We start from the raw sequence: 64,472 nt of genomic DNA on the forward strand, positions 1-64,472 counted from the left end.
GTTTGCCGCTGGAGATGGCTGGGGAGACCCAGGAAGGAAGAAGCCGTGGGCCGGACTAGCACAAAGACCTTCTGTGCCAAGAGGGAGGTCAGCGAGAGTCAAATGGAGGAGGAGCTGAGTCCAGAAGAAACTAGCTGTTCCTCTCCTGTTTTTTCCTTCCTCTTTCCTCCAACCCCCAGCCCCCCACTTGAGGTTGGGTCTGACACCGCTTCGGCTGGGTCTCTCGAACACTGAGTTGCGCTGACCGTGCCATCTCATCAGCTCCCTCCATCCCCCACCCAGCTTCCCGGCAGCTCCTGAGCATCAGAGATGGCTCTGCCTGCGTCGTGGGTGGACACACTGAGGCTCAGACAGGCTAAATGACTTGCCAGTAAACACTGTGAGGTGCGAGGGGGTTACCTCCAGGCCCCAAGCTCCCCACTCCAGAGACCAGAACAAGTAGGCAGCAGGTGCACTGTGCCTTTGCTGGATGATGTTGTTCATAGGTTTGAAGGGGTCCATTGGTCTCCAGCTTTTTTTTAAATTACTTTTTTAATGTTTGCTGTAGAATTTCCCAGCAATACAGAAGTGTCTAAAAATAGAATCCCAGCGAAAGTCTAGTCCCCCCCCATTCATATCTCACTGTTAATGTCTTGGTATATAAATCCTTCCAAGCTTTTCCAATAATAAACAAACAAACAGGCAAACAAATAAATCTAATTGAGCATAGCAGTCTAGAACTTGCTCTGTTCTCTTCCTGTAGCTTTCTCTTATAAAGGCTCCTAATAGCCCCCCTGGGGTTAAGCTGGCCTTCTCCGATGGACAATCAGGTAGTTTCTTGGTTGTATCTTTACAGGCACATAACCTTGGTGCGCTGTGGGAACCGCTCTGGGGTGAAACTTACTAAAAGTGGACTTGTGAGACAAAGGAAATTCATGTGTCTGTTAGTCTCTTTAAAAGCTCGTGGTTGCAAGGGGCTGACAGGTGCAGGGCAGGCTGTATGGAGCCGAACAGTTCCAGATGTCAGCCTCCAGGGATCCCTCCCTCACCACCTGCTTCCTCCCTCTCTGCCCGGGAAGCAGCTCAGTCTAAAGCTTCTACCTTTGCGCACCAGTCCCTGGGGTCCTTCTGTCACCCCTGACCCCCACTGCACAACCTCCTTATTTGCCATCAAACACTTCCACGACCCTAGGGCTGTCAGCACCCGCAATGGTCCCATCAGGGGCACCACCATTCAGCCATGGACTCCCAAAGCCTTTCCTTTGCAGCCTGCTAGCTTTGGTAACAAACCCCCTTTCCCCTCCTTTTAAGGCAGTGACAAAGACAGAGAAACTGTTTGTCTCCAAAAGCAAATCAGGCCATCTCCACTACCACAGTGCTGGGCTTAGATCTGCTCGTAGTGTGTCTGCTTATTGTCTTGATAGGGGGTCTGGGGTCCACTCCGGGGGTGTCGGGTGAGTGGTGTGGGCCAGTAGAGCAGGAGGGTTTCATGGAACTACTCTACATGCTCAGCATCGAGCCAGGCACCGGGGGTGCCCAGCCGACCTCCTTTCCTTCAAGGAAACGTTTTTATATCGGGCAGCAGAAAGACAATAACCTTCCCCGTGTAAACGTAAAAACCCCCGACTTCAGCCCGCTTTACATGCCTGCATGAGTCCTCTGTCCTTTCCATACCCTCATATTTCACCTACCTTTCATGAGTTTTTCCTTCATTCATGCACTGGGTTGGGGCTGTGAACCCCCAAAGAAGAAGCAGCTGCCCGTTTTACAAGCTGGGTGCTGAACCTCTTTTGGTTAAGATAATACCCGGTGCTGGCGAGGCTGTGGGGAAATGGTTACACCCGCCCGTGCTGCCGCCTGTGGTTTAGACGGACTGCATGTCACGAAAGCAATCAGGCAGGGTGCTCATACAAGCTGTAACTTTTGACCCACTAGCCCATCTTTGGCATTACAAAAGCTTCCTTCTTTGGGGAGCTATTTTTATTATTTTTTTAAAAGATTTTATTTCTTCATTTGAGAAACAGAGAGCACAGTGGGGGGCTAGAGGAAGAGGGAGAAGCAGACTCCCCTCTGAGCAGGGAGCCCGACACGGGGCTCGACCTGGAGATCATGACCTGAGACCAAGGCAGACGCTTAACCAACTGAGTCACCCGGGTGCCCCTGGGGAGCTATTTTTAATAGGAGAAAAGAGGGAGCAACTTTTTTCCCCCATCTTTTTATTTTTATTTTATTTAATTAACATATAATGTATTATTTGTTTCAGGGGTAGAGGTGTGTGATTCATCAGTCTTACACAATTCATAGCACTCACCATAGCACGTACACTCCCCAGTGTCCATCACCCAGCCACCCCATCCCCCATACCCCACCCCTCCAGCAATCCTCAGTTTGTTTCCTGAGATTACGAATCTCTTATGGTTTGTCTCCCTCTCTGGTTTCGTCTTGTTTCATTTTTCCCTCCCTTCCCCTATGATCCTCTGTCTTTTTTCTCAAATTCCACATATCAGTGAGAGCATATGATAATTGTCTTTCTCTGATTGACTTATTTCACTTAGCACAATACCCTCTAGTTCCCACGTCGTTGCAAATGGCAAGATTTCCTTTTCTGATGGCTGCATAATATTCCATTGTATATATATACCTCTTCTTTATCCATTCATCTGTTGATGGACATCTAGGCTCTTTCCATAGTTTGGCTACTGTGGACACTGCTGCTATAAACATTGGGGTGCACGTGCCCCTTTGGATCCTTACATTTGTATCTTTGGGGTAAATACCCAGTAGTGCAATTGCTGGGTTGTAGGGTAGCTCTATTTTCAACTTTTTGAGGAACCTAAGAAGGAGCAACTTTCAATGTCTAACCAGAGGCAGCTTGTAGATGGAAAGCTCCTTGGATCCAGAGTCCTTTTTTTGGTGCATATGGGCTGCCAGAGGCTGGGGCAGCAAGAGCGGGCTGTCCGCAAATGCTCAGGAGCCAGGGTGCCGAGAGCGGCAGTGTGGTATGGCGGTCAGAGGTGCAGCTCCAAGAGCCAGCCTGCCTGATTCGAGTCCCACTCAGTAGCTGTGTGGCCTAAAAAGATGTGTCACCTCTCTGTGCCTCAGTTTCTTCTTCCGTAAAACGAGGATGCTGATTAGAGCAGGACCAATCTCATGGGATTGTTGTAAGTATGAAGAAGGTGAAATATGTGAAGCAGATGTATATACAAATATGAGCTATCGTTATCACTGAACAAAACATTCTGAAATGTCATGTGGCAATTATAAATGGTTAACTAGGAAAAAAAAATGGTAACTAGGGGCGCCTGGCTGGCTCAGTCGGAAGAGTGTGCAGCTCCTGATCTCTGAGGCCTTGCTCTGCCCAAGGGCAGGTACCACTGCTATCTAAGGAATGAGCTGGGGAGGCATGAGCTGCGGGGGCGGGGTATGAGGATGCTTTGAAACGGCACAGGCAGCCAGGTAGGGACGCCACCGGAAGTTCCCCCAGGGTTCTCCCTGGTTTCCGGTGCTCTCCCCTGGCACCTCCCTTTGAAGGTCCCATTGCTGTGGAGACTGGGGAGCATTGGTACCAACAAGAAGACTGGAAGGAAACAGCACCTTGGTTTCCCAGTCTGGGCTCCGCTGTGAATTTCACCTCGTCTTGATCCAGTTGATTGACTTCAGGAAAATGAAGATGTTTGAACCAGATCAGTGGTTTTCAACAGGGTATCTGTTGTGTGTGGCCTGGGTTGTGGTTCAGACCCAGATCTCCAGGGACAGAGCCTGGCAGGTATGTCTTCAGAAATTCCACAAGTAACTCTTACGGTCAACACTGGCCTTAACTTATCTGTTCTCTGGCAAGGGCCATGGGGCACACTCGCTGGGAGCTTTGGTGGGGTCGGTATAGAACCCCAGTGCCATCCCAAGAACTGGCAGCTTTGTAAAGAAAAACAACTTAACCACTCATTTTGTGCTGTAGGCCAGGTCCTACTCCGGTCTTATAACTAGCAAGTCCTTTAATCCTGATAACAACCCCGTGAGGATGTAGCTAATAATTACCCCCGTTTTACAGCCAGGCAAACAGTGGCCCAGAGAAGCTCCCAACCTGCCTGAGGTCCCACAGCTAGCTGGCACAGAGCCGGGGTGTCCACCTGGCGGTTTGGCTGCCGTCAACCCACTTTTTCGGTTGCTCCTGTGTTAGCCCAGCAAACAGGGGGTGAGAAGTGATCCTGCACGGAGCCCATTAGAGCGATCAGGGAAGGTGGCTTTTCCTTAGCTTTTTAGCGGTTTGCGCGTTTGCTTCCATCTGCTTCCTGGCCTGGGGTTCTTCGAGGGCAGGAACTGCGTCCTCGTGTCCCTAGCACTGGGTGTGGTCTGGCATGTGGCAAGTGCTCGGGTGCTGCTGAGTGGACGAACTGCAACTGAACTCAAGGGGCTCCCTGCATGGGGTGCATTCAACCGAACACGACCCAAGGAAGTGTTGAAAGTAAAGACTTTTATTACCTGCTACAAGGAAGGAGACAGGGAGGGAGCTCTCAGAGCGCTGTCTCCCCGCGGGGTGAGTGCAGGAAGCTTTGATGCAGGGTAGTAGGGGGCGGGGCAGGGAGCTTGCATATACATTAAGGGACTTACACATACTCTGTTACCTAGGCACTGTGGTTCCATTGCGCATGCCCAGCGTGTCAACATGCTAGTGCATACGTGGTATGTTCAAAAAAATGGCAGCAAACCCCGCCCGTGGGAGGTGATCTTCGTATTCAGATGAGCTTAAGGTAACTTCAGGATGGCTCTGCTCAGGTCCTCAGCTCCAAACCCCCTGAAACTGGCTCCCATAAGGGGCTATCAGGTGAAACACCAACACAACCCCTAGCTGAGTGTTGTGTCCTTGATGGAAACTGCTGGTCCTGCCCTGGTGTGTTATTTTCCCCTCCTCCCTTCTACTGACAGCTTTCAGCCCTCTGATTGGAGTAACTTCCCCTGGCCTCCTAGCTAACAGAATGAATGCAGAAAGGCAGGCAGGAATGAATGAATGAATGAATGAATGAATGAAGCTGTGCTCCATTCCATCCACTTCTCTACCTCCCTGTCCATCACTCCCCCATCATCTGCCTGCTCACAGCAGGCCCAGAGTGGGGTGTGGCTGTTTTTCAGGCCTTTGGCATATATTTCCGAAACAACAAAACATTTTAAACAATGGCTGATATGCTTAAAAAAAAAAAGTATCTGGTTTGCCTCAAATTTGTTTGAGGAAAGGGATAATGATAAACACCCAAGGCCCCTGTTGCTATGGAGACGTGCTCCCATAGGCGTCATCATAATGGTTCCCTACTTTAGGCTAGGCCCTAAGTGCTAAGTGCTAAGTACTTCTAGGGCTTGATCTCCTTTCATCCTGATAACCCTGGAGTTTAGGTACTAGGTTGATGTCTAATTTCACAAGTGAGGAAGAGGAGGTTCTGGAGGTGAAGGGACTTGTTCAAGGTCACGCAGCTACAAATAGTGTTAAACCAAGTGTTTCTTGGGGCGCCTGGGTGGCTCAGTCGTTAAGCGCCTGCCTTCGGCTCAGGTCATGATCCCGGGGTCCTGGGATCGAGCCCCGCATCGGGCTCCCTGCTCGGCGGGAAGCCTGCTTCTCCCTCTCCCACTCCCCCTGCTTGTGTTCCCTCTCTCGCTGTGTCTCTCTCTGTCAAATATATAAAATCTTAAAAACAAACAAACAAACACACAAACAAACGTTTCTTGATTCTGAAGTCAATGGTCTTAGAAGTGTCTTGGCCTTGTCTGGGGTTGTGTCGATGGCCTCTCAGTATTTTCTTTAGTGCCGAGAAAACAGGCCAAAGGGACCCACTTTCCCCAGAAAAGTTCCAGCTAGGCACTCTCTCTCTCCCCCGCATTCTCTTCCTCTTTCTCCCTCCCTCTCATTTGCAGAGGAAGATACCAGAGATCCCCTATGTTGTTTCTGGGAGGGGGAATAGTATGCTGTTCTTGGTACTTCTCCATGTAGCTTGACTTTTTAAAAAGTCATCAGCATTTACCTTTATTTATTTATTTATTTTTTTAAAGATTTTATTTATTTATTCATCAGAGACAGAGAGAGAGAGAGAGAGGCAGAGGGAGAAGCAGGCTCCCAAGGAGCAGGGAGTCCAATGCGGGACTCGATGCCAGGACCCCGGGATCATGACCTGAGCCGAAGGCAGACGCTGAACCGTCTGAGCCACCCAGGCGCCCAGCATTTACCTTTAAAAACAACAATCATGAAGACAGTACTTTAAACATCCATGTGGAGATTTGCATTTCTTGAGCACGTATTTACGTTTAGATCCAAGTTACTTTGCTCTGCCTGCCAGGAAGCTCCAGGTTGAACTCTGTGCACAGCAGCAGATCGAGCAACTGTCTTGTCATCCTGACTCCCGACTCCACCCTTTCGTATGGGGCGGGGGGGGGCGGGATCGGCTTTTTGGCAAGTTAGTTAAGCCTCTAGGCCTCCTTCCTCATTTATAAAATGGGGATAACAATACCTGCTTCATAAGGTTGCTGGGAGGAGGAGATTATACAGGTGAAATGCTTAGGGCAGGGGCTCCATCCTAGTATTTGTTTTAGCCGTTTTTCAATTTTAAATAGATTTTCATTGGCTGGATTTTCATTGTCAAACCGTTTTTCAGGAAGGGCTCACAGACGGTCTCCCCTTTCACTTGCACCATCTTAATTCACCCTTCATGCATCATCTGTCCCTGATATGTCCCCGATGTCTTCTATTCTTGACATTATCTATAACATCCCATTGACCTTATAATTCTGTATAAATTCCACTTTGTAGCTCATCAAATCCTAGATGCCACTGATTATAATCTGTACCACGAGGGTGTACCACTTAAGAAAGAAAAAAATTTGGGGGCGCCTGGGTGACTCCATTGGTTGAGCGTCCGCCTTCGGCTCGGGTCACGATCCCAGGGTCCTGGGATCGAGTCCCGCCTCGGGCTCCTTGCTCGGCCGGGAGCCTGCTTCTCCCTCTGCTTGCCACTCCCCTTGCTTGTGCTCTCTCTGTCTCTCTGACAAATAAATAAAATCTTAAAAAAAAAAAAAAGACAGAAAGAAGGAAATTTAAAGACACCATCAATTCTAAAATATATCCCAATTTCAGAGTTGTTCAAATGCATAGGGATAAAAGTGTAGTTTTTAATCCATGAACATGTTAAGGATGTTCTGATCCTTTATTTCTGACTTGGGCCCTTCCTGGCTATGAACTGTCCCCGCTCCTTCGATGGCATCTGGAGCACTGACCTGGATGAGTCTCCCACCTGGCGCAGTGCCACTCTCGTGGTTGGCATTCCCGTTGGGTCAGCTCCAGGCAAGGGAGTCTAACCTGTGGGCACAGCTGGTGCAAGGGGCTCAGGTTTCCCCTGGACTTGGCAGCTTGTAACCAGCCCTGGTGTTGATCTTTCAAGCCAGTGGCTGTGAGGTCAGCTGACTTTCTCATCTCCAGTGACTGCTCTGCTGCTTCCTGTTTCAGCCTGTGTGTTTGATTGTTCACGTGGGTAATAAAAATGATTTGTTTGCGAGAAGTTCCTTTTTTTTTTTTTAAGATTTTATTTATTTGACAGAGAGAGACAGACAGCAAGAGAGGGAACACAAGCAGAGGGAGTGGGAGAGGGACAAGCAGGCTTCCCGCTGAGCAGGGAGCCTGAAGCAGGGCTCGATCCCAGGACCCCGGGACCATGGCCTGAGCCGAAGGCAGACGCTCAACGACTGAGCCACCCAGGCGCCTGAGATAGGTTCCTGAGACCAACAGTGGGAGGATGAAACTGACCCACATCCAGTGCAATTTCCCCCAGGCAGTGGGCAAAGGACAGAGCTCAACAGTCATTTTCTCGTCTGTGTGGGTTTCCATCTCCAAATTAAATATGGAGTCACTCCTTCTATGCTCATTTTTTCCATGATTCAGTGAAAAGCTAGATGCGTTGGGGAAAGGTTAAGTCTGACAGCATGCTGACCCCAGGGGGGTTGGCAGACACAGGCAGGGACTAGCTTAGTCATCTGTGTTGACTGAATGCCTTACCTAAAGTATTGTGCCCATCTGTGGCCATCATGGAGAGAAACGGGGCCCTGGAGACAGGAATTCAAATCCTGGGTGTCATTTCTCAGTTGTAGGACCCTGACAAGTAAGTTGGTCTCCCTGGCCCTCCATAGCTGCAAAACGGGAATAGTGATACTTGAGTTGTTGCCAAGCACCAGGCAGCAATAGTAATGAGCACTGGCTTGGCCAGTGCTCAACAAATGGTAGTAACAGACGTTGAATGCCTACCACATACCTGACACTGTGCAGATACAAAATAAAAGCTAAACACTGCTCGGGAGGCATTATTACTTATTACAAAGCTCCCAAAGTTATAAGCTGTTCAGCAGCCAAGGCCGCAATCAACCTTGGGCTGGCGGCCTCAGCCGGCGCTTCTGCAAAGTCCTCCGGGCAGCAGGCCCCAGGGTGGAGGAACTGGGCCAACCTGCTGTACAAACACCCTTCTGACTGAGGGGGCCAAGCCGAGAAGACTGCATCTTTGCCGGGTGCTGAGCAACGTGACCCAGACGTTCCAAGGGAGCTGCTCTCTCCACCTAGCAGCAGCTGGGTGGGTTGGCTCAGGGCCTCTCATCCAAACGCCCCAGCACCGGGGTACTTCCATGCCTGCGGACCAGGGCTAGTCTTTGTCTCTCACTGGGACCCAAAGGCCAGCCATGGGCAGCAGAACCCTTAGGAGGCCACAGGACCCCTCAGGGCTGAAGACATTTATCTTCTCACTGAGGCACCAATACCTAAGGAGCAGTAACAAGTAACAGGGCATATTTGAAAAGGCCAAGGAAGTGGTGTAGAAATTAAGACTGATGGAATCGAGGAAAAGGGGCAAGAGTGCTTTGGGCTGGGGCAGAGTATCTGCCACCACCAAAGAGAGGCCATCTATGTAATGGGTCATAAACTCAAATATCTGCAAGAACTGGAATGCCATGAAATTCAGTAGAACAAGTGTAAACAGGCTTATGCCACAGGAGGTGATGGTGGACACAACCCGACCCAGGGCTCCAGACCCTTGGACCACAGGCCCACAGGAACGTTTGCGGCTTCTCTCCTAAACTCAAGCTTGAAACCTGCCATTCCTGCCAAATGATCTCAGGGGCCTTAGAGGCGGGGAGACAGTTCGGGAATACAGAGATGGATACCTGTGTGCTCTAGCAGAGTTGCCACCTATGGGAGGGCTAAGGAGGTATTCCTGCTGGTCCTAAGAACGCTTTAACTGTGCTCTCCTCAATTCAGGATCAAAGGATGGTATGAGACAGACTCAGTGAATCATGTGACTTACTGGGGGAGCTTCCCATTTTGCCTTAGAGCTGATTAGGCTGAGTGCAAACTTGGGTCTTTATGGTTTCCGTTTTTTTTTTTTTTAAAGATTTTATTCATTTATTTGGCGAGAGAGAGAGAGAGTACGAGCACAGGGAAGGGGCAGAAGCAGACGGAGAAGCAGACTCCCCAAAAAGGAGCCCAATGAGGGACTTGATTCTAAGACCCTGGGATCATGAGCTGAGTCGAAGGCAGATGCTCAGGTGCCCTGGTTTCCGTTTTCTAACAGCCTCATCCCAGCCTGTTTTATTACCATTCTCACTAGCTTTCTCAACTTGCTTTTAATATTCATCTTTTTTTCCTGCAAGAACATTTCATTATTAAAGAGCAATTGGGAAACATACACAAAACCACTTATTGGAGTCACCACTTCATCTGTCTTCATTACCAACTCATTTTAACTCTATTTCCTGACCTATACTAGAGGTTCATTTCTATGGTTCACACTTTATTTTTGGAATAAGAGAGTTATTAGTGCTTCAGCCTCATTTAAAGCAAAACAAAACAAAAAAATGATCACCATCATCACTGTATTATACGTTTTCCTAAACAAAGTCTAGGGTTTATTTTCAGACCAGAAGAGTGATTCCCTGCGGTATTACAGGTAGAGACAGTTCCTAGATTTCTATCACCTCTGAAAGAGAAACCACAAGGATAATCATAGTTGTCGTCTCCAGAAGGGAAAATGCCAGTTAATAAAAATTGAATGAGGGCTCCTGGGTGGCTCAGTTGGTTAAGCGACTGCCTTCGGCTCAGGTCATGATCCCGGAGTCCCGGGATCGAGTCCCGCATCGGGCTCCCTGCTCGGCGGGGAGTCTGCTTCTCCCTCTGACCCTCTTCCCTCTCGTGCTCTCTCTCTCTACCATTCTCTCTCTCAATAAATAAATAAAATCTTTAAAAAAAAATTGAATGAAATTGCTCTTCCCTTCCCAATCCCAGCCTCAATCTTTTTTCCTGACTCAACTGTTAAACATATATAATAAATGCCAAATCACAACCACACAAAGCTACCCAACCACCCATAATATAAATAAATAAATTTACACCTTATTCAAACCAGATATTTTGCTTTGGCTAAAAGCAAGCTTTTCAGAGCAAAGGGCAGGGTGAAATTGTCTACTGATCTTTATTCCTCCCAAACATCTTACCATTAATGTAAGCCAAGGTTATGATGGCCATTTCTCCAGGTTGCATTTGAACAGCTTTTACTTCCAAGGGGATTTAAAAACAAAAAACCAGTATACTCCAAACTGATGCTTGGCTGGATTTTGAAACTGACATACAAGAAACTGGTATTTAACTCTACTGTAGGAATTACTTGTGTTTAATAATCTATACATTCTATAGTTAAAATGCATTCTTAGGCCCAAACCTGGTCAGAATTACTTGGATAAAAATTTCACCCACAAACCTTCACCTGATTCACCTGACGGTTGGATTCACTCCCAGGTTTCTGGCTTGGGAGACGATGCCGTCTTCTCATACTTGGGACTTTCTCCTCCCTGTGAGGGCTGGCTGATAGCCAAGTCCTCTGCACCCATCAGCCACTGCCTCAACCCACAAACATGCTACAGCACAGTCCAGCCTTTTTTGGTCTTGCCCTGAGGGCAGTACAAACCAGCTGAATCCAACTTTACTCTGTCACAAGTAGGCAGGGGACTTCAAGGATCATGAAGTTAAGGTATGCCAACCCAAGGTCAAATTACAGGTCTTAATGTCATTTGAAGTTATTTAAATCATCTGAAATTGTGAAGGACAGCGTGACTGCTGAGCGTGAGGCACCCTGTGTGGCACTAAAATAGGAAATCAAATCTGAATATAAATGATCTCTTGCCAGTTCTCCAAATGGCATGCTTTTGGCAAGAGAAAGCAGTATCATTTTGGTAAAATCCTAGAGCTAGAATCTGACCTGACCACATCTCTCCTACCTTCCTCGGTCACTCAACTCTAAAGTAGTATCATCCTGTAATATTATCTTCTCCACAAATGGGAAATTTAAGAGTGTTTCTACTTCACTTATATTCTGCAATCTCCCTTTCACCTTGGCACTATGATTTTCACATGAAAAGGTAGCAAGCAATCTGGCCTTCTCAGAGAATGCATCCTCCAGAAATGCAATTTTTACCTGATCAGGTATGTCGGTTGGAGAGTAAATAATATCATAGTGTGAAGAATAAGTAATGGTATCTTATCATTTTCAAATTATAAAGCAGATGTATTACAAAGTAAAATGCAAAAAAAAAAATCGCAACAGGTTTAAAGATTAAGATGCTTTTGTGGTTTTTGTAAAACAGCATTCTCAAGTAGTAACTTGGGCACATTTTGTATTGGTTTTCAAATTTGTAACTTGCACCCTTCACAGAGCCAACTGTAAGAACTTCCAGATAATTTCAGTGGCAACAACCAAGTCTTCAAGAGCACAGATGACTGGGGGCGCCTGGGTGGCTCAGTCGTTAAGCGTCTGCCTTCAGCTCAGGTCATGATCCCAGAGTCCTGGGATCGAGCCCCGCATCGGGCTCCCTGCTCGGCGGGAAGCCCGTTTCTCCCTCTCCCGCTCCCCCTGCTTGTGTTCCCTCTCTCGCTGTGTGTGTCTCTGTCAAATAAATAAAATCTTTTAAAAAAGAGCACATGTGACTGAATAAGTTTTGCTTATTCTGCCTCCTCAAAAGGCCCACATCACTAGACTTTCCTTTGGTTACTTTAACCAGATAGACTTACTATAAGCCTGTTGGTTCCCCTAAAAGATTCTCTTTTTCTTTTGCTCAACAGTTATTTTCCCGTTCCAGAGCTTTTCTGTGCTTTTAAAGTAATAATTACTACAACAGTTCTCCTAGAACAAATCAACATAAAAGTGGCCGCATTCATGAAGCATTAACTCTAAAGCAGTAGTACTTGTGCTATTCATTACCCTTCTTGCTTAATATGCTGCGGTACTGCATCAGTCTTACACTGGACACACAAAAAAGCACTAAACTTTGCAACATACTTAAGAAACGTTTGTGATAGGGCGCCTGGGTGGCTCAGTTGGTTAGGCGACTGCCTTCGGCTCAGGTCATGATCCTGGAGTCCCGGGATCGAGTCCCGCATCGGGCTCCCCTCTCAGCGGGGGTCTGCTGCTCCCTCTGACCCTCTTCCCTCTCGTGCTGTCTCTCATTCTCGCTCTCTCAAATAAATAAATAAATATTTTTTAAAAAAAGAAACGTTTGTGATAGTGGTTTTTTACAAGTCTTTAATTAAAAAACTCAAAAATATATAATCAAGCATTTTACATAATGCATACATTCTTAATATCTGCAGGTAAGATAAATAACAGAAGGCAAAAGCAGATCTACTGTATTGCTTCTCTTTGGCAAATCACCAACATTACCCCCTGCAGAAACATACGATACATGTAAAAAAAAAAATAAAAACATAAAAAAAAAAGCAAAACCATGGTCTTAAAATTGTCCCTTAGTACAAACAAAATACTTAGCAATAATACAGTAGATGGGATTTTTCAAATTGACTAAAATTGATAATACTTTATACCACGGGGTTAAAGTAGCAAGCTGCTTTCCAAAATTAAGGCCCGCAGCAATGGTTATATAGTTACGGGGCAGGGGGAGATGACGCAGGACACACACACACGCGCGCGCGCACACACCACACACACACACACACACACACCCTTTTCCTAGTTATACCCTGGCTCTGTTTTTATTTAATAATGTCACATTCAAATTCTACCTCTTGGATGCCATTCCTAAAGAAAACAAAATCTTTCCCCTTGGGTTTTACTTGCAGTTCAGATGCCTGACCCCCACCCCCAATTGCTTTCTTCAGCCAGTATTTACCATCTAACGCAGGGGCCCGGGGTGGGGGGGGGGGTGGAAATTCCTTCCACTTTACAGCAAGCTAGATATTGCGCCTCTACTGAAGCAATATATACATGTTGGAACTAAAAGTGAAAAAAGCAAAAGGGTCCATTCAACACATAGCAGCTTATATCTAAATATATACACGTATGTATATGGTTTCACAGTCAAATTTAAAAAAAAATTTACATTTGATATGTCCAGAAATATTTCTCCTATAGTCTATAAATAATATTTTAATATGCTCAAATGATCAAAATGCACTACAAGAATGTAACAAATTAAATAAATTTTCTAAACCTTGACAAACAGATACTTGAAGTCAGTCAAGCTTGAGGTTTGTGTCAAGTGAGCTCCATCAGACCCTACAACCAGGGAAGCGTGAGCCCTCTAGATACGATAGGAGAGAAACTCCAAAACTTTGGAAGGTATTGGCAGCTCCTGGACCTCCTGGGTGGGCATCACTCTCCGGATCGACATGCGACACAAATGTTGAAGGCTAGGGACTTGCCTCGGAGTGGCCCAGAAATATACACTTCCATCATGTGTCCTAAACAGAAACAACAACAACAAAAAACACAAGCTCAGTCACCTACGTACATGTATTTCAACATCCTACCGCTCGAACAACTAACATCCAAGGCCGTGTATGAGAGTCACAAACTAAACATTAAAACCTAATTAAGGAGGCCTAACCAATGATCTCCTCTATGACAAAGTAACAGTATTATAAAGAGCCCTTATGGAAGATTTAGTGATAATAAAATACTGGCTGCTTTGATTAAAAGCCACCTTAGGGCGCCTGGGTGGCTCAGTCGGTTAAGCATCTGCCTCTGGCTCAGGTCATGATCCCAGGGGCCTGGGATTGAGTCTCCCATTGGGCTCCCTGCGGCCTGCTGCTTCTCCTCCCTCTGCCTGCCACTCCCCCTGCTTGTGCTCTTCCTCTCTCTTTCTGTCAAATAAATAAATAAAAGCCACCTTACATTGCCTCTAAAAGAAAACAGAAAAATCAAATTACCCAGCAGCTAAAACACTGCCATCAGTAGAAAAGGCACAGCAAAGACCATTGCTCAAAGGTGCAACTTGAACTGGATAATCCTCATCAATTCTCCAGAACCTCACCATTCTGGAAAGGAAATAAGTTATCCAGTGAGCATCAGAATATTCAAGGTAAAAGCAACATCTATACTTCAGATAAAAAATGCCACTCTGAGTCACAACCACACATAGATACACACACACATCACTGCAGCAAGCAATTACGCTAACTCAATTACTCTAACTTGCTTTATAAAATATTTTCTAGCCCATACCAATCAGTAATTTGGATCAACTCACACTTAAGAGACTATAATGTACGGCTGCCTTCCCTTCCCAGTGTTCGGATCCATAATGGTCACAACCAGAATCTTTCTCCTTATACTCAATTAATATCTGCTCTGAGAATTTTCACAGCCAAATGAAATTTCTTTGGCAAACAAGGATGTTAACATTAACATTATGTAATGTAACCACATTACAAAATGAAAAAGACTAATCTAGGAAAATATTACAATTAATAACATGTCTGTGAATCAAGATTTGCCAATCTTATTTTCCCAAAAGGCAAAAAGGTTTTACTCTCTTTCCGACACATTTAAAAAGCCTTTTCACATAGGTAGAATGTGTCTAGAAATAGAGACTGGATATGCAAAATCTGAACAAACAGAAAACAGCGATTGCTGGCAAAACAAAACAAAACAAAACTCTCTCCGTTCTGGAAAAACGATAGTGACTCACTTTCTGAATTAATGTGACCAAACTACTTAATACTGTGTGCCATGCACATGGTATAATAAAAGCATGAGAAAAAGGAATGGTGATACCTAGGTTCTGCTTCATACCAATAATCGTACCAGTACATCTTACTCGGGTGACATTTCATCTTGTAGCCGCAAATGCAGTGGACACGGTGACTCAGCTTTTACCATTTATTTCACTTTGAAAATGCCCTTCTGCTTCAATCTTTACAAGCTATTACTGAAAAATAAATCTGTGAGCTAAAAGCTAGTTAAAAATCCACCCAGTCTGCCTACACTAGTTAACACACAAGAAACAGGGAAAGGCACGGATTATCTCTGGTTTGCAGATACTCTTCTTCAGGCCAATATTCTTCAAGACACACATCTCCCAAAGTCTTGTCTAGAGAAAGAGACATTAAAACCCGCACTGCAGAAAGGCTTTTTTAAGGCTTGAAAATGTTTCCAGTAAGTAGAAAGATGAAAGGAAATCTTTAAAAGACAGTAATAGGTCAAACTATAATTCACACACTTACTTATCATCAGCAAGGCTTGCAACATGCAGTCCGTCGTGACTAAAAGACACAGATCGTACCCATCGGTCATTTGCTCCTCCAGCAAATATTGGAGTAGGTGGGGGAAACAGGTGCCTGAGGTCAAATACACGTTTTCAGTGAAAATGAGTCACTTCAAGAAGCGAAACTATCCAGGTACAAAGCACATCTGTCTTTGAATTATGTTTAAATTGGCCTTAATGACCACAACTGAGGAGAGTGAGTAGAGCTGATCCAAATTAAATGAAAGGAACCTTAAAAGAATTACTAATCTCCTTTTTACAATGTGGTTCAACAGACTAAGATTAACTCCAATGTCAGTTTCAATTGTTTTTCAAAAACCCTGACATGAAATTCTAAATATAATTAACCACTTCTACAGAGTCGTATACTGTCGAATGATAACTACATGATCTGTTATCAAGAAAGCCAATGATAGACTACAATTTTAATCCGACATGTTAGTGATTCTTTTCATGTAGTTTCTTAAAAGATATACTAATAGCCAGGGATGAACCACAGACTACAATTAATTCATGCTGTACCCACCCAAATTCCATCAGAATGTCTCCAGTATGTGGATCCCAGATATATACTCGAGTATCATAAGATGCAGTAGCCAGTAATGCTCCATCAGGAGAAAAGTCACAAGCTACAACATCATGGTGGTGTCCTTCTAGTTTCCGTATCATGGTATACTTATCCATATTCCAAAGGAAAACCTGCAATAAAAAGGCAAATGTTATAGCTTCATTCAGACACACAGAGGACAAAATGGCACAACTTAATCTAAAACTGCTAAATTTAATTAACATTATATTAAACATTATAAATTATGAATAATTAAAAGAATATGTATGCTCAGTGTCATAGTCAGATTAAAATCAAGTCTTTAAGTTAATTAAAGTAGACATGCAAATTCTATTTCAAATGTTTCTGTTAAATGTTAATTTAAAAATAAGCCTAAACATAAAAAAGGCAATGCAATTTAACCACAAAGTTATACTGAAATCCATTTATTCCAAAAACTAATTAACTAAAATATATACAGAAATAAATAGGGTTAAGTACTACAAACCCCCTTCTTTTTCTTTTTCCAGAAACTACCAAATTTTTAAAAAATATACAGACAGAAAACGTAATGTTAACAAATTGTTACTCCATTGGCATCTCCCTTTGAGATAATCACTTGTTTACAATAGGCTTGGGTCACCAACGTGAGCCTAGGAAGAGAAACAGATACTGCAAGCAAAGAGAATTTTCACAGCCAAATGAAATTTCTTTGGCAAACAACAAGGACGTTAAACCACATTACAAAATGAAAATACTAATTTATGAAAATATTACAATTAACATGTCTGTGAATCAAGATTTGCCAATCTTAATCTTCCCAAACCGACCACAATCATTATAGTCATTTTAAGCATAAAACATTTAAATTACTTTAGTACAAGTTTACAGTTTTCAACTCTGTAAGATCAGTACTTAGACTGTGCAGAATAGTTCTGAATAGGATTCAAATGTTTACTTCAGTCTAGTTATAGGAAATATGAGCTTGGAGGTTTACAACAATCCTAGTAAGACAATCTCTCCTCTTGGAATAAAGCAATCCTTTTTGCTACTTTTTTTCTGCACAGACACAATATTATTACTTCCAAAGAAAAATACATACAAATTTTAAGTGGGATCAAAGTCTTAAGGTATCTTTAACATCTCAAAGAACTCCAAAAAAATAGCACAGAGAAACCATTTGAAAGCCAATTACATTACATTAAATTGGTTTCACATGTCAGACTCCCAATTCCATGAGACTGGAAGATCAATTTACTTGGAGGAGTCAGTGGGTTTCACTGCGGGGGGAAATTACTTTAAAAAAGAAAAAAAGAAAGAAAGAAAAGCAGAAAGTGGACATCGACCAGCACCTGTGTACGTACAGTACACCTTGCAGCGGAATGCAAGGTTACTTCATCCTATGGTAAAGGTCGCCCCCAGCCCGGTAGCCAGAGATGCCACTCTTTCTGCCCAGCTAACACCATTGTGCGCCTGTGTGCGAGTGGTGCCAGCATAACCTCAATCACACCAATATTGCTGCCACCACCTGTGACAGGGAAAGCAAGAAGCATATGGAAAACACACAGCCTAAAATAGCAATGTCAATATCTAGCTTTGTTCTTCTTATGATTTTTAAAGAACTGAATACTTTTTTTTCTAAACTTCTAACATTTGCAACTATTGTTTTAACACACTTCTTGGCTAAATAAAATGCACTTAAAACCAGCCTCCCACCCCCAGTAATTCAGAGTGTATCCTGAATATCCCATGTATTTGGACTTCGACATTTTTCATAAACATCTGAAGCTAATAAGATCTCTTTAACTATTCTAAGAGCTGGTAGACAACTAAAAGAGAGTTCCTGACTAAGCATAACCCTCTCAAGAGTCACTTTATACTTCATCTGTCCACAGGTATGCTATGCAAGACAGACCGTGTTGATTGCGTCTATAATTCACTCTAGACATACATGAGTGCTCTTTTTATTATTAGATTTTTAAGTTACTTTTTTTCAGTTAAATGTCCAGGACCAGCTGGGAATCAAAACTTTTTAAACAGCAAACTGGACAAAAAAAATAGAACAACAGAGAAGAAAATAATTAGCGGGAATGTCTTAACATTTGGACTAGATCTCTTCTATAGCACATAAACTTTCCTAGATCTTAGAAGAAGTAAATTTGACATACCCCTTACTTTACGAATATTCTCTGACTAAAAGCAATCCAATTTCTCACTCCACAATCAATAACTGTATTTCCCTCATGCAAATTCTCCCCCATCGTGAAATAAAATATTTAAGACATTCATGACACCGAGCACAGACTTAGTAAGTTACTTAGATTTAAAACGATTATGCACACATTATAATCCAGCTCACATGGAATGTACAAGAACTTTGATACATACTGCTTTACTGGCTCCCACTGAACACAGCATAGAAGAGTGAGGAGAGAACGCACAGCTATACACCCAGTTCTGATGGCCCCTCAATACTTTCATCATGTTTCCTGAACAAAAAGAAATAACCTGTATTAACCCTAGAGTTCACTTCAAATGAGCAGCATTTCAAAAATGGCAGAATCGGAGAATCACACACTTCAAGAGCAGCAGTGATTTATCTGTAACAAGGGTTAGCTATAAACCAGTTGATTATTTCATAAAGTTCTACTGGAACACAATCACGCCCATTTGTTTGTTGTGCTACAATGGCAGAGGTGACTAAGGCAGAGATAGCATGGTCCACGAGCCTAAAATATTTATCATCTGGCCCTTTAGGAAAAACCTGCTGACCCTTCACCTACAGAAGATAGAATTCTTTTAGTCTGATCCACTTATTCTACAAATGAAGGACCTGTAACACTTCAAGGCTGAGATCTGAGAACACCTTCAAAATGCCTTTCATCCTTTTTCCTTTCTGATAACCTATATTCCACTCCAAAGCCCCTGTGTATTATAGCAATTATGTCTGTATATTTTAACTCTTAATTTTTACAAATACTTACTCAATGTCCACTGTATGTCAGGCACTGAAGAGACAGCTGTGAGTAAGACTAAGTCCCAACTCTCTTGAGCTTACATTTTACTGAGGCCATATTTTGTTTTGTTTTGTTTTTTTTTTGAGGGGTGGGGAGGGGGAGAGGGAGAGAGAGAATCCCAAGCAGGCTCTATGCCCAGCATGGAGCCCGACAAGTGGCTTGATCTCACACCCTGAGATCATGACCTGAGCTGAAATCAAGAGACGCTTAACCAAATGAGCCACCCAGGTGCCCTGAGTCTATATTCTTAAAACATATGCACACAACTGAAAATGTGTTGAGAAAGCAAGCAGCTTTTGATATGCAAAAGAAAATAAAAATTTAATAACTGAACTGTTATAACTGTTGGGATCTCTCCATCCCTCAAAGCCGAGCATTCAAAGAATGCTAAAATGCAGAGGAGGTCCATCGTGGTCTGGTAAGATGAGCGTATTATTTTAGTAGGCAATGGTTATTACCCATCAGCTGGAACAAGTTTCCAAACCTCAGAGTTTTGTTTCCTACTACATTCAATTTAAGTCACAATGCTTCCAAAGCAAGCCCTCAACCTTGAGCCTGAGGCTGTTAGAGGACTAGCAGATCTTATTTAAATGTAAGGTGTTAGCCAAAACTGTAAACTTTATTAGTGGCTAAGAGGCGGAAAGAGATGCTCATCTCTGGTCCTCTCAAATAAGGTACTCTCTCCGAAACTTTCTATGCACTGCAATTAACAAAGTTTCAGAAAAACCTGAGTACTTAACACTAAAATACTTTTATTTATTTATTAAAGCTATTTATTTATTTGTCAGAGAGTGAGTGAGTGCACAAACAGGGGGAGCAGTGGACAGAGGGAGAAGCAGGCTCCCCGCTGAGCAGGGAGCCCAAGGTTGGCCTCGATCCCAGGGCCCTGGCATCATGACCTGAGCCAAAGGCAGCTGCCTAATAGACTGAGCCACCCAGGGATCCCTAACATATCTTTTATTATACTGGATAGCAAGTTTTTTGATAATTTCTTACTTAACCTATCCAACTTATTAGTATGCTTATTAACTTTTAGAAGCTATAAATCCTGGTATGTAAACGTCTTAATCTAAGTTTTATTAGGTTACTAAATTGTGTTTGTTACTTCGAGATCTAAATTTTTGCTAAGCAAATGAAGTTAATAACCTTCCCTAAGATGAAGAAAATAAACTAACAGGGCGCCTGGGTGGCTCAGTTGGTTAAGCGACTGCCTTCGGCTCGGGTCATGATCCTGGAGTCCCGGGATCGAGTCCCGCATCGGGCTCCCTGCTCAGCAGGGAGTCTGCTTCTCCCTCTGACCCTCTTCCCTCTCGTGCTCTCATTCTCTCTCAAATAAATAAATAAAAATCTTAAAAAAAAAAAGAAAATAAACTAACACATTTATAAAACGCTAAAATTGATTTTGTCCTCATATAGTTGATACAGATCTGTGTGGTTAGTTTCTAAATAATATCAGATTGTTTAGAATAACTGCTGGTTCCTGTTCTGGGTCACATTTATGGTTTCGTTTGATCTGCACAAGGAAAGGGACCAAACGATTAAGCAGAGAATAGGAAACTTTGATCACAGGCCACTTTTACAGTCAAATGTCCCAAATGATCAACACTTCTTGACATCTCTCAGTCGTCATGTTAAGAAACCCATTCTGTTTCACAGCCTGCAAAAAAGACATACCATCATCTTTCAGGTCCCACACTCTCAGAGTTTTGTCTCTTGAAGCTGATACTAGGATCAAGCTCCCATCTGGAGCAAAAGTTAAATCTCTGACCACTTCAGTATGATCTACCAAGTTAAGGAGGAGTTTTCCTAAATGCAGTGGAAGAGGGAAAAAAGACAATGTTGTTAATTTTTATCAGCTTCTTTCTTTAAAATAGGGTTCTTCACCATAAAACATATAATATAGAAATACTTGTCACCTCCTTAGCTTCCCAAGTGTAAACTGACTTAATAGTGCTTTTACTATCACCTTTAAAGATTCTCTATTTACACAGTTGTAAAATGTATTATTTCCAGGATAACAAAGCCTAAATTTATTAGATCAGCTTAAAGAGAATTCCTGAAATATAAACAAGTTAATTTACCATCTGGAAAACCTACCTTACAACTTTTTAATCTTTGTATAGTATGATTTTAAATATAAAATCCAATTTTCCCTTTTCTTTTTCTTGGATTACTAAAAGACTGTCAAACTCCCCAAAAGATTCACGTTATCTCACAACCACCTAAATTTTCAAAAATAATCAGTGAAAAAATATACTTTATTCATCTAATATTGTGAGAGTTGTTTTCTATGAAAATCTATGTGCTTTCCCTAAGTTTTTTTAAGAATCCAATCAAATTTACTGACTCATTATCCTCATTCAATATTAATATCACCTGCTGTATTCTACTCTACATAGTTTTAATGCTCATTAAAAAAAAAATGCCTTCACATTTTTGGTATATACTATCAGCCAGAAACTGTTTTAGTCAGTGAATAACACGTTCACTTTTAATTGCACAAAGAATTTAACTTCTCAACCTATCTAGTTAAACTTTAGATACAATGTCACTAAAACTTCCAAAGGTTAGACAATGATTGTTGAAAACCAGATTTGCCTTGAAAGCCTCCAAGCTTTCACTGAAAAAGTATGTAAGACAACACCTTGCCATTTGAGCCATAAACTAAGTTACTAATTTATAAATAATTAACTAAACATTCCTTAGACATGTCCTTCTTGCTGTAACATTCTCTGAAGAGTGACCAAGCAGTGAGAACTCTATTTTCTTAAAATAAAACCATGAGCTGAAGATGCTATGCAGGCCAATCATAAAGACACATTCATAGAACCAATTCTTGCTTTTCAGTAAGTTAAAATCCTCAAATCACATCTTCTAGTGCCTAGGAGAGATGCCCTGCATCATAAAATAATCAGGTTTGCTTTTCAAACTATGGCCCCATACCTGTATATACATCCCATATTTTGATACGTCCATTGTTTAACCCTGTGGCAAGGAGCAGCTGATCCTGTCCAAATCTGAATCGATGCCATTCTATATTGACACAGCGACTCTGTTTTTCTGGAACTGAAGATCCAAAAGCAAGACTCCAGACTATGTCACCACAGTCTATAATATGTTCACGAGGCTTATTTTTCTGACCACCATCACTGTTTTGTCTTGACAATCTCAAACTGCTTGAATTGGTGATATTCTTGGTGCCATGCAAGAGACTGAAGGAAAAAAAGGTCATATTGACATCTAGTTATTATTTATTCTGTACTCCTACAGATACTAAATGATAAATGTTTGTTAAAATAACCTCAGTATTATCATAGTGATACTGAATAACAATCAAATTCTACGGATGGGAAGGCGAAAAGTTGCTATTAGCTATGAGCATATGACCAAATAAACTCAAATCAAAAGACATTTTCAGTTGCTAAGAGATTAAGTTCAACAATAAAGCAATGTGTAATTTCTTTGTGTCAAAATTTTCCTCAAAACCACTATATCAATTAGGACTCCTTTAGCTAACCTAAAATAAGTATAAACAAGCAAAAAACAAAACAAAAAACCTAATAACTTAAGATATTTATATAAAGGTCAACTAGACACAAAAAGGAGGGAGAGATTAAATTTAATATATATTTTAGAAAAACTTTCAACAAATAAATCCACCGGAGGAACTGTAAGTACATAAAAAATAAGTACACGATCACCGTAACACTGTTATCTAATAAAATGTTGTGAAATCCAAAAAGCATCACATAACAAAGGTCACCTGCCCTGGCACAATGCAATATATATACTACCAAGGAACCAGTAATCTGCTTTTTAATACAAAGACACAAAAGCATCTGAGAAAGTATTCTATAATGTATAAGGCCAAACAATTCTTCCCACAAATTTTCCAATGTTCAGCTTATGATTAAAATACATTTACGATAGCCTATAAAGGAAAAACTTAAATATCAAAATCTTTTTATTACTCCACACAGAAAATAGTAAATTCTACAAAGAGATACAAAATACAGAAAAAGAGGAGAGTCTTACAAGTTCTTAAGGCACTGGGACCACGGAACAAGCTTTACTGTACGATGTCCTTGTGACCAAGCAAAGTACGAACCATCTGGAGCAAAAGCAACAGTCCAATTTTCACGACCACATTTCTTGTCAAAAGGAGCTACTGGAGCTAAAAGTTCACCTATAGTACGTGATCTCACTAAAAGAAAAAAATATATAGGATGTCACATATAACCAATAATGAATTTGAGACTGCCTCCTTATTAATTTGGGACTCTCAACTCCATTGAGTTTCCACGCAGACACGGTATAAGGAGTTCTGATTTCTACCCTCTGAAGGGAGATAATGTGCTGTGAAGACCCTTTAATGATAATAACTATGTTCCAGTTTTGATAAAGTGATTTTTAACATCTCCCATCCAAGAGCTTGTTTAGAAAGCTTCAATAAAAAACTGGTTAAGTGATAGGGCGCCTGGGTGGCTCGGTTGGTTAGGCGGCTGCCTTCGGCTCGGGTCATGATCCTGGAGTTCCGGGATCGAGTCCCGCATCGGGCTCCCTGCTCGGCGGGGAGTCTGCTTCTCCCTCTGACCCTCTTCCCTCTAGTGCTCTCTGTCTCTCATTCTCTCTCTCTCAAATAAATAAATAAGAAATCTTTAAAAAAAAAACTGGTTAAGTGATAATAATGTAATGATGTCAGGGTTAGCAATTACTAAAGTCCTGACTTTTGCATTGCCTTATGTTTTCATCAAATTACTAACACTTAAAGTGCAACAGGCTAACTTTGTAAGAAAAGTATCTTCCAGTAAGTTTGTAGTTTTCAAAAACCACAAACCACTATAAAATACATTGTATCATTATTCAAAGGAAAGCACTATTAAATGGTCTATTTAAACGTGAATATTCTTTTTTTTAAGATTTTACTTTTTAAGTTATCTCCACACCCAATGAGGGGCTTGAACTCACAATCCCGACACCAAGAGTCACATGCTCCACTAACTGAGCCAGCCAGGCGCCCCCACATGAGTATTTTTTGAGGCCCAGGTCACCAAAAAAAAAAAAAAAATCACAAAACTCCTAGAACTAGAAGGGACTTAAACGTTATTTAGTACCATCTCCCAACTAGTGCTTTAAAATGCATTACACATTTGTGATCCTCAAATAGTGGTCCTTAAGTGTCTTAATGATGGGCCATAAACTGACCCCAAAATGGAAGTGATTCTTTTGGTTTTTAAGGACAGAGACTAAACAATCTCATAGATTTTTAATTTAGTTAAGAGTCCTTCAATTTACGGGCACCTGGGTGGTTCAGTCAGTTAAGCATCTGCCTCCGGTGCGGGTCATGATCTCATGGTCCTGGGACCAAGCCCCACATTGGGCTCCCTGCTCAATGGGAAGTCTGCTTCTCCCTCTCCCTCTGCTGCTCCCCCTGCTTGTACTCTCTCTCTCACACTCTCTCTCAAATAAATAAAATCTTAAAAAAAAAGAGTACTTAATCATTCATAACAAAAACTGTCATATTACCGGAGTATACAGAGACTTTTTGTTTTGCGTTTAACATGAAGTATGATCAACAAGCTCCTACTGTAGATGTGTGCATGCAAACTTGGCCAGAATTTCCTCAATTTGGGGAAAGAATCTTTATCAGTGTATCACCCTTGCTTTCTTGGATTGGTCTTGATTTAGATTTTGCTACTCTTCCTTAGGTATAAATTAGTATCACTTTAATTTCCCTACTATTTTGTGATTAGTTGTCTGGCTAACTCTTACAGTGTATTTTTAGGTTTTTGACTTAAACTTCCCAACAACTAAACTACATATATCCTACATATTGCAGTTCATATAAGAACCACTTATACTCTTACTGCTAGACCATACACATACAACGCCCCCCCCACCATGTACTCATTCAGGTGACACTTCAAGTCTCAATGTGTGCTCTGACAATAGCCAATGGAACACCTGGCATATGACGGGTGATCAGTAAATATTTATTGAATAAACATAAAGCACATATGTAAGTTCCCATTCTTAAATGATTTCAACCATTTCCTCGTCCAAGTTTTTGATACATTAACAAATGAGCTATGGTTTAAAACCAAAAGAGGGGTGCTTGGCTGGCTCAGTCGGTAAAACATGTGACTGCTGATCTTGGGGCTGTAGGTCTGAACCCCACATTGGGTGTAGAGATTAAAAATCTAAAAAAAATAATAAGAAAAAGAAAAATTGAGACCCGTATTTCTGATATTCATAAATATGAATACCTAATAAGGCTTATTCTATTTTTGTGCAGCTGACATTATCAAAAATCTTCTCCTTGCCACTCCACCCACTCATTCCCGATTCTGACCTAAGAGAGTAAGCTTAATCCTGCTCTCACATGATAGTCATATATTCAAGACAGCCATGACATCAGCAACTAAATCTTTTCATCAGGCTAAACTCCATAGGCCTTTCAACCATTCCTTAGATTACATGGTTTCAAGTCCATTCTCCAACTTCGCCTTCATCACTTTTCTGGAGAAACTCCAGTTGGTAATGGTCTTCATAAAAGTGGCACCCAGAACTAAACAATACCTCAGGTGTGGTTTGATCAAAGCAGCAGAGCCCCCACCTACTCACCCCAATTAAGATGACATTACTTTCATCAGCAGTTACATGCCTTTCTTAAAATCCACAAACCAGTGACCCTCATATGCCTACAGAATTTTTTTTTTAAGATTTTTATTTATTTGACAGAGAGAGACAGTGAGAGAGGGAACACAAGCAGGGGGAGTGGGAGAAGCAGGCTTCCGGCTGAGCAGGGAGCCTGGGGGCTCGACCCCAGAATCCTGGGATCATGACCTGAGCCAAAAGCAGGTGCTTAATGACTGAGCCACTCAGGCGCCCCTAAGCTAATTTATTCTTAAACATACAGAAATTCAACAAATGGGGTCATTATTTTATTTTTTAAAAGTTTTTTTTAAGATTTTATTTATTTATTTGTCAGAGAGAGAGCACAAGCAGGAGGAGTGGGAGAGGGAGAAGCAAGCTTCCTGCTGAGCAGTGAGCCCAATGTGGGACTCGATGCCAGGACCCTGGGATCATGACCTGAGCTGAAGGCAGTCGCTTAACCGACTGAGCCACCCAGGCGCCCTTTTTAAAAGATTTTGAGAGAGAGAGACAAGAGCAGGAACACAAGCAGAAGGAGTGGGAGAGGGAGAAACAGGCTTCCCGGCGAGCAGGGAGCCTGACTCGCGGCTTGATCCTAAGACCCCAGGATCATGACCGGATCCCAAGGCAGACGCTTAACGACTGAGCCACCCAGGCGCCCCTGGGGTCATTATTTTAAAATGACCAAATAGATGCTATGCTGTCTCAAGTTATTAATAATTAGCTTGGTGTTTCCTTGTTAACAGGTGTATCAAATGATTCTATTTTCCCAAATGATCTTTGCATCAAATGATTCAAACACTCATTTTGATACTTACTGGTACAGTATTATCAAGTAGCGCAAGGTTATAATGAAGTGCTTTGAAAAAAAATTTTTTTTAATTTTATTTTTTTAAAGATTTATTTATTTGACAGAGAGAGAGCACAAGCAGGAGGAATGGCAGGCAGAGAAGCAGGCTCCCCGCAGAACAGGGGGAGCCCGACGTGGGACTCAATCCCAGGACGCCGGGATCATGACCTGAGCCGAAAGCAGTCGCTTAACCAACTGAGCCACTCAGGCGCCCCTTAAAAAAAATTTTTTTTTAAGTTAAACCTTTATTACCTGCAGCTGTTTAATATATGATTTAATGACCTTGTATAAGGGAAAAGCTGCCTGCCATGGGAACTCGGCCATAAAATACACTACTACATTATCTGTATAGTAGTAACACACTGAGTTAACGGCTGAACCAAGTGAACCAGATTTAGCTCCTTCTTCACATTCCTCTCCGCAATTTCATAACGAGAAAGGGAGGATCTGGTATAGTGCCTTGTGAAAGAGGGCCGTGGCTCCAGGCAGTACTCCCTGTCTCACAGGACTTCTTTAATCAAAGAATCTTGCCTCTCCTCTTTCAGTACTGGAGAAAGAGAGAGCTGTAATTAATACCCAAGAAAAGAGGAGAAAAGTTAAGTCCTTACTGAAAGATAAAAAGCTACATAGAGATGTTACTGTTTCACTCTGTATCCAAATGGTACTTCCAAAGTAAAGAAAGAAACAAAGAAACAAAAACTGGGTTTTGGGTTTTTTGTTTTGTTTTTTCCTAAAGCTTAGGAAAGGACAAAATTTAGATATTTGGGACTTGGCTAATAACTTTATACTACAGCCAGGAAATAACACTGACACCTAACTAAATATGAAAAATTTTAACTGAAGGGCGCCTGGGTGGCTCAGTCAAGCGTCTGCCTTCGGCTCAGGTCATGACCCCAGGGTCCTGGGATCGAGTCCCACATCGGGCTCCCTCCTCGGAGGGAAGCCTGCTCTCCCTCTCCCACTCCCGCTGCTTGTGTTCCTGCTCTTGCTATCTCTGTCTCTGTCAAATAAATAAATAAAATCTTAAAAAACAATTTTTTTTTTTAACTGAAAAGGCTACTACTTAGTGGATGGTTCTTCTACCTTATGCAGGTATGCTCAGTAGCTCTATCCAGCTCTTAGAAGACAGGACTGGAAAGTTTTCAGAATAGTTCATCAAGATGAAGTAAAACAGATAAATGAAAGGCAGATCACTTATCTGTGATACTATTGTATAGGAGAGGAGGAAAAAAGCCCACTGGACTAGGAATAAGAACTTTTGGGTTCCATGTTCCACTTTAGGACCTACTTAATAGTCTTAAAATACCAAAATAAAATTAGGCATGAATTTTGTTTTCTCTGTATATTTAAAATAGTTATTAGAACCAGGGTTAAAGTCCCCTCCTAACCTGTCATTCAACCTTATCCTTGAGAACAAAAGTCCAGAATTCTGAGAGCTGTCTCTAGATATAAAAACTGAACCCACATATAGGATGGAGGGCCTTTAGGCTACTTCAGCTTCTCCCTCTCTCTAGAAATACCTCCTCCATGTATTTAAAGGCATACATAAAGAACGGGGAAATGCAGAGGGTCTTTGCTCAGAAGCCACCTCCAATTTTCATTTAATTAACACAGTAAGTTTAGCGTTGGACTTTTTGTTGGAGGGGTGCTAAAACTGTTTTATTTTTTAAATGGAAACTGTACATATATAAGATGTATAATATGACTTAAGTTCAATATTTACTAAGCCTACCCATCAATGCACAGCTCTAACTTCCCCGGAACTGTTCCGGTTATTTTCCCGTAAGAGGGAATTTAAATGTGAGGTGCTCTCAACGGAGCCCCCGAGGCGGTCTTCAGGCAAACCTCCCGGATCTACTGCCCTGACTTCGTTGTAGCAGGGGCTAGCCTCTAGACCAGCTTCTAGACAGCCTTTTCCAAGAGTGCTCTTTCATACAAAAGCTTTTCTTCTATCACCCCACCCAACCATTCTGCTCCTCCCCGCTCCTCTGTGTAGAAAAGATAATTGAGCCTCCTCCCCTGAACCGCTGCCTTAACGCCACACCATTTTTTGCTTTTTCCAGGCTGATGGCACCTCTTCGGTCGCATTTCTCCTTTAAGACTGGTTGATTACATGAGGACCCCCTCCCCTTTCATTACACTCCGAACACCTAAGTTTACTTTTCCCGTCGTAAAATCAGAGAGCCCAAGACTTGCCCAGCACTCGCCTATCCACTCGACGCCCCAGAGAATCCCAGGACGGCCGTGCATGGGCCTCTTTAGAGGAAATTGGGGTCCCCCGAGGGTGGGTGTCCACCCCCGGCCACACGGTGAGGACGGCCCTGGGCGCCCAGGTTCCCCTGGACCCGAGTATCTGCCCACTGCCTCCCGCCGAGCCGGGCACGCAGTAGGTGCTGCATCAATGTCGACCCCATTTAGCCCTCGGCGACACCCCCCGGAGGGGCCGCTTCCTTCCTCTTCGCTCCAGGGCTTGGCCCCGGCTCACCCTTCTTCACTTAAGACTCAGACGCTTCCTCCTCCGGGGACTCCCTGCCTCTCCGCAGCCCCGGCGCTCTCACCAGCACCCCTCACCCACCGTCCCATTCCTCACCGATCTCTTTCTCGTTGACCCTCGGGGGAAAGCTGGCCATCTATGGGGCACCGTCTGATTCCGGGGACGCGATGCGGACGCAACGACAGAGAAGGGATCGGCGAGCGCTGAGGGGCGTGACGCGGGTTCGGTCCCTCCCGGACCGGGGGAAGGAGGGGAGGGGCGGGGGCGGTGGCGGGAGCCTCTGCCGACTGCCCCGGGAAAGACGCGGAAGGCCTCGGACCAAACTACGGAGTCAAACACAGACAATAGACCCCGTTCCCTGCCTCAAGCCTACGGACCACGACGCTTCCTCCAACGCCGACGACCGCAAACCAGACACTGGAGACAAAATGGCGGGCGGCGCGGGAGATAGCAGGGCGGCGCGGGCGGGGTCTCGTGACGCCATCGCCCGAGGCCCCGCCCCTCGACGCTCGGGACGTGACGGCCTGGGCTTGGCGCCCCGCCCCCCCGCCCCCCGCCGGGTGCGCGCGGGCGTTTCTGCGAGTACAGGACCCGCTGGGGCAGGAAGAGTGCCGAGGCGGAGGCGGAACCGGGGCTGCCTCCCCAGCCCAGCCGAGGACGGAACGTTGAGTACGAAGTGTGCTCCTAGCTCGGTCTTGTCCCCGCCCGCCCCCCGTCCCCACCCCCCGGGACCGCAGCGTGGTCTGTATTTCTAAGTTCAGGTGCCTTCGAAAAGGCAGACGGAGAATTGTATAATACATATTGGCCCACCGCTTAAAAGATGGCGTGGAATTTAAACTGGCTGAACCAAAAAGAACAAAAAAGACATTTCAGATTTTACCCCGATTTGGCCACCTCCCCAGCCCTTACGTGCTTGATGCATTAAAAAATGAGTTGAGAATGAACACCGGTCGCTATGCCCCAGCCTTGTGGCGGCGGTCATCCTGACCTGGGCTGCGGGTGTTTGCAAGGCTCGAGGTGCCCGGGCGTGCGGGCGGCCCACCCCCGCCGGAGATCCTCCCTGCGCTGCCTTTGTGCTGGCTGCTCCTGCATCCGGGCCGCCCCGCAAGCCGGGTGGTCGGCGATGCCCGGGCGTCTGCCGAGGCAGACTCCGCGGGATCAGCTCAGACCGAGGCCTCCGGGTTCACACAGGGCTGATGAAAGTGTCTGTCTGCCAGAGCCACGTTGGTTCCCGATCACAGATGACATACTTGCATTTTAAGGGGCCCTTCTGTGGACTCTAATCCGTGTTCCAGTGGAGGACATCCAAGGCTGGGAATTTCAAGTATGTGGCAGATACTGCTGGGAGAGGAGTTGCATTAGTCAAACTCTTCTGAGAGTTCTCAAATGACAACACGTCGGGCATGTCTCCTTTTCTTTGCATGTTAATTATTCCAATAGTGAAATGTTTAATAGCAGGTAAAAGAAATCAACCCCTCTCTTTTATTTTCAGTCAACATATTTTTTGACGGCTTACTCTGTGCCAAGCACGGGGGGCTAGTTGTTGAGTATTTAGAGTAGAGCAAAACAATTTTAATGCGGTCTTGTAGCTCATATATCAACATTTCTATCAGTCCCTTTTCATTGTTTTAACCAACCTTTATTACCTCTGTCCACTTATACTATACCCTACAAATTCATGGAAAATACCAGTTCTTGAGTGCCTGAATTCCTATGGTGGCTTTTGTTTAATTGTTTAAACACAATTGTTTAATTCCACTGTAGTTATTCCTGCTCTCCAGCAAACTTCCTGACCCATTTTCTCAACCGAAGTACAACAGTGGAATGAAAAACAATTTTATGATTTGTGTACTCGGTGATAATATCTAATATTTATTGGATCCACGCTACATGCTAGGCACCGTTCCATATAAGTGCTTTTGTGGATTAACTCATTTAATACCCACAACAGTATGAGTAGCATATTAATCATTCACATTTTAGACTTAGGAACTTGACAACAGTCATGGAGCTACTTAGAGGCCAAGTGCTAGATTTGAACCCAAACTTGTCTGACTGCGCTGCCCTACTTCCATGCTACCTCATAAATGAAACCAAGCTTGAAAAGCAAATCCGTATCTGGCATTTCATATCTTTGTTATTTTAATGTCAAATCTGAATGGCCATCTTATCCCCTGCATATCCCGTATAGTTGAAGGTTCTTCCGAGTACTGTCCTTGGCCCACAGCCTTTTTCTTCTTCCACACTCTCCCTGGGTTATGGCAACTTCTCTTTTGGGTTTAACTACCAACTAAGTGCAGACCTACCTGACCTCTCTCTTGAGCTTAAAATGGGATTATTCCGATACTTACAATAAAGCTCAACACATCAAAACAGCACATTATCTTCTCTCCCAAAGTTGCTCTTTCCTCTATATTCCTTATCCTAGTAAACATGTCCACCCAGTCACCAAACCAGAGGCGGAACCATTCTTACTTAGACTCCTTCACCTCTCCCTCAATCCTACCTGGACTCAATCCACAAATTCTGCCCATATTTTCTCAAACTGATCCGGAATCTGTCCTCTCTGTTCGAGCTCAGCTGTCTCTGTCTGAGCTCAAGATTTTATCTTGTCGTGTCATCTCTCTTAACAATCCTTTATAAACCTATCCCCTGAGAAACCACCATCAATAGCTTGGTGTATTTCCTTCTAGTCCTTTAAAAATTTTACTAGCTGTGCGTCCTTGGGCAAATTATTTAGCCTCCCTATGCCTTAGTCTTCTCATCTATAAGATGGGGATAATAATAATATCTACTTCACAGTTTTGAGGATTAAGTGAATGTATCTGACACAGTGTCAGATACTAAGTGTGAGATATGTGTTAGATACTGTTTTTGTGTATAGTAATCCCAGCTAACTGCAAAATTGAAAGATCAAAATCTCTGAAAAAATAAGGGATTGGCAAAGAGCCATTAAAATGGCATTAAATATATGTGTAATCAAAATAATAAATGGAAATTCTGGAAAGGATTCGTTTCCAAAACAAAGCTGACCCCACCACTAAAAGCCCATTCTCCTGAATCTCATTCTTGAGTTATTTAGAAAGTATTGCTGCTATGTGGTTATCTACTGAGGCTGATTGACTCGTAATTTTTGCTATGTGGATATTATTTCTTTTTGAAATTTTTGAACCAGCATTTACTATCTCGACATATAATTTTTAAAAATTTTGTAGCCTCCCTTATTCCATTTTCTCACATCTCAGCAAAGGGTTGTATTTTTTTTTTAACATTTTATTTGTTTATTTTTTTTTTTTTTTGTCTTTTAAACTGCTTTATTAACGTCACAATATATAATGAACACCTTGCCATGCAATAGGGTAAAACTCCCCTGCTGACAGAATCTTACATTTTGGGTCAAAATACAACATTCAATTAGAAGCTGGTCATAGGAGACCCACAAGAGACATGTAACACCAAAAGGTTTACAACAAATGTAAGTTGAGAACATTAAGTTTAGGAAGCAGGTGTGTCTTCCTATTAACTTCAGGGAAAACATCAAGATTCAAGGCATAAGGCAAAACTCATCATGATGGTCATGGTGAGGAGGGTCAGTGCTAACTGCCCGCAGACTATGACTGAATTGCTTTTCCCTCAGCTTTTCCATCAGCTGTCTCATCTCGTCCCCAATCCTTTCCATATTCTCCTCTCTCATCCTTGCCTGTGGTTCTCCAAGCCTCTGAATCAGGTCCCACCTATACTGCAGGATGGGCTGCCTAACACGGAACCGCCTACGATTTACTCTAGGCACACAATATTCACCAGCTTCCAAAGGGAGGGCCAAGGGCTCTCCTTTATTAGCAACTTGCTCCTTTTCATCCTTTTTTTCATTTTTCTGTTTGGCATTCTCCACGTTGAGATTTTTTACTGCTTGTTCCTCTTTGGACGCCATTGCTCCTGGGCCTATCCTTGCAGTCTCCTCCTCCTCCCGATTCTCGCCGAAGAGTGAGCCGCCGCGACACTTAGACCTGCACACCTGCTTCCCCTCCGCCTCCGACTCTTTGGGGCCGCCTCTGGCCCGCACGCCCTCAGGGACACCGGGAGCAGGCACCGAGAAGCAAGCGAGTGAAGGCCGGCTCTCCATTTTATTTGTTTATTTGACAGAGAGAGACACAGTGAGAGAGGGAACACAAGCAGGGGGAGTGGGAGAGGGAGAAGCAGGCTTCCTGCCGAGCAGGGAGCCCGATGTGGGGCTCGATCCCAGGACCCCGGGATCATGAACTGAGCTGAAGGCAGATGCTTAACGACTGAGCCACCCAGCTGCCCCTCAGCAAAAAGTTGTATTAACAGTCTGTTATTTTCATGTAGTTTTACATCTTCAAGGGTGTGTTTTTTCTATACCACCTTCTTATACTGAAAGGCAGATACATAAGTATAGAGATGGGGAGCAATAATTATTATAGTCAAAGAGAATAAATATGTATTTATTTTTTACATGAATATGTAAATAATTAGAATTGAGGAGTAGATAAATATAAAATTTTGTGTCTTGCCTTTCTTCTTTCCTATTTTTTTTTTAAGATTTTATTTACCTATTTGATAGAGAGACAGCGAGGGAGGGAACACAAGCCTGACGCAGCCTCCATCCCAGGACCCTGGGATCACGACCTGAGCTGAAGGCAGACACTTAACGACTGAGCCACCCAGGCGCCCCTTTTTATTTCCTATTATAAGATATTTTTCCATATTAATAAAAAAAACTTTTCACCAGGAGCACCTGTCTGGCTTAGTCTGTGGCGTGTGTGACTTTTGATCTCAGGGTTGTGAATTCGAGTCCCATGTTGGGTGTAGAGATTACTTAAAAATAAAATCTTTAGAAAACAAAACAAAACTTTTCACCATGTCATTGTAGGTAAACTTAACTTCTGGGAGGTGAACTTTTACCCTTCCTCTGCCAGAATACATAATAGCACAGAAAGGTGGCCTTCTTCTGTAATTAACTTTTCATTACTCATATGGTCATTGTAGGTATATTTCCCTTGATGTCATGAATGTGTCGAGTTCACAATTGTGAACTGTTTTTGGAGAACACATAGTCATCCCAAGTTGGAGTAATTCAAATGGATTGCTGCTATGCATCTACAAAGATCTCCGGGGGCACCTGGGTGGCTCAGTCATTAAGCGTCTGCCTTTCGCTCAGGTCCTGATCCCAGGGTCCTGGGATCGAGCCCCACATCAGGCTCCCTGCTCAGCGGAGAGCCTGCTTCTCCCTCTCCCACTCCCCCTGCTTGTGTTCCCTCTCTCGCTGTGTCTCTCTCTGTCAAATAAATAAATAAAATTAAAAAAAAAAAGATCTCCGGTTACAGGTAAACCTCTTAAATTGGGAAGGATTCCTGCAGGATCTTATTTCAGAACCTATACCTTGGTGAGAGTAAAAGTAAGTGTCCCCTTCCTATAACTAAAAGGAAGCAATATTTACTTAAAGCAACAACCAAACATGACTAAGATTAAAAAAAAATGAACTAATAAATTGTACAACAGGGGTTTGAAGCTTACCATGACCACCAGGAAAAAAAAAATCAAGATGCCAATATTTATTGTTCCCTAGTGTGGTTAAATCTCAAAGATAAAAAAGATTACCATAGTTTTTTGACTCTGTAATGATCAAGACCAAACAAACAAAAAAAATTAATAGCAGTTTGGAAAGCCAGCGTTGTTTAAGTAATAGGCAAGTTGCTCATTTGCTTGTTTTTGCTTTTTGGACCTCCCTACTACTATGGTTACTGCAACTCTCCCAGGCTAAGCCTAAGAATTCATCCAAGTTTATTTAGGGCTTGGGTGCTAGGTTAGGAGGTTCACATCATGGGATCTGTGGAGTTAAATCTGGGATTCTAGACCGAGAGTATGGAATTTACTCTGGATTTAGCTAGACAAGCATAATTTATACACATAAACATGTACATTAATAAACAGTAATAGATACCTCCATAACTGTGGAACATGCTGGAAAAATAATAGGACCCAGGGGAAAGTCCTGGAGGCAATTCCTTTTGGCTGTGGTAGTGTTGGTGGGGATGAAATGTCTCTTGGTGTTCCCAGTTCTACCCTGCTATCTTATTTTTCACTTTTCTTCCTGATTTCACATTTTTTGCGGGCCGTTTGACAGTGTGGTATGCACAGAACATTAGCATCAGGTTTTCAAAGATGAATAATTTGATCTTAGTTTACGGCTATACTCAGAATGGCTCAAAGGCGTGGAAAATGTACAGCCATCTAGATGTTTCTACATCTGTGTCTGAGCCAGAAAGCTCCTGGCAGCTTATAGGAAATTATTGTATTATATCTAAAAGAACAAGCAGGAGGCCCCTGGCTCCAGTGTTCTGTAGGATTCCCTGCTTCTTGTTGCTGAGCCAACCCGGCACCCGACACTTAACACGCAAGCTGTGTGTCCTTTTAGCTCAGTCCTTGACCGTCAGGAGAAATCTGTATAAAATGGAATATTCCATGCTAGGATGGAGATTTTCCCCATATCAGTCATGTTTCTCTTCCTCTAATAGAGCTTTGCATTTTCATATTTCTGATTGTTTCTGCCTGTGACCATCCTCTAAAGATTATGACGGGGAAGAAAATCATCCTTCACCAACTGCACAAAATGCAAGGGTTTCTCTTACTTGCCCTCCTCTCTGTTCTTTTGTTTCTTACTTGGGAAATTCTTCCTGAGTCTTCCTATCTCCAGTTGCCTGGCTTTCAGAGCAGCCTAATTTTTAGTCAGCTGTTTCTCCTGGCATCAGCTGGGATGTATGTGTCTTTTTCCATGGGCCCCAGAGAGTCCCGCGGACAGCTCACAGGCTATCTCCCCTGGAGCTTCAGGCCCCTGGCTGCCAGTCTTGCCCTTGTGTAATGGATTTGAATGACCTTCCTATTGATGCCTTGACTTGCTGGTTAATAGGTCAGAGCGTTTTTTAGGCAGAAGAACTTCTGACTGATTTCCAACACACTGCCACATCGCTGCTTTTTATCTGCCACACTGTTTTACTTTCCGAATTTGTTTTTTCCTTTCTATGAAATGAATACTCTTGATATAGTGGAAATGTTTCATTTTCTCTAGTTGCTTGTAAGTTCCTTAGGGCATGACCTCTCTCTGTATCTTAGAATCATTTTTAGGACTTGGCACATAGTTGATATTCAATAAATGTTTGTTGAATGGAATCGCGTTGTATCTTTCATCTACCTGCCTCATAGATTATTCGAGATTGATTAATTTTTTAAAATATTTTATTTATTTTTTGAGTAATCTCCACACCCAAAGTGGGGCTCCAGTCCCACAACCCCAAGATTGAGATTCACATGCACCACCGACTGAGCCAGCCAGGCGCCCCCTATTTGAGATTAATTTAGAAAGCAAATGTTCCTATTAGTGCCTTTACAAAAATAAAGAGAAATCAAATTAGAAAGTTTGCCAGTAGGTGAAATGAAAGGTTGAAGCGATTGTCGATGGAAACCAGTAAAAAAACGTATTGTGTGACTTTGCTTATTAGTTTTACATGGAAAAAAATAAGTGTATTGAAGAGATCATCTCCAATATATAGTTAGGGGTCTTCAAGAGTAAGCATTTAAACTAATTTTTCAGGGCACCTGGATGGCTCATTCAGTGGAGCATGTGACTCTTCATCTCGGGGTTGTGAGTTCGAGCCCCATGTTGGGTGTAGAGATTACTTAAATAAATAAAATTGGAGGAAAAAAAAAGAACTGGGGCACCTGAGTGGTTCAATCGGTTGAACATCTGACTCTTGATGTCTGCTCAGGTCATGATCTCCGGGTCATGAGATGGAGCCCTGCGTCAGGCTCCCCGCTCAGCCCCGAGTCGGCTTGTCCCTCTGCTTTTGCCCCTCCCCCTGCTTGTGTGTGCATGCACTCTCTCATATATAAATAAATAAATCTTTGAAAAAAAAAGCTCATTTTTCAGAGGCATAGAATAATTTTCAGACTCTTAGCTGCAGGGGACCTTAAGAGATCATGCGGTGTAACTTTATTGTACTGGCTATGAAACTGACTTCCGATTGTAGGAATGATTTTCTCACATTCAGACAACTAGATAGTGGAAAGAGGGTGAGACATAGTTATGCCCATAAGAACCCAGCGCCTTTTTCTATTGCACTTTAGCTCCTTTAGCAGAATGTAGTTATTTGTATAGATGCCATCTCCCCCAAAAGGGTCCTAGATTAATGGAAGACGGGGGTCATATCTTTTTCATCTTGCTCTTTATGGCAGATACAAGATATAATGCCTGGCAGGCGCCTGGGTGGCTCAGTTGGTTAAGCGACTGCCTTCGGCTCAGGTCATGATCCTGGAGTCCCGGGATCGAGTCCTGCATCGGGCTCCCTGCTCGGCAGGGGGTCTGCTTCTCCCTCTGACCCTCTTCCCTCTCGTGCTCTCTATCTCTCATTCTCTCTCTCTCTCTCTCTCAAATAAATAAATAAAATCTTTTAAAAAAAAGATATAATGCCTGGCAAATGTGGCTACCAAATGGTAGGTGCTCAATTAACACCCTTTGTTGTTATTGTTGTTGAAGATTTTATTTATTTGAGAGAGAGAGAGAGAGAGGGAGGGAGAGCACGAGCAGGGGAGAGGAGCCCAGGGAGAGGGAAGAGCAGGCTCCCAGCTGAGCAAGGAGCCCGATGGTGGGGTTCGATCCCAGAATCCTGGGATCATGACCTGAGCCAAAGGAAGCCGTTTAACCGTTTAACCGACTGAGACACCCAGGGGCCGCTCAATTAACTCCCTTTGAATTAAATTATTCCGTGATGAAATGTGATTCTTCTTGGCCTCATGTTCATGGATGCCACTCTTTATTTATTCATTAAATGTTTGTTGATTGCCTGCTATGTACCAAACACCACGGTAATATCAAAATGAGAATTAAAATGAAGATCTCCATTTAGCTTTGAGTCTCTATTAAAATATTACTGTGGGGCGCCTGGGTGGCTCAGTTGGTTAAGCGACTGCCTTCGGCTCAGGTCATGATCCTGGAGTCCTGGGATCGAGTCCCGCATCGGGCTCCCCGCTCGGCAGGGAGTCTGCTTCTCCCTCTGACCCTCTTCCCTCTCGTGCTCTCTATCTCTCATTCTCTCTCTGTCAAATAAATAAAATAAATAAATAAATAAATCTTAAAAAAAAGTGAAATTAAAAAAATATATTACTGTGAGGTGTTACATATCTCAGTTGGAAAGGAAAGGAAGTGAATTCTCAGCTGATCTGTTTCCTTTTTATAGGCTCATTTGCATTTCATAGAATTTTAGTGCTAAAGAGAACTTAAGGTTACCTAAGATCACATTGTCAGGAAATGGCAAAGCAAGGACCAGAATGAATGTCATCTCCCTCAAAATCCAGTATTTTTTCTATGGCAAAGAATACCTTTCTTTCTTTTGCCTTTGTGGAATAACATACGCATTAGTTAGGGCGCCTGGGTGGCTCAGTCGTTAAGCGTCTGCCTTCGGCTCAGGTCATGATCTCAGGGTCCTGGGATCGAGTCCCACATCAGGCTCCTTGCTCCGCAGGAAGCCTGCTTCTTCCTCTCCCACTCCCCCTGCTTGTGTTCCTGCTCTCGCTGTCTCTCTCTCTGTCAAATAAATAAATAAAATCTTAAAAAAAAAAAAAACATACGCATTAGTTAAATTTATGAATGTTAATCAAACGGAGATCCACATTTCTTCTGGATTAGATATCAAAATGCCTGAAGGAGGAGTATGGAGTGAAAACAGAGGAGGAAGACAGAGCAATTGATTCTTAGCCAAAAGACCAGACAATGCCCTAATTATGTGCTTCAAATTACAGGCTATTAGAACCACAAGGATGCTTAGAGCCCACCTAAGCAAGCCCTGTTAATTTCCAGATGAAGAAGCCGAGGCTCAGAAAGGTTAAAGTAACTTCACCAAGGTCACACAGTAAATTGCTACCAGAGGTGGGACTAGAATCCCAGTACCCTGATTCCCAGTCCACAAGGCCAGTGTTTCCTACGTTTCAGTCATTTGCAAACTACATTTTCAATTTGTTTGAATCCACATACCATCTGTATTAGTACTTCGTATTTTTGTCAGCAATTTCTAATGTGTAATATATTTCCAAACTCCAATTTATTTTAAAAAGAAATTTTGTTTGCCATTATCATAAATGGGAAACCAGTATTGTCTGCTATGATTAGGAGATAAACATAAAAATAAAAACTTTGGAAATATTTCTAAACCCCGCTTAATTACCCCCTTTGCGGAAGGCATGGAGCCTGAGGTTTATTCTCTCTCTCTTTTTTTATTCTCTTTTTCAAGAGAGGAATAAGCAAATGTTAAAGACCCAAAATGAGAATTACTTCTTGATGTAGTCAAAGACAATTGAAAAGGGAATGATTTCTTCTATTTTTTTGTCATTTGGTGCTGCCGCTGACTCCCACCTGAAATCATTTTGTGTTATCACCAGCATTTCACACCCACATTTGAGGAAACACCGCTTTATTCAACAGTAGCATTTACTGTAAAACGTGTTTGGATTCTGCTCTTTCATCCCTGGGTAACATTGTATTTTACAAATGTTAACTGGCTCTTATCTAATCTGTGTCTTTAGGATTGTTATTTCTTCATCCCACAGAAGAATGTTCTGAGTTCCAAAGAGGTTTCGAGAATTATCCCAGCACGATGATAAGTAAGACTGAGCCAGGGGCAAATAAGTTAGGAGCTTAAATCCCTGATAGGATTTGGCCATCTTCCTCCCTGCGAAGTGATCTGGGAATCTAAGGGTTGTGTAACCCAGGTTTGCTCCAGCTGTCAAGCAAAGGGCTAAGAGAGTAGGGAGAAGGCTAACTTTCATCAGACTCTGGCCCTTGCCAGGTTAGCTCATTTAATCCTCCCAGTAAGTGTATCCCTATTCCACAGATTGAGAAACAGTTTCAAAGATGCTAAATAACTTTGGCAAATTCACACACTTACAGTAAGAGGCTGAGCCAGGATTTGAACTACTCTTCCTATTTTGTTTGTTTGTTTAAGATTTCATTTATTTATTGGGCGCCTGGGTGGCTCAGCTGGTTAAGCGGCTGCCTTCGGCTCGGGTCGTGATCCCGGGGTGCTGGGATCGAGTCCCGCATCGGGCTCCCTGCTCGGCGAGGAGCCTGCTTCTCCCTCTCCCTCTGTCTGCCTCTCTGCCTACTTGTTCTCTCTCTCTCTCTGTCAAATAAATAAAATCTTAAAAAAAAAAAAAAAGATTTCATTTATTTATTTAGAGAAAGCGACTACAGCGAGGGGCAGAGGGAAAGGGAGAGAGAGAATCTCAAGCAGACTCTGCACTGAGGTGGGGCTCCAATGCAGGGTTCCAACACCCGGGCTCCAACACTGGGCTCGATCTCACAACCCTGTGGTCAGAACCTGAGCCGAAAGCAAGAGTCGGTCGCTGGTCACTCAACAGGCTGAGCCACCCAGGAACCTCCTCTTCCTGATTTCTTAAACTCTTGTGCTCCCTTGAGATCATGAGATTATAAATTTTGAGACCTGGATTCTAGGCTGATTTTTGCCACCAAATTCGAACGTAATACTGATCAAAAGATCAGAGGATCCCGAGACATTATCATCACTACATCTTTTCGCCCAGTCATGGGCTGGCATGGTACTCTTGACCCCTCACCCAGGGGCACGAGTGGATTCACGGAGTAAGCTTCTCCCTCACTCTTCCCTGCACAAATGCCTGCCCACGGGCCATTTGGCCCTTATTTTATATTGTGTTCTACAGTTACGTTCTTTGAGCAAAGGCAACATTTGAGAAATTGGTTTAAAAACTGAAATTCCAAAATTAATGCTGTTGGAGAATCAACATAAACAGGACGGATTTTTCCCCATATATCAACATAATCCACGCAGAGAGAGAATTTATAAATCATGAGACGTGGCTATCTCTTGAATCCCATCAAGTTTCAAGGCTTTGGTGAGCAGGTGAGGGGATGCTGAGCAGGGAATACTGGGAGGGAGGTCATTAAAAGGGAAAGTAAAAGAGCCTAACCATGGGGGAGGGGTTTTAATAACCAGGAATTCAGAGGGACTTGGGGATGCCGAGCAGGAGCAAAGTATGGGGAGATAGAGATAAGGAGGGCGGGGGGCGCCTGGGTGGCTCGGTTGGTTGGGCGTCTGCCTTTGGTTCGGGTCGTGGCCCCGGGGTCCTGGGATCGAGTCCCGCATCGGGCTCCCTCCCTGCCCAGCGGGGAAGTCTGCCTCTCCCTCTCCATCTGCCTCTCCCCCTGCTCGTGCACTCTCTCACTCTCTCTCTTTCTCAAATAAATAAATAAAATCTTAAAAGTAAAATAAAATAAATCTTAACAACAACAACAAAAAGAGATAGGGGTGGTGGGGAGTAGGAGAACAGGAGATGACAAAGGAGGAAGGGCAGAAACAGTTTTCTCCTTTCTCCAGCTCCTTAGCCTGGCTGCTCTGCCCACAGCAGCCTTTGCATATTTCTGAGAGCCTTTTCACGTTCCTTGGGCGGGTTGTGCCCTCAGCCAGGTAGAAGCTACAGCCCCACTGTCCTTTTTGCTCCCTTTGGGCAGCAGCTCCTTCAGCAGCCTGGTACCGTGGAGGACATCATCATCTTCATTTCACATTTGAGCAGGTCATCCACAGGCTCTGCCTCATTCAGCCTCCGTGGTTGCCCTCGCCCTACGGTCCTCACACCATCGAAGGCACGGCCTGCCGTCTCCATGGTCCACTGCATCATGCTTTTTAATGCGTAAGTTTTGTAGAGCATCTGGGGAGTACTTTCTAATGGGGAAAAAGGGTTCTGCCTCTCAACTTTATTTACTGAAATATAGTTAAAAGTTAATGGACCCATATCACATGAGGAGCCAGCAAGTGACATATCCCTCTTATTTCTCAATGGCTTGTCTGATGCAATCATTGATTTTGGATAATTCATCTACCATTCATTTCACCCCCAACACGACCTATTACACACACACACGCACACACACAGAATTCTAATCATTTTGTTTCTTTTTTCTTTTCTTTTCTTTCTTTTTCTTGGTCAATAAACATAAGGATTGTGGCATATAAGAAGCTAGGGCTCTGCCATATCGATGTCTTACAATATTTTTAAAGTGGTAATTCATCTGCCATTGGAGAGATTCTGGTTTTATTGACATGCCATTTGAAAGCACAAAAATTATTTTCAGAGTCACAGAGCAAGGAATAGTGGAAGTCCTTGAGTCAGCGACAAAGACAACAGTCAAAATCTCTTGTTGGCCAAGCTCTTGACTTGCTGTCTTGGAAACAGTGATTTCCAACAAACATCTGTAAAAAGGAGTTAAAGCTCAAGATACTCAGCCATAAAAAAGAATGAGATCTTGCCATTTGCAACAACATGGATAGACCTAAAGAGTATAATGCCAAGTGAAGTAAGTCAGAGAAAGACAAATACCATATGATTTCACTTATATGTGGAATCTAAAAAACAAGATAAATAAATAAACAAAGAAACAAAAAGCAGACACAGGCCCATAAACAGAGAGAACACACCAATAGTTGCCAGAAGGGAATGGGGTGGGAGGGTGGACAAAATGAGTGAAGGGGAGTGAGAGATACAGACTTCCACTTTTGGAACGAATCAGTCAAAAGGAGGAAAGGTCCAGCATAGGGAATATAGTCATTGATACTGTATTGTATGGTGACAGATGGTAGCTACACTTGTGGGGAGCACAGCCTAATATATAGATTTGTTGAATCACTATATTGTACTCCTGAAACTAACGTAACGTTGTGTGTCAACTATACTTAAAAAAAAAAAACAAAAAAACAAAGGTCAAGGTAAGTGCGAAGGAATTAAGAGAGTATATAGTCCCATAGATGACCTTGTCTTCTGGCCCAGACAATTTCCAGCCCGGTGTCCTAAAAGAACCTACAAATGTGATCATAAAACCTGAGTGGAAACTCCTTGAGGAGATGTCAAGAATAACAGGTGTTAACTGAATTTGTAATTGGTTGAGGAATTGTACCCAAATGGATGGATGACTGGAATAAAACCAACCTAGAGGAAACTCAGAGATCCCGTGGGGAATTCGAAATCAGGAAGACCAACAGTCATCAGAAGGGTTTACAATCTGGAAAGTACATCATTAGGTCTAGAGAATGGCAGAGTTGAGGGTGAAACATCAGAACTTGAAGTCTGGAATCTGTCTTTCTTCCTGATGGTCCGCATGGCTTAGGGTACACAGCCTTCAGTTGCAGTCTTAGAAATGCTTTGTGAAGGGCGCCTGGGTGGCTCAGTCAGTTAGATGTCTGCCTTCAGCTCAGGTCATGATCCCAGGGTCCTGGGATGGAGCCCCACATCAGGGCTCCCTGCTCAGCGGGGAGCCTGCTTCTCCCTCTGCATGCTGCTCCCCCTGCTTGTGCTCTCTCTCTTTCTCTGTCAAGTAAATAAATAAACATTTTATTTATTTATTTGACAGAGAGCGAGTACAAGCAGGGGCAGAGGGAGAGGGAGAAGGGCTCGGTCCCAGGTCATGACCTGAGCCCAACGCAGACGTCCAGTGACTGAGTCACCCAGGTGCCCCAAATAAAATCTTTAAAATTTTTTTTAATTAAAAGAAAAAAATTGTGAATAAAAGAGAAAGTACCTGTGAAATGCTTTATGTCTCTAGAAGGAAAAACTGTATGAAGGTAGGGTATTAAACTTTTCATTTAGCTCTCAGTCTTCATTGGATTCATTAGAAATTTGTGTAGCTGGAATTACCAAATGATTTGAGGAACAAGCTACAAATCATGGAGGAAGAGGCAAATCTAAAATGGTTATAAGTAAACTAATGAGGTAACACCTATTTTATTGCTTTGAAATAGGACTAGCAACACTGCCGAATAAACAATTTGTTTTTCCTCTGCCAAAGGAAAACCACTCACCCAGAACTTTTCCTTAGGCCTTTCTTGTTGTTTTCCTCCAAACCTTGTCTTTTTTTCTCTATTTTAAAAACCTGTCATCCATCTACTTCTTTGGGGCGGGGCATTGTTTAAGGACTAACTACCTACCTCTTCTCAGCATTGCCTTGACTTAAATTAGCAAAATATTCTCACATCATATTTCTGTGAAACATAGGTGGCATGGATTTTGCTTTTTATTAAAACTTTCTTGTAACCAACATTTATTGGTTGGTTACCAATGGAACATTCCATGCAACTAGTTTAGGGAGACAAATAATGCTTTAAAAAAAAAAAAGGCTTATGCCAAAAGCAACAGACTTACCTCCATATTTCCAAGAAGTATGTGTATATTATCTCATTTCATTTGTCACATAGCAATTTTTATAAGTTAGGCAATTATGAACAGCTTAGAGATGTGAACAAGCTGTTCATCTGATCAAGTTTATTGTTCTTCAATATTCAGGTATTGAGTTTGTCAGCCTTCAAAGTACAAAATTTACATAACCAAGCTATAATACATCATCCTGAATGATAAAGTTTTTGGAAGAGCAAACCCAAGGAAGATAACGCATTTACTCAACTAGAAAAATCAATATAATACAGTCAGGATTCAATCACAGAAGCAGAACCCACTAGGAGCTGTGTGTGTGCCTGCGAGCATATCATATCCTGTATATCATATCTAATCTCACCCAGTTGCGGGAACTGTTTAGACAGTCTCTGTAAAGTCATTGTCTTCATACCTAATCCTGGAGCTTAAAGACTTCAGAGACGGCAGCCTGGAAGGGAAGATAGGTGTAAAGTAGGGAGAAGCAAGTATAAACTGGAACCTACAGGTGTGAGCTAGAACCCAGGAGGACAGACTGAAACCTTGTCACTTCTCACTGCCTCTGACCTTGATGGTATAAATCCAATAGGAGAAGCTGTCCCCCTTCATCACGTATCTAGCTCAGGAGTTGGAAAAGCCAGAGAAGGATTCAGGGGAAGGTGGAGCAGCTGTAGCTTCCTCGCCTTGCCACTTGGCTGTCCCTTGCCAGGGAGGTAAGCCAGTTGATAAGCAATAATGATGTGGTTTTGAAATATGGGTGAGGTTCCGTAGGGTGAGGTCCATAGCCGATGACCAAGAAATAATTCTTGAGACATCTTTGGTGCAAAATCGTGGTTTTATTAAAGCGCAGGGACAGTACCTGTAGGCAGAAAGAGCTGCTGCACCGGGGTCTTGAGGAGTGTTGATTATATACCGGAGTTGGGGGAAAGTAGGGAAAGGGGAGGTTTCAAAAGAACTTTCATATGCTAAAGAGGACCGACCTACAAGATACGTACAAGATACCAGAGGCCTTTGCCATTGTCCAGTTAAGGTTGGGAGATTCCTGGAAGAACGTCCCAAGGAGGGGGGGTGAGAGGAGGTTGCAGGGTGTCAGCTTATGCTTTGTCTTCAGCTAGCCTTCTGCTCCCTCATCAATAACATGAGCTACAAAATGGCTGCTGCTTCACTTCCAAGCCCCAAATCTGTGTAAGAATGTCTCTTGTGGGCCATCTTAGCCAGAAACATACGAGGAGGGAATTCTGGGAAACGTAGTTCAGTGTCGCGGAGTTGCCATATACATTACAAAGCAACCACAGTCGGCTCCTTCTCAAATTGGCATATGTGTGTGTGTGTATATATATATATATATATATATATATATATATATACACATATTTTAAAGATTTTACTTATTTATTTGAGAGAGAGAGAGAGCCCGAGCAAGGGGAGAGGCAGAGGGAGGAGCAGGGGGAGAGGCAGAGGGAGAAGCAGGCTCCCCGCTGAGCCGGGAGCTGGACATGGGGCTCAATCCCAGGACCTGATCATGACCTGAGCCGAAATCAGGTGCTTAACCAACTGAGCTACCCAGGTGCCCCAATATATACATGTTTTTCTTCTCCAAAAATAAATAGTTAAGGATTCAAGTGCCTATCCTGCCCCATTACCGAGAGAACAATGGAAAAGTCACCTAACATTTCTGGGGTTATGTGTACTTTGGGAAGAATTATTTGTAAGAGAAAACAGAAGAATGATGTTTAATCCCTGGAAATTACCTAGAAGTCCAACATCAGGGATATTTGGCCAGCTCCTTTTTCTACTGCCCAAGTGTAACTGCTGGATAATCCAGGGTTTCTGAAATTATATTCCCTAGACTGTAAAGCAATAGAATATAGCAGACCTAGGCTTGTAATTCAGAGCCCTTTCATTTCTAATCAACATCTTAGTTAAAAGAAAACAAACAAAAGGCTTCCATATGAATCATCTCTGTAGTCAGCTTTCTTTTCTTTCCTTTTTTTTTTTTTTGTAGATTTTATTTATTTATTTGACAGACACAGCGAGAGAGGGAACACAAGCAGGGGGAGTGGGAGAGGGAGAAGCAGGCTTCCCGCCGAGCAGGGAGCCCGATGTGGGGCTCGATCCCAGGACCCCGGGATCATGACCTGAGCTGAAGGCAGACGCTTAACGACTGAGCCACCCAGGCGCCCCTCTGCTTTATTTTCTTAACCTCTTGGCACTTACTTGAATTTTGTTTTTTTCCCTTTTTTTAAAGTAGGTAGGCTTAACTTTCTCATCATCACAGTGGAATCTAAAAATTCCCCTTTATATTGTTCAACAAGCAAGAACAATGCATACTGTTCAGTAGAGGGTCAATTTTTAGTGTAAAGGAAAGTGCTCTGATGGAGCCAAATATTTTAATGTTTTTAGACAAGTAAACCATTTCCATTTAGTATAGGTCTTTTTTCATGGAGCGTTATATAAAGGGTTGGGCAATACATAAATTTTAACTATAAATTATAAATATAAAAAATTATCATTGGGGGGGCATCTGGGTGGCTCAGTCAGTTTAAGTGTCTGACTCTTGATTTCAACTCAGGTCATGATCTCAGCGTCATGAGATTGAGCCCCACGTCAGGTTCTGTGCTGGGCGTGGAGCCTGCTTAAGATTCTCTCTCTCCCTCTCCCTCTGCCCCCATCCCTCTCAAAAAAATTATATATATTTTATTATATATTTTATTTATTTATATATTATATATTTTATCTATTTTTATCTATTATATATTTTATTTATATATTTTATTATATATTATATATTCCTAAAATATATAATTATATAATTATATATTTTTATATATTTATATATTTTAATATATTTTTCCTATTTATATTTCCTATATATATGTATATATATACACACATATATAATTTTTTTCCTAAGCTATTCATAGATGAAATTTATCATTCTTTCCACAAAACGATCTGTTTCTCCCCAGTCTTCTCCATGTGATAGTCATAAAAATCTCCACTAAAGGAAAACTCTTCAGAAATAAATTATGTCTTTATAAAAATGAACGTGGCCAAAGTTGATCGTATCAATCGAAGAATAAGCAAAACTGTCAACTGTGTAAAGGAAACCAATCTCACTGGTCAAATGGTATTCTCCCAGTCTGGTACTTTGTAGCAAAATTGGACAACAAAGAATTATAGCAATTGTGTCATCAAGGCAGAGGCAGATGCTTAAATTACAGGAAGTTTTAAAAATAGCATTTAAATGTTTCTGCTGCTGACAAACAAGAACTATCAAACCCTTTTCACCAATCTTTTCTCTGGATCCTCAGATATGCCCCATTTTTCTTTTTTTAAAGATTTTATTTATTTATTTGAGTGAGAGAATGAGAGAGAGCATGAGATGGGGAAGGTCCGAGGGAGAAGCCGACTCACTGCTGAGCAGGTAGCCCGATGCGGGACTCGATCCCAGGACTCCAGGATCATGACCCGAGGCGAAGGCAGTCGCTTAACCAACTGAGCCACCCAGGCACCCTGCCCCATTTTTCTTGCCTTCCAGGTTTGTTTGGGTTTTTTGGGGGGAGGGTATTCTGACTCGGCTCGGCCATATGGCTCAGTTTCTCAGTGAGTTCATCTTTTTTTTTTTTAAGTTTTTTATTTATTTATTCATCAGAGTCAGAGAGAGAGAGAGAGAGAGAGAGGCAGAGGCAGTGGGAGAAGCAGGCTTCTCGCCTAGCAGGGAGCCCAATGCAGGACTGGATCCCAGGACCCTGGGATCATGACCTGAGCCGAAGGCAGATTCTTAACCCTCTGAGCCACCCAGGCGCCCGTCAGTGAGTTCATCTTTCATGATAATGCATTGTCTCGGTAATTCTGTAGACCGCCCATCTCTGAGTCTTTTCTGCTTTTTATAATGAATATCATAGGGGATTCATCTGTGTTGGGGGTGGGGAGAGATTCCTTCCACCACTTCTTTACTGTGTAGCTCTTCTAACTTCAGCAAGATCTGCCTTAAGAACCAGTGTCTTCTGGGCACCTGGGTGGCTCAGTCGGTTAAGCATCTGCCTTTGGCTCAGGTCATGATCACAGGGTTCTGGGATCAAGTCCCTCATTGAACTCCTTGCTTAGCGGGGAGTCTGCTTCTCCCTCTTCTGCTCCCCCTGCTTGCTCTCTCTCTCTCTCTCTCTCTCTGGGTCAAGTAAATAAATAAAACCTGAAAAGAAAAAGAACCAGTGTTTTCACTTATCCACGTACTGTGCAGCTTATGGAGTAGGAGAAACATGAACTGCAGACTGATAGTAGACTCAGAGATTTAAAGAGCTCACCTTTCAAAGGCACTGATTTGCCCCATTTGTTATGTTGAAAATTAGTAGTGTTTTTGTGATTTTTTTTAAATTTGCAATGCCTCTAAGAGTGCAGATGAATTTTTAAAAAGCCAAACTTAAGAGACAAATTAGTTGCATTATTAAATAGCAAAGGGTACAATTTCACTGTGAACTAGAAAATGTATTACGGATAAAATTTCTGAATGTCCCACAAATATTGACATATAATCTTAAAAAATATTCTACAGAAGCTTTGCGTGTCTCTCCACGACATCTCCAAGGTCAGAGCACTTTGCAGGTGGGGGTCTCAGTAGGAAGATGCCAAGATCACCTTTGGGTTGAATGGCCAGAACTGGTCTCCTAGGCTAGCTGCCCTGCCCTGCTTTCTTTAGGCCATAAGAGCCAAAATGGTAGTCCCAGTTAGTCGGGGATGGGGAGAGGGAAGAATGGTAAGCATTTATGGAAAACCTGCAAATTCTACCATAACCAAAATTTCCATTTTTCCCTACTTGGGATGGAGGGGCGGGTGGGGGAGGCAGAAGAGTAGCAAACACTTTCTGCGTGTGTTTCTCAGTTGTTTCATTGTACTCACTAAAACCAACTCAGTTTAAAATTCTTATCCAGGATGTCATGAATCAGCAAATTGTTTTCTTTTTAATATGTGGTCTTACTTGCTTTTGCAGAAGCAGTGCCTTATATGCCTGCTGTTTCAGCCTGGTACAAGGGACCTGTTTTTCTGCTCTGAAGCTTTGGACTTTCTAAGCTGACCTTTCTTTTCAAATGCTAGATGCGCTTCTTTAGCCGATTGCGCTGTGTAATTCTGTTTAAATATTTACCCTGGCACCTTTAAAATGCGGTACTGGCTTTAGGAGCTTTGTTAACAGAGGCTTGGAAAATCCGGGCGACACAGCGACTGTTCTCACTCACTAGTGTCCTCTTGCCACGATGAACAGAAGTTTCAGTGTATACGGCAAGGAGGAGTCACCAAGGGGAGCAAACTTTGGTGTTGATTTTAAGTAAATCATTTGGATTTAGGCAGTTGTAGGAGGCGGCCCCTTTCCCCGCTCCATTTTTGCGTTATTTACCAAGCAGCTGAGTCCCCAAGCGAAGAAGCTGCTGGCTAGAGACTGCCTCTATTGCTGCAGTCTTCCCAGTAGACGCTGTTAGGAGCTAGAAACAAGCTGAATAAGAGCTTTCTTCTGTGTTCTCTGCTGCCCTGGCATAGCATTAAAAAGGGTGTGGATGGTCTTCCAACAACAGCTCACACTGAGCAAAAAGTAACCCTGAGGTAATCCTTACCCCTACCAACTACCTCAAAAAATCCCTAAAGGCTAAAACTGAAGAAATGGAAAAGGATGAAGCTACTAACAGGAGTCCCAGCACCCTCTCTCCCGCAAATTTAATGGTCCAGCCTCCCCCATTGACAGCAGTGTAGGCAGCAAGAGGATATTACTTTACAACGTTGTCTGTGTTAGACCAGCGGGAAGAGAAGTGTCAGGTGATCTCTCCGTAGTTACTTCTGAATGAGGAACTCATTCTTTTTCTTTTTATTTCATTGCCTAGTGAGTCCTCAAGGTGCAGCCTCAAGAGTTAAATGCTTCTTTTTTTTAATGTTTTGTTTTATTTTATTTTTTTAATGTTTTATTTATTTATTCATAAGAGTCAGGGGGGGGGGGCAGAGGGAGAAGCAGGCTTCCCACTGAGCAGGGAGCCCGATGCGGAACTCCATCCCAGGACCCTGGGATCATGACCTGAGCCAAAGGCAAACGCTCAACCATCTGAGCCACCCAGGCGCCCAAGAGTTAAATGCTTCTTAAAGCTGTCCTCCAGGAGGTTGTCCCACCTAAGTTGCATTTTTCAGGGGGCAGCTTCGGCATGATCTCAATTAGAGTATCAGGAACCTTATTAGTCCAGTGGGATCTCCTCTGGGTGTTCGATTGGCTCTTTCTCCACTTTGTGGTTTTAGTCTCAACAGAATTCAAAATGGCGGGGTGCCAGGTGGCACAGTTGGTTAAGCTTCTGACTCTTGGTTTAAGCTCAGGTCATGATCTCAAGATCTCGAGATCAAGCCCAACATTGGTTCCGGAAGCGGGGGTCTGCTTGTCTTCCTCTCCCTCTACCCCTCCCCCCTCTCTCTCGTCTCTGTCAAATAAATAAATAAATAAATAAATAAATCTTAAAAAAAAAAAAAGAATTCAAAGTAGCTAATGGTAAAAAAGAGGAAGCCCCGAGAAGGGCCAACACAAAGGTGGATTCCTGTTGCAGAAAGTTGGCTAGTAGCTTTCAGTCTGTTTTGTTCATCAGCATCTCAAACTCCCTGAGCCCCAGCCTTCGATGTGTGGAAACAGCTGCTGCCAAGCCAACCAGGAGTCACTCAGCATAGAGCCTTTCGAAGGGGCCAGAAACATATCGAAACTCTTAAAGTGAAAAAAATGTGCTGTGCACAGAGACTCGGGACTCTCACTCAGGCCACAGTTGCCAGTGGTGGTGTCATTTGACACAAATCTCTAACTAGGAAGAAGAGCAACAGGAAACCTGTCTGAAATACACTTAGATTTCTTGTTACCTCATGATCAAGATTGTTACTTTCCTCTCATGTCTGGTGCCTGGGCTGGGATGGCTGGGACAGCCAGGGGCTGGGCAGAATCACCATCTCTCTTTGCGAGGCTAGCTTGGGCTTCCTCACTACATGGCTGTCTCAGGGGAGTTAAGTTGCTTACATGGTGGCTGCCTTTCCCCAGAGGGAACATTTCAAGAGACCCCAGGTGGAAGTGCAAAGCTTCTTATGACCTGTCTTTGCAAGTTTTCAGAATTTCACTTCTGCTAAATTCTACTGTTCCAGAAGTCTCTCGAAGGCCAGCCCAGAATTAAGGGGAGGGTAATTTGACAATACCTCTTGAAGGGGGGAGGGGCATGGTCACATTGTAGAAGAGTGTGGAAGGGGGTAGATATTGTGTGGCCATCTTTGAAAAGCCCAATCTACCATGTCTCAGGACTCAAAAGTTTCTAACAATTTTCTAGTATTGGTAATTCTAGTATGCTCTATTTCTGTAGGAAAAAAAACCCTAAATTTTGCTCTTGGTAATTTTTGTTTGGGCAAATTGGAGATGTATGAAGCTTTCCAATCAACAAAATTTCTGCGTTTGAGTTGTACCCATATTTTTTTTTAGGATTTTTGTTTTGTTTTGTTTTTGACAGAGAGAGAGACACACAGTGAGAGAGGAAACACAGGCAGGGGGAGTGGGGGAGGGAGAAGCAGGCTTCCTGCGGAGCAGGGAGCCTGATGTGGGACTCGATCCCAGGACCCCGGGACCATGACCTGAGCCGAAGGCAGACGCTTAACAACTGAGCCACCCAGGCGCCCGAGTTGTAACCACATTTAAGTGTTACCATGATTTCAAAGAAGCTGTTGATTCCGAAGTAGTAGGCATTGATTGAGTTGACTTTTAAAACAAAACAAACACTGTTTGGGTTTTCAATATGATATAGACATTAGAGTAATAAATCATTGGTTTTCTACTGATCATTTCTATTCTGGAGGATAAATTCAATGAATGTAATAGTCAAAATTTTATAAGAGATGAGGATAGGATAAGTACAGATAAAGCAACACCCAGAAAATCCTCTTCTTCTTCTTCCTTTTTTTTTTTCCAGTAAATCCTCTTCTAAGACTAATTAGAGACAACTTCAAGAGATTCAGTAAGACTCGATGTGTTCAACCTGCATTGTTGAACTTGGAGAAATAAGCCCCAAAGAAACCTAAGTCAATATAGCCAGTCTCCTTCGCACCGTCTTTTGGGATCCAGTCAGCAGAATGGGGACGTGCATCTAGAAATAAACCCAGTCACCAGTACAGAACAAAGTCCATGAATAGGGGTCAATGGCGGGGGAGCTCTGTATATGAGCACAGATAAAGAAGGTTTAGTCTGGAGGACAGTCATGAAATTAGCAGAGTCTCTGAGGAGACAGGCAATGCAACACAATAGGACTCCAGTGTAGGGCATAACAGGGTAGGCATAAGGAGTCCCCAAATAGTGGGGACACCATGAAGCCCCAAGATTCAGGGGCAGTGATCAGATTCCCAAGAGAGACTCCACCTGAAAAACAAAGGACATGTAGTTATTTGAAACAAAATAAGGTTAATACCAGCTAAATACCCGTTAGGTTCTCTTGTGTCTAAGGTTATGGCTAGTCCTGGGAGCAGAGGTGGAGCTGAGGTGGAGGTCAGCTGATTAGACGTGGGGGTCCTAGGAGGCCTGTCCAGGGCAGGAGCTAAGCATATTTGGCCAGAAACAACAACATACTGGTGCTCCAAGATGAGTGCATCCCAGAATCACCTAATTGGGTTGTTTAAAAATCATATTCTGGACTCCACCCCTAGAGCTTCTGGGTCAGTATATCCGGGATGCAGCTCAGGATTCTGCATTTTTATAACCATCCCAAGTGATTCTGTTGGCCCACACTTTGAGACCGACAGGCAGCACAATCCTTTCCACTTGGTTGGAGGCTCAAAGATGACGAGGACAACTGGATTAAGGTTTTATCCCACAGTGGAACTGTTAGAATTTGAGAGGACTTAAGAGGGCCTTCAGCATAATGGGGCTTAGTGAATAATTCGTCAGAAATGACCCTATCTCCTAAGTTCTGCCTCTACACATCTGCAGCAGACTCTAACTGCCACATCAGAGGTTTGAAATGTAACTGGGAACGTTTTCGCATCATGCAAAAATGTGGAGCATTTGAGAAGTTGCCCAGCCTGATTTTAAAAGCTACACACTTGAAAATAAAAATGCTTTCCCCCCCCCTTAAACTAATTCTTGTGGATGGTAGAAAATTAAAAATTTAGATAAGCAAAAATAATATTTTTAAACATCCATAATCCCACTACCCAGAGATAACCACAATTAACCCTTTGGTGTGTATCTTTCCAGCTTTTGCCTAGACAAATATACTCATATATGGGCTTGTTTTTCTTCCCTTTGTTTGATAAATGGGATGGTACTGTACATGCCTGGGTGGTGGTGGTTGTTTTTAAAGATTTTGTTTTAGGACCGGGCTCTGATGTCACTCTCTGTATCTCCTAGACCCTGTGGGCTTCCTACTGCCCTCAGCATCTTGGCTTTGTTCTTCTGTATCTACTGATGGGCTCTTACTTTGTGACTGACGCTGGGTGTTTTATGAATTATTGATAGATACAACAAGTGCATAAATCTCACTGGCATTGTGGCAAATGATAGAAGGAATACATGTTGGACGCCGGCGTGGTTCAGTCAGTTAAGTGTCTGCCTTTGGCTCAGGTCCTGATTGAGCCCCGTGTCCAGCTCCCCTTTCAGCAGGGAATCTGCTTCTGCGCTCTCTCTCTTTTTCTTTTTAATTTTTTAAGAAGATTTTATTTATTTATTTGAGAGAGAGCGAAAGCGAGCAGGAGCAGGGAGGAAGGGTAGAGGGAGAGAGAGAGAGAAGCAGACTCTCCACTGAGCAGGGAGCCTGATGCAGGACTTGATCCCAGGACCCTGGGATCATGACTTAAGCCAAAGGCAGCCACTCAACCGACTGAGCCACCCAGATGCCCCCCACCCCGCTTTCTTTCTCAAACAAATAAATAAAATCTTAAAAAAAATAAGAAGGAATACATGCTGTCTGATTCCATTTGTACAAAATTATAGAAAAGGCCCAACTCTTCTATAGTGGCAGGAAATAGATGAGCGGTTTGCCTGAGTATGGGGTGAAGGAGTTGACTGCAAAAGGGCATAAGACAACTTTTGGGGGTAATTAAAATATTTTATGTCTTGATTATGGTGGTAATTTCACAGCTGCATACATTTGTCAAAACTCATTGAACTAAGATGGGTGCATTTGGCACCCACACTGAGTCCTATCAGGCAAGGCTGGAGGGCCACTGTAAAAGATAAATTGGAGTAGATTCCCAGCTGACAACAAGCCTTCCTTCTCCAGAAACAGCCTTCGGCCTCAGGAGTGCACCCCAGGGATTGTGCCTGTGCTGTGAGGCTTAGTCCTCCTGCCAGAGCTGACACGTGACACAAGCCCAGTGAGTCCTCTCCTAGGAGGTTTCACATGGGAACCTAGGAGAAGGGATCAGCATCTCTCTGGTGGTGGCCTCTGTGGACGTGAGGCCCAGGTGCTGCCAGGAAGCAGGTCCGCCATCTTGGAGGACGGAGTCAACATGCAGAGAGTAGCAAGACAGAGCAAAGTGCTGGTAGAAAGGACTTCTCTGCAGAGTCAAATGGATGTGGAATAGGAAGCAATAATTTTCTTTTTTTTAAAGATTTTATTCATTTATTTGACACAGAGAGAGAGAGAGAGCGAGTATAAGTAGGCAGAGTGGCAGGCAGAGGGAAAGGGAGATGCAGGCTCCCCACTGAGCAAGACCCTAGGATCATGACCTGAGCGGAAGGCAGATGCTTAACTGACTGAACCACCCAGGTGCCCCAGGAAGCAATAATTTTAATCATCGAAAGACTAAATGCACAGAGGCAACGATCCATTAGCTTTCCTCTTCCGGGGCCAGAGAAAATTCCAGGGATGGATCTCATCTGAGCGGTGAATCAGAATTGCCAGAAGCAAGTGTAGGTGAAGAGGGGATCCGCCCCAGCCAGAGGAACAAATGCAGGCATGCTGTCTCAGCAGCCAGTGGGCAATCAGACGTAAGAGGGAGCTCACGTACTTGTGCTTTCAGCACACATTTATTGAGCACCTCCTGTGTCCCCGAAACTTGTTCTAGGCCCTGGCAATACGGCAGCAAAGGAGGCAGATGAGGTCTGTGCTATCATGAAGTTTTCATTGCACTGGACAGAGATCGGCAATAAACAAGCAAGAAACAGACACATGGAAATTTGAGTGAGACATTCGATGAAAAAATAAAACACAGTGATGTGATAGAAAGTGGCTTCAGCAGAGAGCAGGTCGCTTTAGTCAGGTGTCGAGAGGCTTAACAATAGAAAGTGGGATTGGAGTTGGCATAAGGAGGAGCCCAGGAGGCCAGACCAGCTTCCACAAAGGCTCTGAGGCAGGAGGGAGCTCAGGGTATTTGAGAGAGAGAAGGAAGGTCCATGCGGATGGAGTGAAACCAGCAAGGAGAACAGAAGCAGGTGCTATTAGAGAGCTCGGCAGGGGCCAGACCACCAGGGGCTCAGAGACCAGGAAGAGGGCTACAGTTCCCACTAAGGACGACAGGGAGACATTGGAATATTAAGGGGGAGGTTTCTTCTTCTTCTTCTTCTTCTTCTTCTTCTTCTTCTTCTTCTTCTTCTTCTTCTTCTTCTTCTTCTTCTTCTTCTTCTCCTTCTTCTTCTCCTCCTTCTCCTTCTTCTTCTTCTTCCTCTCCTCCTCCTCCTCCTCCTCCTCCTCCTTCTTCTTCTTCTTCTTTTTGAGTAGGCTCCTTGCTGGGCTTGAACTCACCACCATGAGATCAAGACCTGAGTTGAGATCAAGGGTCAGAGGCTTAACCAAGACTGAGCCACCCAGGCACCCATTGAGATTTCCATTTTGAAAAGATCCTGCCGGTTACTATTCTGAACACAGAGTGTAGGAGGGCAGGAATAGCAGCAAGAGGGTGGGTAAGAGATCACAGCGGTGAGTCCCGTGGGAGACAAGTAGAGAAGTCACACTTCGGGATATACACAACATCAGGTGCTGAAGAAAATAAAAAACAAGTTGGACAAGAGTTTAGATGTGTAGACTGTGAGCCAAGCGAGGTGACGTGACAGGGAGGCTGATGAACCAGCTTAAGACAAAACCTGGACAGCCCACGAGCCCACCTTGGGGCACCCAAGGGATGCTATTGCCCTCAGCGCCCAGAGTCCCCATGTGGGGCTCTGTTGCTCTAGTGGGGGAACCCCTCCACCATTTTGGGGTCGCATTACTCTGTCACCTTGTCATCAAAACAATGGGCCTCTGCCCTGCTATTTCAGACTTCTTAGGGACAACAGTTCTTGGAGTATCTTTTGGAAGTCCCTCTCTCCCTAGCACCTCAGATCAACACTGCCCTTCCCACACCCTGTCCTCTGGTGGGGGCAAATGTTTGGGCCTCATCTGCAACAACTACCTTACTAATGGGGTCTTGGGAGCAGACTCCTTTGGAGCCCCTACCTGCACCGGCCCACGCTCCGTGGCCATACTTGTCTCAATAGCCCAGTGCTGGACACAGGTTCAAGCCAAGCCTCAGCAGGGTTATTTGAAACCTCCCTAATTAATCTTCTCTAACTTTTTAAAATATTAAGATCCTATTAGCAACACTGATTTGGATAATCTAAACGTGAAATAAGTCCTTGGTCAGCAACACCTCTAATCTGAGCTTTCTGGATTTTGAAAGTTTTCCTCCAATTCAAAACAACAACAACAACTAACAGGGAGACAGACCAAACAATGAGAACTAAGACATGCTTTTATAATTTCTAGACCAAATTTGAGTACTGAACCAAGTGCCCAGATCCCAGATGTCAGTCCTCTGTGATATATTCTCTCTTCCCCCCTGAAATTCACTCTTCCCAATTTCTGAGTCAGTACAAATAGAAGATAGGAGAGTTATACATCATTAGTCTCAGATTATTCAGGATTAGATTATGAGGAATTAATGTACCTGCTCTACTAGTCAAGGGTCCATTGGTCGCTAGAATCAAAGGTTTATCCCTGGAGAAAAACTGAGCATTCGTTTGCGGAAGAACAGAGACTGAGGCTGCTGCTTCTCAGCTTTTTCTCATACCTCAGCCATGCCCTGGGCCCCTTGGGGGCTGCCCAACCTTAACCCTATATAACTTGCCAGAACCACCACCTCCACCCAGCTTAACCATCCTACATTCTTCAAAGAGCAATCTGACAGCCCAGCTCATATTTTCAAGCTGTATTTTCAAACCACAAGTCACAGGTCACTGGCCAGGCCAGGAATTAGTCACCTCTGGGCGAGGTCTATCTCTGACCCTGTGGGTTATGGTCAGGGGGCTCAGGGGCACACAGTACACTCTGGATCCCTCAGGAGCAGTTACATCGAGGGACAGGAGCCCCCCAGAAGAGGGAGTAGGTGGGCTAATATGCTAGAATATCTTTTAGTACCTCCTCCCCATTCTGTGACCCAGGGCCCCTGCTCATAACTGCTAGGTTAATGTGTTGCTACCCAAGTCTCCTTGCTAGGAATAATACCTAGAACCCAGCGCTTCTGTGGGTGTCCCTCCCAGGCATCTAGCTGACCCCGAGTCACCATTGTCCCCCTCGTGGTTATCATGTTTACTCCTTTGTTTTTGTTTTTTAAGATTTTATTTATTTATTTGTCAGAGAGAGAGAGAGCACAAGCAGGGGGAGCAGCGGAGGGAGAGGGAGAAGCAGGCTCCCCGCTGAGCAGGGACCCTGATGTGGGACTCGATCCTAAGTTCCTGGGATCATGACCTGAGCCGAAGGCAGACGCTTAACTGAGCCACCCAGGTGTCTCCCTTTACTCGCCTCAGTCCAGAGTTCTAGAAGTGCTCCTCACACTTTAACAGGCATACCCGTCACATGGAGATTTTGTTAAAATGCATATTCTTAGGGTGCCTGGGTGGCTCAGTTGTGTGGGTGTCTGCCTTTGGCTGGGGTTGTGATCTCGGGGTCCTGGGATCAAGTCCTGCATTGGGCTCCCTGCTCAGTAAAGAGTCTGCTTTTCCCTCTGCCCCTTCCCCCACTCATGCTTGCTCTCTCTCTCTCAAAAGTAAATAAATAATCTTAAAAAAAAATAAAATGCACATTCTTATTCAGTAGGCCTGGGCTGAGCCCTGAGGTTTTATATTCCTAACAAGCTTCTGGTAGCACGAGTGCTTCTACTCCAAGGACCTCACCTGGAGTAGCGCGGCTTTGTCAGACTCGCCCCATTTCCAGCTCTTCAGTTCTATCCGGGTTTTGTTCTTAAGCAGTCTGTCGTTTCTAAGGCCTAGTGTCCTGGCACATGAGGAGAGCATCCAGCTGAACGTGCAAATTATGTGCCGCCTGGAACCCAATGCCAAGGGACTTGAAATAAACTGTCCTTTATATGGAAGGAGCTGAGAGACGTATATTTCTTTGAATTCCAGAAGAGCTCCTCCCACGAAAATAGCCGTCAGTGCGGAAGACTAGACCACATCCCCCAGGGAGCTCCCACTAGGGCCCCCCCAAACAGTGGCAGGCCTTGGGACTCAAGGCTAGCAGAGAATCACAGACCATGTGCCTAAACCTTTGAAAACCATAAACCAGGTGAACAAACTTACTAAATAAAATGTGCTCCACCCTCCCACCTGGACAAATATATCTTCAAAATGATAATATTTAAAAAAGACATGTAAAGTTATGGCTTATCAGTAAATTATCAAAGATTGCTCATGCCTTGGTGTTCAGGTGATGGATCAAGGACTCTTTGGAAGAGCAATAAAATAAAGCGAGCATCATTTGAATCTGTAAGGTATTACATATTTATTTCATAAAATGTGTTTTTCATATCTTCATGCTATTCATACCTTCATGTCAGCAAAATTGCTATACAGTTGTAATAATCAACATTTTTCACACAATTGTGTAACAGTAATGGATCCAAAGGACTAAAAAATATGTTTTGGTTATATTCAGAGTGTAAAAACTTAAATAGAGTTTGGGGGTTTTTTTTGTTTTTTTTTAGATTTTATTTTTAAATAATCTCTACCCTCAATGTGGGGCTCGAACTCACAATCCTGAGACCACGAGTCGCATGCCCCACCAACTGAGCCAGCCAGGTGCCCCTTGAATAGAGTTTATAAAAAAAATAAACTAAATGGCTGGGCACCTGGGTGGCTCAGTTGGTTAAGCGACTGCCTTCGGCTCAGGTCATGATCCTGGAGTCCCGGGATCGAGTCCCACATCGGGCTTCCTGCTCAGCAGGGAGTCTGCTTCTCCCTCTGACCCTCTTCCCTCTCGTGCTTTCTATCTCTCGTTCTCTCTCTCTCTCAAATAAATAAATAAAATCTTTAAAAAAATTAAATGGAAAATCAAAATAATTAGTTTTCATATGTTTTCAAAATATTTATACTTCTAAAATACTTAACACTACCTATTACAGTTAAAGGGCAATACAAATCTTTGTTGTTGTTGTTGTTTTAAGACTTTACTTTTAAATAATCTCTACACCCAACATGGGGCTGGAACACGCAACCCTGAGATCAGGAGTTGCATGCTCTACCAACTGAACCAGCCAGGTACCCAGGCAATGCATATCTAATAAATAAATAGCAAAATTTTACATGGAAATTACTTAAGTAAAGCCAAAATGTTTCTTTTGAAAATTTAACTAAAATTTGTTACCTACTTTTATTTTTAAAAAATCTCTGCATTTCTAGAATAATGCCACGTAGTGCCTTTGTAAAGGAGTGATATCACACGTCACACATATTCTATACATAGGTGTAATTGAAGAGTGAATCGTTTCATTTGGCAAATTGCTTCCCAGTCAGCATGTAAACCTGTTGTGAGCACTGTGCTATTTTGTTAATTGTGGGTACCTCCAGGACCACAAGTTAGAAGACAAAGAAGAAGCAAGAAAATGGGGCTCAGCACTCCTGAGAAATATTAGCCCATTAGCGGGAATCTGTTGAGTTCACACCATCTGAGAGGGAGGCCTCGACAAATGAACCAGCTCGGTGTCTCTCAGCTAAATCTACTCCCTGCACACTAGGATGCATCTGTCTTTAATGCCGGCTCCTGCCTGGCTCACACAATTCAAGGCGTTGTTCTCAAGGCGTTGTTCTCAGTTTTGTGTTGAGAACAAAGGTTGAAAGCACAAGGGCTTAATCAGCATTGGTGGATGTTGAGAATTATAGATTGCTTTCTGCCAGGCTGAGTACATGCTGAGATCCTGGGTGATTGAGACACCAATTATGTTCTTCAGGTGACTCATATAATCAGGGAAGTCTGGGGGAAACGATAAGGAAAGGCAATAATAATTAAGAGAGTTCTTACAACACTGCAGCTCAACCAACTGGAATTTGCAAAATTTATTAATGACTTTGCTAAAGAAATCATGATGAAGGCTATTATAAGATCATTTTAATTTTTGTATGGACAGAATTGATTTCAGTTATATTTTCGAGTTTCAGTTTTAGTTTTAAATTTTATTTATTTAAAAAAATTTTTTTAAAGATTTTATTTGTCAGAGAGAGAGAGAGCACAAGCGGAGGGAGCATCAGGCAGAGGGAGAAGCAGGCTCCCCGCTGAGCAGGGAGCCCAATGCTGGACTTGATCCCAGGACCCTGCGATCATGACCTGAGCCTAAGGCAGACGCTTAACAACTGAGCCACCCAGCATCCCTAGCTTTAAATTTTAGAAATATGCTTATTTAGGAACAGGTTGGTATTATTAAACATGACGCTATTTAATGATTAATGTTCTAAGGTATGGCAAAACAAAATATTCTTGTTTATGCATTGGGTTGGGGCAAACTTTACACTGAACCCATTTAGACCTTACTTTGGGCCCATTTAAACCAGTTATGCCACGCATCCCAGGGTGACACATTTCTCTTCTGATGGTCTTTTTGCAAGAGGTAGCTTGGATTTTTGTTCTCTGATACACACACATACACACACACAAACACACACACTCCCCCCCTCCGTCCCTCTACCCTGTTTTCCAAATTGTGCAATAACAGGAAGTGGAAATGACCAGAGCTCACAGTTCCAACTTTTGCTTAGCAAATTTACAGAAGGAAGCAAGAAAACAGGTGGACCCAGTCAAGGAACTGAGACACGCAAAGGTTAAGTGACAGCGCTGGAGAGGACCATCAAGGGAAAAACTAAGAAAGCTTCTTTCGATGAACCCCCAAACTACTCTGATGTCTGGGGCAGAATTCTGGAACCCTTCTTGTGACTCAGTCCATACGTGAGCCATCATGGACTCTGCCTGCTGTGTGGTACTTGGCTTACCAAACAGAACCTCATCTCATCTGTATCTTTCTACCAATGCCCCTTAATTCGACTTTATTGAGGGCAGTTTCTTTTGTCCCCCTGGATTTTGGTTACTAAACAGATGGAATTTTCAAAGCTCAAAACAGAGCTGACCCAAGGTCAGCGTTCCTGTTGCAGAGCATCCTATCTAAAAGGTGCCCGCTATTTCTTCCACTCCTTAGATTATTTTGCTTATGAGAGTCTGGGTATTCCCAGGGGGATTGGAGGGCTAGTGAGAACAAAAGCAAACAAGATGCTCTTAAAAACATTCCCTGTTCTTTTGACCTTCGAGGGACCTGCTAGGAAATGGAAAGCCTTGCTCTGCTTCCTGAGAAAACTGTAGCAAAAGGAATTTTCAGCTGGGTATTATTTTTGGGAAGCGTTCAGATTTGTCTGAGCTGATGTTTTCCCCTAACAGAACAGGAGTAAAGAAATTCCAAAGATTATCTCTTTTTTTTTTTTTTTTTTTTGAGGGAGCGAGAGAGTGAATAAGCGATCGTGCATATGAGCAGGGGTGCGGGAGGCAGGGGCAGAGGTAGAGGGAGAAAGAGAATCTTAAACAGACTCCAGGCCCAGTGTGGAGCCCGACTTGGGGCTCGATCTCACGACCTGAGCTGAAATCAAGAGTTGGACGTCCGAACAACTGAGGCACCCAGGTGCCCCAAGAAATCCAAAGATTATCTTAATGAAAACACAGGCGTTGTTACTCTGTCTCCCTATGTGCTAAAGCAGTTAGGTTATGAGAGTGTATTTATTTGAGGAGGCCCTTCCTCCAGACATGTTGAAATGTCATGAATATCTTAATGCTATGATTTAAACCTAAAGAGCATTTCTATAAATTAGAAAGGAAAAAGAAGTAAGACATTAGTACTTTTGGATAAGATGGTGACTTTGCATGCTAACATCTAATGTGCCCCCCTCACCTTGCACCCCTAGTTCCTGAAAGAAAGGGATAAAACACAGTAAAAGAGCATCAGTGCTACATTTCAGAAACGGTGAGGAATTTCTACTGGACGACAGCAGGTGGTCCACATTGAGGGAAGGGCTCTAGGACATGTGGACCCTCTTTCTCCAGGAAGCAGAGTTGTTGAATAATTATTGGTGATCCTGGATGCTGCTAGTATGTTCTAATTTAGGAAGAACAGAAATGAAAGGTAAAAACAGGCCTGGGTAATCCCTCCACTTGCAATCTCTTTTACCTTTAAAAAACAGTTGTGAGGGGCGCCTGAGTGGCTCGGTAATTAAGCGTCTGCCTTCAGCTCAGGTCATGATCCCGGGTTCCTGGGATCGAGTCCCACATCAGGCTCCCTGCTCAGGGGAGAGCCTGCTTCTCCCTCTCCCTCTGTGCACGCTTTCTCTCTCTCAAGTAAATAAATGTTTAAAAATCTTAAAAAAAAACCAAAAACAAAAACAAAACAGCCGTGCAGTTACAAGTGACTACCCCATGGGGAGGGGGAACCCTTTCCTGAGTAGGTGGGTACAATAAACTAGGCTATATCTGGGACTTGGGGCCGCCAGGCTAGTCACATGGCCCTCCGAGAACGCTGGTCCAGGTGCTTCATCAACCAGCTGGAATCACAGCCTCTGCTGTCAGCTGAGGACTCTGGAGCTCTTCCCTCTTCCCTGAGGCTGAGGACCAAAGGGGCCTTCACACTAAGGCAGGAGAAGAGCATCACAGCATTTGGGAGAGGCGGGGAGATGGTGATGGGATCCCAAGCAAATCATCATTTACCTTGTTTCAGGGCCTAATAAGATGTTTCTCTCTCAGTTTTCAAAGGGAAAGGCAGAACTGGGAGAGGCTGGAGCAGATCGGAGGGGTGGTCACGGCGGGGAGAGTCTGAGGAGAAGGGAAGAAGGTCAACAGCCTGGAGGAGAAAGTAGGCCCAGAGCAGAGCAGAGAACAAGCATGACACAGACTGCAAAGAGCAGGGACGGCCAGGAACCCAGGAAACTCTTACAGGTAGCGCTGGACCACCCGCAGGCCCTCTGGAGCAAGGCTGACCCAAGCTCGTCCGGATCTCCAGGGACAGGCTGATCGTGGCTGACATCAGAGTTATAGTAGAAACTTGGTAAAGCTCGGGTGCGTACATTTCACCACGATCCCAGCAAGATTGAAACATGGACTCTGAAGCTGAAAAATTATGTTCTCCAACGGTGGACTGACATGGAGATGACTAGATGAAGGGCAGAGGCCAATAAAATTCCTCCAAAAAGGAAATTGGATAAGAAGAGAAAATAATAGAAATACACTACAATGATACAAATGGAGTTTGAAAATAGACGAGAAGCGGTAAATCTCTAGGCTCAACAAGATAGAAAACTGGATCCGTAATAGGGAGGCCGAAAGTCCTCCGAAAATGCAGAGGAAAAAGATGAAAGTTCCAAAGAACGGGAGAAAGGATGGCAAATGTGGAAAACAGAGAGGGAAGGTAACAATTAAGAATTAAAGCTGTCGGGCGCCTGGGTGGCTCAGTCAGTTAAGCTTCTGCCTTGGGCTCAGGTCAAGATCCCAGGGTCCTGGGATCGAGCCCCGCATCGGGCTCCCTGCTCCGCGGGAAGCCTGCTTCTCCCTCTCCCACTCCCCCTGCTTGTGTTCCCTCTCTCGCTGTCTCTCTCTCTTTCTCTGTTGAAAAATAAATAAAATCTTTAAAAAAAAATTAAAGATGTCGCTGAGGACAAAACAAGAACATTAAAACAGAACGAATGAGTGAGGACATAATTAAAGAAACTCTCCTGGATTGCAAAGGCAGAGGAGGAGAGGAAAAGGAAGGTCTACATGTATACATTTTACAGGGCGTTCCAGGCAAAATCAATAGAATGAGACCAATATTTAAACCCATCCAGACAGCCACTCTTTTTATTTAATTTTATTTATTCTTAAGTAA

The 64,472-nt window shown here is 43.4% G+C and overlaps 2 protein-coding genes across 2 annotated transcripts; both read right to left on the reverse strand.

The window, feature by feature from the left end:
• Window positions 1-12,554: 12,554 nt before the first annotated feature.
• WSB1 (WD repeat and SOCS box containing 1) lies at window positions 12,555-29,547 on the reverse strand. Its single transcript, XM_027625995.2, has 9 exons — window positions 29,205-29,547; window positions 23,146-23,314; window positions 22,054-22,322; window positions 20,785-20,916; window positions 18,482-18,582; window positions 16,073-16,245; window positions 15,506-15,619; window positions 14,210-14,317; window positions 12,555-13,741 (listed from the first exon to the last, which is right to left on the reverse strand). Exons 1-9 carry the CDS (start codon window positions 29,242-29,244, stop codon window positions 13,582-13,584), a joined length of 1,266 nt encoding a protein of 421 aa, XP_027481796.1. The 5' UTR covers window positions 29,245-29,547; the 3' UTR covers window positions 12,555-13,581.
• A 2,862-nt stretch (window positions 29,548-32,409) lies between these two features.
• LOC118356382 (protein BEX1) lies at window positions 32,410-33,226 on the reverse strand. Its single transcript, XM_035724679.1, has 2 exons — window positions 33,124-33,226; window positions 32,410-33,044 (listed from the first exon to the last, which is right to left on the reverse strand). Exon 2 carries the CDS (start codon window positions 33,037-33,039, stop codon window positions 32,653-32,655), a length of 387 nt encoding a protein of 128 aa, XP_035580572.1. The 5' UTR covers window positions 33,040-33,044; window positions 33,124-33,226; the 3' UTR covers window positions 32,410-32,652.
• Between the last annotated feature and the right edge of the window lie 31,246 nt (window positions 33,227-64,472).

The sequence above is a fragment of the Zalophus californianus genome, chromosome 16, assembly GCF_009762305.2.
Source record: "Zalophus californianus isolate mZalCal1 chromosome 16, mZalCal1.pri.v2, whole genome shotgun sequence".
Classification (NCBI taxonomy): domain Eukaryota; kingdom Metazoa; phylum Chordata; class Mammalia; order Carnivora; family Otariidae; genus Zalophus; species Zalophus californianus.

Bases quoted from the DNA above. Each gene is read 5' to 3' on its own strand.
- WSB1 (XM_027625995.2), bottom strand. From the start codon at position 29,244: ATGGCCAGCTTTCCCCCGAGGGTCAACGAGAAAGAGATCG. The intron at 22,323-23,145 runs GTAAGACTCTCC...TTTTTCCTTCAG, and splicing joins TCCCAGTGCCTTAAGAACTT to TCTCTTGCATGGCACCAAGA. The intron at 18,583-20,784 runs GTATGTCTTTTT...CTTTTTGTTCAG, and splicing joins GTGGGACCTGAAAGATGATG to GAAACATGATGAAAGTATTG.
- LOC118356382 (XM_035724679.1), bottom strand. From the start codon at position 33,039: ATGGCGTCCAAAGAGGAACAAGCAGTAAAAAATCTCAACGTGGAGAAT.